Genomic DNA, 72089 nt, shown 5'->3' with positions numbered 1-72089 from the left:
AGAAAGATAGCTAACAACATTCATGAATAGTACTGGTTATACTAGTTATCTTTGTATTTTGGTTCTATTTGCTTACTGGTTATACTTGTATACTAGAGCTATTCAGCATTTAGAATGTTCAGATGGATACAGCTTTGTATTTTGGATGCTTACTGGTTATATTGGTTTATCAATGTTATTCTTAAATAATCAATACTACAAAATAAAATGCCCTGGTTAATTTAGTCAGAGAAGAATTACTACTGTTAGTCATCCTATAAGCTGTTAAAATGAGCAAATAAAATGAGCTAGCCATTTGGATACTGTTGGTTTAGTGTCACTCCTATCTAGTTCTTGAAGCAAGCAGGCAGTAGTGGCAGTAGTGGCATGCGTAGCGTGCAGTAGCGCAAGTGGCAGTAGCTAGCTTGTTTTATTTTTGTTTGAGTGTTAATTAGTGAATAGGCACTGCATCATAAAAAATGATAACAGCTGCTAGCAGTAATATTCTCTGGTTAATACTCTGGCAATGTTTGAATCTCCTATATAAGCAATTAGTGATACCCTGGTTGATGTAATCTCTTGGTGTGCTACAGTATTTTGATATGCTACAGTACACTAAAATGGATATGCTACAGTTACTAACCAGAGAAGTAGGTTATCTAATATGCTACAGTTACTAACCAGAGAAGTGCCTTTGCTTATTTTATGAATGGTTTTTTCTCATACTTGGTTTTTTCTCAATGAGTAACAAGCAAGCAAGCAATGAGTAAATCAAGCAAGCAATGGTTTTTTCTCAAACTTGGTTTTTTCTCAATTACTAACCAGTATCTAAGCAAGCAAGCAAGCAATGAGTAAATCAATGGTTTTTTCTCATACTTGGCTGAAAACAGGTTCAAAATGTGTCAAAAGCAAGTACACACACTAACCAGAGATTTAAAAATAATCAGAGAAGTGTGCTGAGATGACATTTAAAAATAACCAGAGATGTGTATAATTGTATAATTGTTTACCTAACAGGGAGATTCACAAAAATAAAATAACTAAAGAGAATTGATCCAGGGGAGTAGTGGCAGTAGTTCTTGAAGCAAGAAGGCAGTAATTTGGTACAATTGTTTACCTAATTTGCTCTTTGTTTCTTCTTATTAAAATTAGAACTGAATCTATAGTGCATTGGTGTTGACAAACCATGCATTTTACAGTGAACTATAACCAGGACTGCAGCTGTTGCTTGGCTGTTGCAAACTGAATTATAAAATGAGCAAATAATATGAGCAAACAAAATTTCTAGCCATTTTCTGATAGGCTACAGTATTTCTGATATGCTACAGTACACACATTCTTTTTTTGGGTGCATTATAAAGTTGAGAATCAAGCATTGTATATTTTATTTTCATACTGTTGGAGGCAATGAGCATTCTAGAAAAGCTAGCATAGTTACTGGCTATATAAAGTTACTGGATATTCTAGAAACTAGATGAACAGAAAAGCTAGCATAGTTACTGGCTATATATGTTACTGGCTATATATGCTTAATTGAGTAGGATGCATAGTTTTTTCTCATTGCTACATTGTAATGGATGCATAGTTACTGGCTATATATGTTGGATACCAGAGAACCATTGCTACCAGAGAATTATTGCTTAATTGTTCCTTAATTGTAATGGCTACCAGAGTTACTGGCTATTGTTGCTGTCAAATGAATTAATGCATACTGTTGGTGCTCTATATATGTGGTGGTGTTGTATGCTGTTGGTAAGTACTTCTGTTGCTTGCTGGTATGTGGTGCTGCTGATGATATGGACTTGCAGGTGGTATGCATGGTGGTATCCATGCTGTGTTGCTGGCTATTTTTATATCTATTGTATCCAGGGGAGTAGGAGGCTGTGTATATGCATGGTAATAAAAATATTGTGTTGTGTACTGCTGATGGACCTGATGGGTACTGTGATGTGTATATGTTGTGGGTACTGTGCTGTGTATTTGTGTTGTCTATATGTTGCAGGGACTTCAAATGAGCTGCCCATTTCTCCCGAAACGTTGATTCACTTCCGTTTCGGTTGAGAAATGGGGCTCCTATGTCCAAAAATTAGCAAAGGTCATGCCGAATTTTCCGGCCGACAATTGTACTAATAGATTTCATCCTCTTCTTTATAGAAATTGCAAATATGTCGGCCGACGACAACGTGGCCGGCACTTCTAAGGCCGCCATGACCCTCGAAGAGGAAGCCAGAGCGGCGAACGTCGAGTTCTGGGAATTCGGCCCCTCCCAGCGACAAGAGGAGGAGGAGGTGGACTTGGCGGCGGAGGAAGTCGGAGCTGACCGTCAGATGACTGAAGCTGGGGAGGAGGAGGAGTATGAACCCACCACCGACGGCGGCGACCACACGGGGGGTGACGGCGTCGGGGAGGCTGACGGCAGCGGCAACCCGGCTGCTAAGAAGAAGAAGAAGCCGCGGAAGGATCGGAAGCCGACGGTGCTCGCCAACACCACCAGCGAGATCACATTGGTCTCCGAAAGTGGGCAACCACAGGAGCCGGAGGCTGTTGCCGCTGGGTACGGCATGCAACTCGGGTGCATTGTCCGGGAAAGCATGTCGATCAACACGGTGAAAATCCGAGGTGAAGGCAATGAGCATTTGGTCGAGCTCTGCCTTCAGAAGCTTCACCGACGGTACAAGTTCCCGGCGCCATACAATAACTTGGAAAGATCCAACCCGGTGAATAAATTGGCCATCACGAAGATGAGCAACGCCCTGAGCAGGTGGAAAAGCCGGGTGAAGGCCAAGATCGACAAAGGTGAAAGCTTTGAGAGTATTAAGAAGGGTGAGCCGATGCTCGATGAAGCAGAGTTCCAGATATTCAAGGAGCGGCTGGATAGCGACGATGCGAAAGCATGGACGGAGTGGGGTAGACAAATGCATGAGCTCAACTTAGGAGCACATCACCTTGGAAGCGGCGGTTATAGAGGAAAGATTCCCATTTGGGAAAAGGAGGACGAAGAACTTGCACGTGCTGGGAAACCGAACCCATGGTTGAAAATTACGGACCTGCAGGTGAGGTACTTTGTCCGGGCCCGCTACACTCTGGACAGGAATACAATGGAATTCGTTACCGAGCATAAGGACGTGAGGAAGTTCGAGGAAAAGCTGGTAAGGGAATTTACTCGCGCGGTCCATTGCTGCACATATTACATATATGACGTGAATGCAATGCCCTAAATGTGTTCACCCTATCCTTGTCTGCAGAACGAGCAGTTGGCGAAGGCCGATCTCCCCGAGGCCGAATCGTCGTCCCAGGGCTCGACGGAGCCGTGGGACACGCCTTTCAACAGGGCGTTGAATATCCTCAAGGAGAGGCCAGTATCCAAGCCGCCGACGTCGGCTGGACGTGTCTGCGGCTTTGGTACAAGCATGAAGTTTCGCGAGTACTACAAAGAGGAAAACAGCAAGAAGAGAAGGAGGAGCGCGATGTCAGAAGAGGATAAAGCCGAGGTGGAAGAGCTGAGGAAGAAGGTCTCCATGCTCGAGGAAAAACAGGCAAACTCGATGGACAAAGATGAGGTGGACAAGCTTTTCGAGAAGAAGCTCCGCGATTTCCTGCCCCCTCAGGTCATCGAGGGGATAGCTGCGTGGAATGCGGCCGGTCAGGTGGGGTCGATAAAAGTGCCTAGCGCCGGGGCCAGCAACTCGATCTTCAACGCGTCGCCATCTCCGGATCTGGTTACCCCGCCGCCCACCATCGCCGCGGGGCAGCCGATGGAGTTGGATGAACCGGTGCCCCCCGCTGATCCTGCCGAGGCTACCAAGGCGCAGCCGGCGGCGGCGGTGCTTCATAATGCACCCGAGCCCCCGAAGATTGATAGGCCGGCCGCCACTGTCTCCACATTAGCACAGCTCAACGCCATCACCAAGGTACTTAACTAATTAGTTATTCCATGCCATCTCCTTCATGCGTTTTGATACCCGGCTATCTAATTAATGATGCCCAACATTACTCAGGACACTCCTTGCGTGCTCCTTCACTGCGCGCCCGGCGGCGAGTTGAAGGATGTTGCCACGGGAATGATCATACAACCGAAGAGCACCACGTTGCACACCGTGGCTATGGACGCCAACGTCCTGAAGGTCACTTTGGGTCGGGTGTTGCCGGGGTGCGAAGACATGGACCCCCCAATACAGCCCGAGGGAGCCGACGAGCACCTGACGCTTGAGAACTGCCATGGCTATACCATGGTATGGCCAAAGACCCAGATCCGTCTTGGGGGTCGCTCCACCGGCGCCTCCTCGATCATCCGGCAGCCGATCGTCCGGCCGCCTGCTCGGAGGGCAGCTCCTCCCGTCGTCACCGCCACAACAAGCCGCCACAAGAAACTGCTGGGAGAGTCTCTGCCTCAACCGCCACCGGCGGAGCCTAAAGGCAAGGCCGCTGCACCGCTATCGCCCATCCCATCACCCAATGAAGATGACATCGATGATGATGGGCCGGTAGACGTCGATGCCTACCTCAACACCGGCGCCGACATAGATGATTTGTACATGGCGGGCGCGGATGAAGAAGCATACCGCGTTCGCGACGAACCAGCTGGCCCACCCAAGGCAACCAAACAGCGCCTGGTGTTCCGCGGCTTCTCTCAAGAGACGCCTCCGGCAGCCGATACACAAGAGCCAACCGCCGCAAACATCTTCAGCCCCAATACGCTGATCAACAAGGTCAACGAGCAGTTTGAAGCGTCGGGGCCCGTTGCTCCGAAGAAGCCCCGTAAAAGACCTAGTAAGAACAAGGAGAAGTCTGCGAGCCAGCCACCTCCGACGATCCGTCATCGGGACTCCATGGTACCTCCCAGCAAGGATGGCTTGACCAGAATGCATGAAGCTGGCAAACCAATACTGGGTCCGGAGCTGCTACACCTTGCTTCCGGAGCTATGCTGCCTCTGCAGGACAGTATCCTGGTCCTAGAGAGTATCCTTCTTAAGGACAAAGATCCAAATTACCCGGTCTTCACGGTCAGGGTGCCAAGAGATGTGGGCTTCGTCACTGATGTCCCCGCGGATATATTCTTTATAGCGTACGAGGACATCTTCAAGCTATTCCACGCGAGAAGGCTGGACTATAACTTGGTCCGCCTATTCGCGCTCAATCTGGCGATGAAGATCAAGAGAGAGAGTATCCCGGACGTCGCGATAGCGGATCCTTACTACATGCGTGAAAGCCAGTTGAACTTATCAGCGGTGCGGGTACGGGCTTCGTTGTACCTACAGAAGTGCTTCTTGGACAACAAGAGGAAGGACAACATCCTCTTGGCTTACTTTCCCGAGTAAGTACACATCCGCTAGCCCTGTAATAAATTTCTTTTCCATTGCTCATTTCCAACCTCGATCCAAATTTGTGTTGCGCAGAGACACGCACTGCGTACTCATCTCCATTGCCCCGAAGTTTTCTCTTGCCACCTATTTCGACTCGGGGAGTGCGAAAAAGAAGAACTACGCCAGAATAAGGGGTGTGCTAGATGATGCTCTCGAGGGCTACTTCAAAAAGGGAGGCGCCTTCAAAGAAAAGGCGGAATGTTTCAGGGATGATGGTAAACACAAGTTCAAGCACGTGTTCGAGTTCCCCTGTGTCAAGCAGCCGGAAAACAGCACTCTGGACGCCTTCTATGTCATGCATCACCTAAAAGGGTTTGTCCGGGATAGCCAGAACTTGCGTTTACCATCTGCTCTCCGAGGATGGGCCAAAAAGTTGGCGCGGATCAACGATGATGACCTCAGAGAAGACCTCCAGGATACCAGGGTCAAGTTATCACATATCATCACTCAAGACGTCACCACAGGGGGAGGGCCCTTGCACCAGGGTAGAGCGTTATGCAAGAGGGACATCGAGCAACGCCTCAAAGCGCAGGGTGACACGAGGACGTGGATTACAAAAGATCTGTACAAGCCGTTCCCGGAGCCCTGCGAGCCTTGACTTAGTGTGTGATAAACTAGCTATCTTCATCGGTTAGTTTGTATATATATCGATGGACGTGGTCTTTTGTGTGGGTCGTAATTAAACTCTAAGTACTATGTTCATCGGTTTATGTGTATCGGTGGACGTCGTCTTGTGTGTGCGTGTCGCAAACTTATTGTTGCCATGCTCAACTTTACTATATACTTTGGTCTAATATTTATCAACATATATATATATGCATGATGTACTAATATGATATACTAATATGCCCTTGTCAATAGAGATGCCGACGTACGTTGTGTACAAGGGTCGGGTTCCAGGTGTCTACGAGGAGTGGCAGGACTGTCTCGAACAGGTGCACAAGTTCAGCGGGAACAGCTACAAGGGATACGCGACTAGAGAGGAGGCGGTAGCACAGTGGAGGGCACACGTGGGCAAGAAGAAGAACCGGCTGAAGTTCTTGGTCCCCCTCTTACTCACCGCCACCGCGGTTGTACTCTACTTTACTTTAGTCTAGGTGGCCGGTGACGATGCATATGCATATGAGACGAGATGAACACACATGTATGTGTATGCGACGATCAAACACATTTCTACTTGTGTAATTTGGATCTAAATGATGTAATGATGAAGACTTGTGTGTATCATGTCATTTGTGTGTCATTTGTGAGTAATTCTGTTATTTCTGGAATGTGCTATGTATTTCTTGTATATATCTGTATATTTCCTGTGCAATACCACTATATACTGCAGAAATGGAAAAAATTCGAAAATCCAAAAATTAACATTCTGTGGCGCATGAACTGGCAGTGCGCCACAAAAACTTATAAATATTCTGTGGCGCATGGAGAGGTAGTGCGCCACAAAATCTGGCGCCAAATTCTGTGGCGCACTATCAATGGTGCGCCACAGAAGTCTAAGATTCTGTGGCGCACTGAACAGCGTGCGCCACAGAATTCCAAACTTCTGTGGCGCACCCGCTGCTGCGCCACAGAATTCTAATACTAGTCGCGTGGCAACTGTGGCGACGGCCATATGCGCCACAGAATCAAGATTCGGTGCGCCACAGTTAGCCCTTTTTCCACTAGTGACTTTTGGGCCGCTTCAAAATACCAATACTATAACCCAAACTATATACCCTAAAAAAAAGGACAGGTAAAGATAGTTGACAACTGTTAGAGGGGTGACAAATAACGCATTCACCGAAATCCGCAAATATGTATGCCTCATGTTTATACCAAAATTATACCACTTTTGGGCCATTTCAAAATATCAATATTATATCCCAAACTATATTAAGTGGCAAACTCGTTATTGCACATAAATAGAGGGGTGTGCACTCTTCACCGACAGAGAGAGAGAGAGGGGTGGCCACGAAGAGAGAGAGAGAGAGAGGTTGCCACGAAGAGACAGAGAAGGGTATACAGACCGTTAGATCAGTGGATCAACGGTTCGTGGAGTCGATCTGTGTGACAACGGCTCAACCAATCAGGATAAGTTTGGGCTTCTGAGAGCATTTGTGACAGTACTTGAGGGAAAAACTGAGTAGTACTAAGAATCCAAGGGCACATAAATAGTAAGTAGACTAAGGGATTCAAACAAAAGAATTAAAAAATGAAAAATGCGTGTTTTGTACAATATAATTCATGTTGGGCTACATCAAATTATTTACAATTCAAATATACATGAGTGTGACAATTATGGCATCATTTAGACAAACTATGTTTTTGGGAAAGATGTTTTGCAAAGGGGTTTGAGTGGAAAACCATGCATCTTCATAGCTACACTAGTGATTCTGAGAAGTGGCAATTTGTGGTAAAACTTAATTTATATATGTTTGTTAAGGTTTTCTAGGTGGCAGATTGCGTAGGGGTTTGAGTGGAAAACCATGCATCTTCAAAGCTACACTAGTGATTCTGAGAAGTGGCAATTTGTGGTAAAACTTGATTTATATATGTTTGTTAAGGTTTTCTAGGTGGCAGGTTGCGTAGGAAGACTCCATGAGTAGGTGCCACTATGTTTTTATTTTTTAGGATTTTTTTGCGCATGAAATGACTCAATTAGCTATGTTAATCTCATTTGTTGACTCTCTGTTGACCAGCTACTTGAGGCTAAAACTGAGTATATTGTACTTGCCGGTCTAAGTCCTCGAGGGAAAAACTGAGTACAGATAAAATTTCTGTATAAGGCCTGAGGTTATAACTGAGTACACCAAACGTCCCAGGGTTAGACTCGTGTCGCGGTGCACGCTGCAGCCGTGCATAGTGGATGCGTGTTGCGGTACACGCCACCTTCGTCTTTATAGAGCCCCTCTTTCTCTTCCTCGATGCACGTTCTCACTGCAACCGCCTCTCCTGTCCCAACATCTTCTCCACAACCGAAGAAAAAACCCCGAAGAAAACCGCCAGCGATGGAGAAGAATGAGATGCCCATTGTCGGCGCATCAGCCGTCGGCGAATCGGCCGCCGCCCCCGTCCAGGCCCCTGTCGCTGCTTCCAACGTAGAAGCCGACGCATCAGCCGCCGGCGCATCGGCCGCCGCCACCGTCCAGGCCCTCGTCGCTTGGGACCCGTACGAACCAGTGACGTACGACGCGCCGGAGAACCCCTACGACACCAGCATCGTCGACGACGAGCCGGAGGTAACCCTTTGTTCCCTTGTTCTTATCTCATTTCAATCCTTTTGTGTTAGCTTGATACGTCTCCAACGTATCTATAATTTCTTATGTTCCATGCTAGTTTTATGACAATACCTACATGTTTTGTTCACACTTTATGATGTTTTGATGCATTTTCCGGCACTAACCTATTAACAAGATGCCGAAGCGCTAGTTCCTGTTTTCTGCTGTTTTTTATTTCAGAAATCCTACACAAGAAATATTCTCGGAATTGGACGAAACAAAATCCCACGGTCTTATTTTTCCACGGAGCTTCCAGAATACCGAAGAGGAGACGGAGAGGGGCCACGAGGCGCCTTAACCATAGGGCGGCGCGGCCAAGGAGGGGCCCGCGCCACCCTATGGGGTGGGCCCGTCGAGCCTCCTCCGACTCTGCCCTTCCGCCTACTTAAACTCTCCATGGCAAAAACCCTATTACCGAGAGCCACGATACGGAAAAAGTTCCGGAGACGCCGCCACCGCCAATCCCATCTCGGGGGATTCTGGAGATCGCCTCCGGCACCCTGCCAGAGAGGGGAATCATCACCGAAGGGCTCTACATCACCATGCCCGCCTCCGGACTGATGCGTGAGTAGTTCATCCTTGGACTATGGGTCCATAGCAATAGCTAGATGGTTGTCTTCTCCTCTTGTGCTATCATGTTTAGATCTTGTGAGCTGCCTAACATGATCAAGATCATCTATTTGTAATGCTACATGTTGTGTTTGGTGGGATCCGATGAATATGGAATACTATGTCAAGTTGATTATTGATCTATCATATATGTGTTGTTTATGTTCTTGCATGCTCTCCGTTGCTAGTAGAGGCTCTGGCCAAGTTGATACTTGTAACTCCAAGAGGGAGTATTTATGCTCGATAGTGGGTTCATGCCTCCATTGAATCTGGGATAGTGACAGAAAGTTCTAAGGTTGTGGATGTGCTGTTACCACTAGGGATAAAACATCAATGCTTTGTCTAAGGATATTTGTGTTGATTACATTACACACCATACTTAATGCAATTGTCTATTGTTTGCAACTTAATACTGGAAGGGGTGCGGATGCTAACCCGAAGGTGGACTTTTTAGGCATAGATGCATGCTGGATGGCGGTCTATGTTCTTTGTCGTAATGCCCTGATTAAATCTCATAGTGATCATCATGATATGTATATGAATCTTTATTTGTCAATTTCCCACCTGTAATTTGTTCACCCAGCATGCTATTTATCTTATTGGAGAGACACCACTAGTGAACTGTGGACCCCGGTCCATTCTTTTACATCTGAAATACAATCTACTGCAATCTCTGTTCTCTGTTGTTCTTTGCAAGCAAACATCATTCTCCACACCATACGTTTAATCCTCTGTTTTCAGCAAGCCGGTGAGATTGACAACCTCACTGTTACGTTGGGGCAAAGTATTTTGATTGTGTTGTGCAGGTTCCACGTTGGCGCCAGAATCCCTGGTATTGCGCCGCACTACACTTCTTCACCAACAACCTTCACGTGGCCTTCATCTCCTACTAGTTCCATAAACCTTGGTTTCATACTGAGGGAAACTTGCTGCTATACGCATCACACCTTCCACTTGGGGTTCCCAACGGACGTGTGCTTCACGCGTTATCATAGATCTAGCGTTATTAGGGTTCGTCTGTTTCTAGTTCAATCCATTTGTGTTAGATCTAGCGTTATTAGGGTTTGTCTGTTCCTAGTTCAATCCTTTTGTGTTAGATCTTGCGTTATTAGTGTTTGTGATTTGCTTTTGTTTAAGATTTGTGCCGATGATGATGAATATTTGGGCATAAATTGATTCAGGGTTTGGTCAGTAAATAATTGGCGTGTACAAATTTGTTGTGCATGATCTTTGGTTTACTTACTCAAATCCTGGATATAAGTGTGTCCAATGTAACTGAGGCTACCTCTTTTTTCCGAGCCCATATTATCATGCATGATTTTTTGTTCACTCTCTGTTCCATCATCGTTGCAATTGACTCCGTGTTTTTTGCACGATCTTTGGTGCTACGTGACAGGTGAAGAGCAGCGACGTCGACAGCGACGACGAGTCCTTCCACACCAAGACTCGTCACGTCCTCAGGAGGCTGCAGTCCGGCCATTACGATGGCCCCTTTGCTCGAGGCATTTACAAGTGCCCCTTCTGCAACAGGAAGCTCCACGCCACCGACTTCAACTCCCTGGTGAACCATGCTGAATCCATTGGCAGATGTGGCGCTAGAGTTGGAACGACCGTGAACGTGCATGCATTCATGGCCAAACACAAAGCACTTGGGATTCACCTGCGCAACCTCCAAGCGAGTCACAGGCGCTACCTGGAAGCGTTGAACGTGCCTACTGCACTCTCTGTATGTGACTGCTCTATCTGTAGAGCAGCTTAAATTCATGTAAAATGTAGCTTATGTTGTATCTATCGGTACTACTTTTGGATCTGTCATGAATATATCTATACTATGTTGGTTGCTGTATGCAACTTATCCTATATTTTCTCTCTGGATTTGTGCCCTAGATTTCCTACCTGATTGGGTAAAAACGAAGGCATAAAGAAATGAATGGCGTTAAAAAAACAGAAGGAGAAGCTGCTCTAGATTTGCTACCAATTTGGGCTATCAAGTATGAATGAGATCGAGCGAGAGAGGGGAAAAGGTACATTGAAAACTGCTAATCTGGGTGAAAGAGATAGAAACCACTCGTGCCCCCCTCCCGGACCCACATGACTCCACACGCTACGGCCCCACACGCTACGGTCACACAAACACGGTCTCGTCCTGTCCCACGCGGTCCCTTCCTACCAGCCCCACACGACGCGGTCCCACACAACGCGACCCCACAAACGACACGACCCCACTCGCAGCACGGAACGGTCAACTTAACGGGTTCCTTCCGTCCGAGCTCCTTCTGCGGGTTTCAGACAAGTGCTTGGGGAAACTGAGGAAAAACTAAGGAGCTGGGGAAAACTGACTACAACTAAGGACCTGAGGGCACGAAAATAGAAATCCCTATAAGATATTCCTCCACTAGAGGTTTATTCATTAGGAAATAGAGATTTATTTGTGGCGTTTGTTCAATTCATGATTGGAAGGGAAGTCACATAAATCTAGACGGATCCCTAGCACTGGTGCAAAAATGGCGACTAGTGGCGTGTAAAAATTGTGTTAGTGATGTGTACGTGGCACACCATTGATATGTCGCCAGGTAAATGTTACTCCACTAGTAGCAGATATCCACGACAGAGGAAGCGGCGCGTAACAAAAATATTTGTGGCGAGCCGCTGACACTCCACTAGTAGCAGATATCCATGTGGCGTGACATGTACTTTCCATGCGACTAGTACACATTTCACAACCATTTTTTTGTCGGATCTCAACCAAAAATCATTATGAACAACGTCAAGAAACATGCATAAATGATAACGACTATACATCAGTATATGCTAAATTTTCATCATCAACAAACAACTGTAAATTTGGTTGCACATAGCTCGAAACTAGCTAATTTGGTTCCACATAGATCACCACAAATTCATTGATGATGTCGATGATGAACATCATCTGCAGATTCCTCTGCGTGGTGGTCATGAATTTCTAAACCGTGTATCTTCGCTATGGATGAAGTTCTTCCACCCCTCATTGTTGAAGGAGAGGTGGTCACCCGTCTCCATCTTATATACTATGGCGCTGACCTCTCGCTACCTCCTCCAACATGTACCACAACAAAGCCATCATCAGAGATGTCAAGGCATGAAGACACCTTCACGTGTAATTTGTGGGATGCAGAAAGGAAGAAAGAAAAAATATTGGTAACTTGATGTCATATGGTTTTCCTACAAGTTATGGACACAAAAAGTAAAGAAGACAGGCAACCTAAAAGTTCAAGCGGGTCACAAATTGCACCGGACAAAGGTATTAGTGGGAGGTATAATTTCTAAAAGGTGTTCTTCCTCACCCTCAATAAACTTGGTAAGCTTGCATTCCCTAACAATGTTACTAACATTATTTTGCAACAATGTTATTGCATGCTATTTTTTGGCTCTACTGAGACATCAGCCTCTAGGATAATACTTTCTACATAGTTTAGTTCGCATATTATAAGAACTAGTGTACATGTAACACTAGACTACTTGTTTTATTTTATTTTGCCGATATGTATATTCCATCAAGTGCTCCTCTTAAGTAAAAGCATAACATTTATCCATGACACTGCCCCTCTTAAGTAAAAGCATAACATCTTTTTTCCTCCAATGAGACGGTTCTATATAGTGAATTGGTTCCACCCTTCGCCTCCCAAGATAATCTTTGCTCACTGATTACACGAGGTGGATGAACGATTTGACGGAGGAGACGACTTCTGAAGGGAGGAGATGAGGTGCTCTGAGGCTTGGCTGGTATGGATGAGTGCTCCTCTTTCACCATAGGATGACTTGGTGATGCCCCCGATACCTAGCTGGTGGGGTGTTGTTTGTATTTTTAGGGCATAAGGCCTTGATGGCATTTTATTTTCCCATATTCACGTTTGTAGGTGTTATGAGGTGGCTTTGGGTTGTCTGATGTATGCTCTTACCAGCTCTCAATTGAAAAAGATGAAATAAAGATCGATGCATCTCTTTGAAGCAGAGGCTGGGGGCCTTAACCTCCTTTTTGAAAGAAGTTAGTCTTTGCTCAAATTTTATGCACTCCAATGTTTTATATCTACCCAAGCACCCAAAATTGTGATAGATAAACAACGATCTGTCGGACTCTGATGCAACAAAGCTAGGATGTATTAACTGAGAGATTAAGCGATCAAACCATGCACGAGGTGTTTGCTTTAGTCCATATAATGCCTTGTCATGTTTGCAAACATAATTTGGTATTCTCTTATCTGCAAAACGCGGTGGGTTTTCAAGTAGACCACTTCTTCCAGAACACCATGTAGTAACACATTATTTACATGTAAATGTCGCAAATTGCATCCCTAGATAGAACAATTGCTAGGACAAGACGAATTGTGGCAATTATAACAATGGGACTAAAAGTATCCTCATAGTATATTCCGAACCTGTGCTTGAAACCTTCTGAAAGGATCATATGCCGCACCTAGAGGGGGGGGGGGGTGAATAGGTGCTAACCAATTTTTAGTTATTTTTCAATTTAGGTTTGACACAAAGGTAAATTCTCTAGATATGCAACTAAGTGAATTTACCTATATGACAAGGTTATCAACTAAGCAAGATATAGCTACGCAATATATACGAGATAGAGTGGGATAGAGGTAACCGAGAGTGGAGCACGCGATGACACGGAGATGATTCCCGTAGTTCCCTTCCTTTGCAAGAAGGTACGTCTACGTTTGGAGGAGTGTGGTTGCTACGCAAGCCAAACCAACAGCCACGAAGGCTTCACTCAGATCTCCTGTGAGCAACGCCACGAAGGCCTAGCCCACTTCCACTAAGGGATTTCCTCGAGGCGGAAACCGGGCCTTTACAAGGTTCTTGGGGCACACATCCACAACTGAATTGGAGGCTCCCAAATCTGTAACAATACAACAATCAACAACAACACATCAACACAAATCAACTAGGGAACCAAATAGGAACACTAGCATGAGATCCCTCAAACAAATGAGGGGGAAATGAAAAACGCTTCGGTGAGTATGTAGATCGGTGGCTTCTCCTTCGAATCTCCAAAGATCAAGAGCTTTGGTTGGGGGAGGAAGGAGATCTTGCAAATCTTGTGTTTCTTGAGGTGGCTCTAATGGTGGTGAAGCTTGGCAGATTTCTTGTGCAATGATTGAGCAAAGGGGAAAGGAAGAAGAAGAGGGGTATAAATACCCCTCCCCAAAATCCAGCCGTTGAGCCTTCCGGGGGGCCGGATAATCTGGCCTAAGTTAGGGCCGGATAATCCGCCCCCCCGGATAATCCGGCCTCCTGGTACAAAACCAGGACAATGTCCGGGCAATTGTCCGGCCCCTATACATAGCTGTTTTCCCTCAAGTCCTTAGCCGTTTTCGAGGGGGCCGGATATTCTCGAAATGTCCGGCCCGGATAATCCGGCCCTGGGACAAAACCAGGACAATATCTGGGCAAATGTCCGGCCCCTATACTGAGCTGCAATTCCTCAGGTCCTTAGCCAAAAAACTGGGGCCAGATATTTTGGAAATATCCGGCCCGGATTATCCGGCCTGAAGAACTTTTTGCTGATCTTTTTGACAGTACATATCACATCCAACACACATACAAATGTATCTATATAATCCCTGTACCACTTAACCAAACATTAGTATATCACGTATATTGACATCAAACACTCAAAACATAATATGAGAAATGTTCTTTCAATCTCCCCCTTTTTGGTGGTTGATGACAATATATGGATTTGCAAGAGAATCACTATAGAAACAAGCATGATGGCAAAACATAGAGGCACTCCCCCTACATGTGTGCATATAAGTAATTTGCATTTGAATACAAATACACAACACATAGGAGCGAGGTGCCTCAACACAAGAGGTATCCATCATGAGTTCTAACAAGAGACATATACAAATATGAAGTTGAGATAGGATGCTAGAAATCATACCCATGTGTAGATATATGATACGGAGATATAGCATCACACATAATATAATAGTCTTGATCTCAACATATAGGAATCCGAAAACCATAACAATGTCTCACACCACATAGCACATAGTTTTAAATGGAACACAACCAACCAAAGCAAATAGTTCAAATAAAATGGAACACAAGCAATAAAGAATGGTAAACGCATATGCTTGTGCCCAAACCATGCAAATCCCCGAGAGAGTTCCTAATGGAACACTTCTCCCCCTTTGGCATCGAAACGCCAAAAAGGGAACAAGCGCGATGCTACTCTCCCCATGGGGATCACTCGGAGGCATCTTCATCATCGGACTCGTATGGCGCTTCTTCTTCTTCCTCTTCTTCATCAGTGTCAGGGGCATCCGGAGAAAGACGAGTGAGGCTGGACCTTTGAAGGCAACTATCAAGATCACTCCACGGAACCTGAGCAGAGTGCCACCCACTGTAACCTGGGTGAACTGGAGGCCGAGGCGGGGGTCCTTGCTCACCACTGAGCTTGTGCAGAATAACCGCCTGAGTATGCTTAATCTCAGAACGCTCTCGGCTGGCAGCATAGTTCTCCTTATGGATCTCAATGTTCATGCAAAGGATGTGACGCTGAAACCAACTAAGCCTTTTCACTTGTTTCTTCATAGCTGGGAGATCAGGACGGCGAGCAGGAGCAAAACCACTAGAACGAGCATCGCCCATGAAGGAGTCAGGTGCAGGAGCAGCAGAAGATACTGGCTTGAGATTGTAAGCCTTCTTGACGGAATGCTTCACCAATGCGTACCCGCTCAAGTCTTCATCCATGGCCACAGAGTTGTTGATGAGGAGCTGAATATATGGAGCATAAGGTATGGTGTTCCGGGATACCATGGCATCATGAATCTCATTGAAGATGTAGTCCATGACATCAATAGTGTAGTCAACATCCTCATTAGTATCACGGGCACACCTAAAGCTGAGGTGCATAAGACTCACAAGCGCTCCCCGGAGAGCATCATTGTTACCACCACTTGGAGAGATGGTGGCCCGAAAGAACCTGAGTAACTGACTATAGATGGGAAGCAGCCCCTTAGTAGAACCAACTTTTCCAACTGAGGTATAGAGATCAAATAGCACATCCTTATCTGGCTTTTGTGGTCCATGAAGACGACGACCTTCTTCTGCAGGAACTCCAAGAATACCAGCAAATCGGCGCAAGTTTGCGCTACAGTGAGTGGAACCAGTCATCCATTCCATAGTGCGGTCCTCATCTGTCTTGAAGGCCAAAGTGGCAAATAATTGCTTCACCAACTCTGGACTATAGTCACACTTAATCTTCATCACATCCTGCAAGCCCATCCTACCAGTTACCCAGATGGCATCCGCAAAATGATCATCTGCAGAAAGGTCTTCCACATTGATTGCTTGCATGGGTCGCACTTTCGGCATGGGCTCAAAGATGTCCTTGTAGATGTATTCCTGCTCCATGCACCAGAATTTCCTGCCCTCTGTCTCTTCATCCCTTGGGAGGTCTTCATACCAGTTCTTCATGCGGATAGCGGAATAAGAGATAAGGTCCATGGTCTTGTAGTTTACCCTTGGGTCCTTGTTCTTCTGCCTTGATGCTGACGACTTGCGAGGAGCGTTGGATGTGAACTCATCACTAGAACGATCACCCCTTGGGCGTCTCCGAGCACCCGTAGCAACACGACCTGTGAATAGCAAAGGCGGATAGCACAGAGAAGATAATGCTCATAAGTCATGTAAGATACAGCAATGTACTCTAGAAACATACTATAAGTTGGTACAAGTCTAGACAAGACAGATTGAATCAAAACTGTAGAGGCGATGAAGCTCCAGGCCGGATAATCCGGTGCCCCAAGGGGGCGGATAATCCGGCCTGACCGGATAATCCGGTCCTCGCGGGGGCCGGATAATCCGGCCCTGCGAATCTAGCAGATTTTGCAATCAACAACTTGTCTATGAACAGATCGGCCTTATAGCATGCAAAAGGAGTACACTACAAATGATTTGGAACAACTAGACACCAAATCCACCAAGAAAATAGCACATACAAATCACAACACCTAGGGTTAGGGATTGTGAGTCATACCCGCTTCCATTGCGAAAGCCGCTTGGAGGAGAAGGTAGCTAGCAGGGAGGAGCACCCGATCCACCCAAAAACTCCGGGAGGGAGTGGACGGGGCGGCTCTGGCGAGGAGGAGAAGCTTCGGCGACCTTGAGAGGAGAAAGAGGAGAGAGAGGCGCGTGGCGGGGTGGTATGAACCGTTTGCCCCCCGCGGCCTCGTCCTCAGCCCTTTCAAGATCTGCCCAGGCCGGATAATCCGGCCCTAGTTTAGGGCGGATAATCCGGCCGGGCCGGATTTTCCGGGTGGCCAGGGGGCCGGATTATCCGGTATTCTGGAAATTCCAGAATGCCGGAAATCCTGCCTATCTTTAGTTGGTTATTTGCATAAACTTATATGTGATGCAATAACGTATCACGTCACATATAGGAAGCATATTTACCAATAAGATGGGGCAACCTAGATCATCCGACCGAAAAACCTCAAACTCCAAGTTTTTACCAAAACACGACATATGAGCAAGATGGAAATGGCTTATAGATGAGTGTAGGCTTAGGTTTAGAAGACTCAAACTGTTAATGGTACATGATCACTCAAGTTTGCAAGATATGAGCAAATAAGGCCAAACTAGAGTGATTTCCCATAAGAACATGGAGTTGTCAAATAAAAGGCGATAAGATACAAATAACTCCAACTCTTCTCAAAGAAGAGTGTGGTGGCCTAGGCCACCATATAAGAGTGTTATGGCATGGCACCGCGAAGATATATCTTGGGCCCAAAACCACTACTCATCATTGAAGCTCACATATCATTATATGATATAAAGAGAATGATTTTCTTTAATGTTGGCATTATGGGGGGAGGGATAGCTCAATAGTTTTAAACCGCACTCCCCCTATCTCCATGCCCACATCTAAACCAAATAAAGTTTTGAGACAAAGGTGTGTTTGCAAGATGGTCAAGCTATACTCCTTGAATCAATGATATTTAGCTCATTCCTCAAATAAGATAACCTTGCTTCATCAAGAGGCTTCGTGAATATATCGGCAAGTTGATCTTTGGTAGGAACATAGATAAGCTCAATATCACCACGGGCAACATGATCCCTAATGAAATGATTCCGGATCTCAATATGCTTTGTTCTTGAATGTTGCACCGGATTATAGGCAATCTTAGCACTTTCATTGTCACATAATAGAGGCACTTTGTCACAAATGACACCGTATTCCTTTAAAGTTTGCCTCATCCATAACAATTGAGTGCATCCACTTGCGGCGGCAACATATTCGGCTTCGGCGGTGGAGAGAGATATACAATTTTGCTTCTTAGAAGACCAACACACCAAGGACCTACCAAGAAATTGGCAAGCCCCGGAAGTTGATTTCCTATCATCCTTGTCCCCCGCCCAATCCGCATCGGTGTATCCATTGAGAATAAAACTTGAGCCTTTGGGGTACCAAATACCATATCTTGGGGTATCAACCAAATATCGAAAGATTCTTTTGAGAGCCATCATGTGACTCTCTTTAGGAGAAGCTTGATACCTTGCACACACACCAACACTCAACACTATGTCCGGTCTAGATGCACAAAGGTAAAGCAAGGATCCAATCATGGAGCGATATACCTTTTGATCCACCTCTTTACCATTGGGATCTAGTGCAAGATGACATTTGGTAACCATAGGAGTGGCTACACCCTTCAACTCGGTCATCTTGAACCTCTTGAGCATGTCTTGGAGATATTTTGCTTGATTGATGAAGGTTCCTTCTCTCAATTGCTTGATCTCAAACCCAAGGAAGAACTTCATCTCTCCCATCATAGACATCTCAAACCTATCGGTCATAAGCTTTGAAAATTCATCATTGAAAGCTTGGTTAGTAGAGCCAAAGATAATATCATCAACATATAATTGGCAAACGAAAAGCTCCCCATTAACCCTCTTAGTAAAAAGAGTGGGGTCGATTAGCCCAACATCACACCTACGGTCTACCAACAATTCTTTAAGGTGCTCGTACCAAGCTCTAGGAGCTTGTTTGAGACCATAAAGTGCTTTATCAAGCTTGTAGACATGGTTAGAAAAGTTGAGATCCTCAAACCCCGGGGGTTGCTTAACATAAACCTCTTCATGCAAAGGACCATTAAGAAATGCACTTTTAACATCCATTTGTTGTAACTTAAAGTTATGATGCGATGCATAAGCAAGAAGGATACGGATGGACTCAAGACGAGCCACGGGAGCATAGGTCTCTCCAAAGTCAATTCCTTCAACTTGAGAGAAACCTTGAGCCACCAATCTTGCCTTGTTCCTCACAATATTTCCAAACTCATCTTGCTTGTTCTTGAATATCCATTTAGTGCCTATAACATTGCGGCACTCCATTGGCTTGTCTACTAAGGTCCACACTTTGTTGCGCTTGAAGTTGTTGAGTTCCTCGTGCATGGCTTCCACCCAATCCGAATCTTCAAGGGCTTCAAATACTTTCTTGGGTTCCACTACGGAGATATAAGCATGATGATTTCTAAAGTTAGCCAATTGCCTTGTTGTGGAGACCTTAGCTCGAACATCACCAAGGACCTTGTCATGAGTGTGTCCACGAATTTCAAGGGTCCTATCTCTTCTTGCTAGACGACGGGCCTCGATCTCCTCCTTGGTTCTTTTAGGCCTTGGAGGTGTCACTTGATCAACTTGATCATTTGGGTCCCCCTCTTGACCTTCAATTTGAGATTCCTCAATTTCTTGAGAATGCTCATCCTCATGTGCTTGATCTTGGACAATATTTGGTGAAGCTAAAATATCGAATGGTTGATCTTGAATTCTTGGTTGATCTTGTCCTTGATCTTGTTCATGAGAGGGAGGGTTTTCTTCTTGTTCTTGGGTTGGTGCATCATTAGCTTCAAGAGATGGGGTTTGTTGATGTTGAGAGGATGAGGGCTCCACCGTGGTAGAGCATAGTTCTTCCCGAGACGCCACACCGTGTCCCTCAATGGGGCGGAAAAATCCCACACCCATTCTTACTATGGCATCTTGAGGTATTTCATCACCTGCACATACATCAACTTGCCCCACTTGGGAGCCATCATTTTCTTCGAACCTCACACTACAAGATTCGATGATAATCCCGGAGGCTATATCAAAGACTCTATAAGTGTGAGATTCGGCACCGTAACCAACAAATATACCCTCCAAAGCTTTAGGAGCGAATTTAGACAAAAGAACTCCTTTGATTTTGTAGAAACACTTACAACCGAACACCTTGAAGTATGAGATATTAGGCTTGTTGCCGGTGAGTATTTCATATGGAGTCTTGTTCAATCCCTTGCGGAGATAGAGCCGGTTAGAAGAGTGGCAAGCGGTGGAGATGGCTTCGGCCCAAAAGTTATAGAGGGATTTATACTCCGCCATCATAGATCTTGCCATATCCATAAGAGTCCGGTTCTTCCTCTCCGCAACACCATTTTGTTGAGGGGTGTAAGAAGCGGAATATTGATGACGAATCCCCTCATCACTAAGAAAAGCATTGAGTGTGTAGTTCTTGAACTCGGAGCCGTTGTCACTTCTTATTGCCATAATGAGGAGGTTGTGTTGGCGTTGCACCTCGGTAGCAAAGTCAATGAATATTTGTTGAGTCTCATCTTTCGTATTGAGAAAGTAGACCCAAGTGTATCTTGAGTAATCATCAACAATCACCAAGCAATGTTTCTTCGCACCAAGACTTGCATGAGTAACAGGACCAAAGAGATCCACATGAAGGAGCTCCAAGATCCTCTTGGAAGAGATGATAGTCTTGCTTGGATGTGGAGAGTCATGCATTTTGCCTTCAACACAAGCCCTACAAACACGATCTTTGGCAAAAGAAACATTTTCCATTAGTCCCACAATATGGTTCCCCTTGTGAAGACTTTGCAAAGTTCTCATGTTGACATGGGCTAGGCGGCGATGCCACAACCAACCCACATCCGCCTTTCCGAATAGGCACATCGCACTTGAAGTGGTGGTCCCCGAAAAGTCCACCACATACAAGTTATGTTCGCGATACCCAACGAAAGCGACTTTTAGAGTCTTGCTCCACAAGAGGACCACAATATCATTATCAATAAAGACGGCGAAACCCATCTTGCCAAGGGCGGAAACGGAAAGCTAATTGTAACCAAGGGTTTTGACAAGCATGACATCCACAAGTGTTATGTTGTGTGCAACCACAACCTTGCCAAAACCCAATACCTCGGATGTAGAATTATCGCCAAAGGAGACGGTGATATTGACATAGGCACCCCAAATGGGCCTGCCATAGATGGTACCCGGGATTTACTGAAGGCCTACTATCCGAAGAATAAGAAGATTCGGGAGCCCAAGATGTATTAAGGAAAGCTAGAGTTGTAATAGGAAGTATTATTTGTAATTTGGCGGGACGAGTTAGAAACCGTCCCGGACTCTGTAACTTGTACAATACGAAACCCTCGGCTCCACCTCCTATATAAGGGGGAGTCGAGGGACAAAGAAAGGATCGAATCTACTGTCAACATAACCCTAGTTTTCATAATCGCCGAGTACTTTTCGCCTAAACCTTCGAGATCTACTTGCCCTCTACTTCTAGCAAAACCCTAGTCTACAATCTGTAGGCATTGACAAGTTAATCCTTTGTCAATTGGCGCCGTCTGTGGGGATTAGAGGCTGCAAGGATCTGATCTCGATGGCACGTTCAAGATCTTCGACATCATCAACAGCAAGCAACGCGATGGATCGAGGTAACACGGGAAAAACTGATCTATTCAATTTTATTCCTCACCCGCCCTCCCGTATGGATGCATGTGCCTATCTGGAGGAGCCCATCGTCATGACGTTCGGAGAATTCCGATTTAGCGTCAACAAGGAAGGATCCTACCGTCTCGAAGTTCCGATCTCGTCGGAATTTTCAGCGGTCGACTCCAACTTTTCGTCGACTGACGAGGAGTTTTCGTCGACATACTTCGTCGACAACAAGGCAAGCGGAAAGCTCGCCAAGATCTTCAGCAACACATCTTTCGAGTCATCTGCGGACTCCTTTATAAGCAGCGACTCCGACAGCGTCGACAGCTTCAACTTCATCGACAAATCTGCTGCCATCGGAAAGGTCTTCACCACTCTATATGATGGTGTCACCAGTCCCGACAAAAATCAATACACAAAATATCATCAGATCTATGTGGTAGAAGGGGCAGGCACATCAGACCCGCCAACATCAGAGGCTTTCGACGAATTGGGAAATCCATACGTCGATCCCGCTGATCTCAGACATGGTCTAGGCACCAAATATCCTGGATCCACAACTCGCGCAAGAGTACAGCTCCCGCAAAGCGCGTGGGATAGGGCCGCGAAAGCCATGGATGGTTCAGAACCTATGACCACCACTGCTACTGCACAAGAACTTCAAGCATATCAATATAGACTTGCTCGAGTAAGCAGAGAGTTGGAAAAACAGACAGCATCCCTGAATAGGAGAAAAGAAGCAGCTTCTGCATCAAGCAGACGCCGAGCAGATTTAAGTCGACAATCTAGAACTTCGGGAGATAGTCACAGAGAAGCTCGGAGGAGAGCAATGTCTCGGCTACAAAACATACCCGAGGCAGAGAGAGGAAACATAATCCAAAATCTCGACATGTCCTTTATGTCGATCGATGAAAGAGGAAATATCATCCCAAAAACGCCAGAGGCAGGTTACATGGCAACACAAGCTTACATCTTGGCATCCAGACCACCTGCTGGAGACCCGAGAGAACCATTGTTCAATATGGCGATGGCCGGAGTAGGAGTTATGGGAACAGCGTTTGCAACAACGCCTCCCGAAGAAAATCCTAGGCAAAATAGTCCACGACCCGCTGCAGCAGTTCAAGACCCACCAAGAGCAAGTGGAGCAAGAGACACAGCAGTCCAAGTAAGGGTGGACAGAGCGCGACAAGAAAGGAGGGACCGTCAGTACTCGCCAGAGCTTGCCGACGAAGATATGTGTGGGCTCCCGTGCTTTACGAGAAGAGTGCGAAAAACTCGAGTCCCAAAAGGGTTCAAGTTACCCGAGAATTTCAAGAAGTTCGACGGCCTGCAAGATCCCGAGGATTGGCTCGTGGATTATCTCGGTTTCACCAGAGCAACAGCTATGCAAAGTATCCAAGTTCACCTGAGTGGTGCCGCAAGATCTTGGATAAAGAAACTCCCCTTGAACTCCATCGACAGCTGGGAAACCTTTGAGGACATCTTCGTGAAGAACTTCCGATCCACCTGCAAAAAACCCGCGTCGTTGGAAGAATTACGAGCGTGTCGACAAAAACATGACGAGTCGATGAGAAAATATATACAGCGGTGGAACATTATCAAAAACTCGGCAGAAGACATATCTGACGAGAGGGCAATAGATGCGTTCGTGGCAGGAATCCGACGAGCAGACTTCATCGAGGACTTGGGGAGAACTAATCCCAAGACAATCTCAGCGTTGATGGAAATCGCTAATAAGTGGGCAGATGGAGAAGACGCAATATACAACAAGCGACACAGGTCGCCAGAGGAAGATCGTGGTCGAAATTATCAAAATAGAAGGCGATTTTCTCGCCAGTTCAACAACAACGATGCTCCCGGCCATATATCAGCTGGTTTTCGGGGAAACCCTGGAGGAAATAGTCGAGATGATTATCAAAGGAGCAACGAGCAACAAGGCGACAATAGAGGTGATTTTCGCGGCAACAGACAAAATAGTGGACAAAGGATTCAAAGACCTTACGTGTCTCCCGAGGAGATGATGAACGGTCCGTGTCAAATGCACTTTTACCTCGACAACAATGGAAAGAGGCAGTCAGGACATCTACAGAAAGATTGCCGCAATTTTCAAGCAATGCTGCGAGCCGCAGGAATCGCAAACGCTCAAGCAAGTAACAGAAATCCTCGGGAGCCAAGGAGCGAGATCCACCTCCCACCTCCTCCCGCAATTACCGAGGAAAATCGACATCAGCTCAGAATAGCGGCAGCACCACAACCACCCCCATATGTCGATCCCAATTCCAATGGCGCAGTTTTGATGATTCAGAAAGCTAGGCCGTCCAACAGGGCGCAGAAGGTCATATCTCGACAAGTGTTTATGGCAGAGAAGATGCCTCCACCAACAGTCGAGTATCTAAATTGGTCAGGGCAAGACATAGGCTTCACAATCGCGGATCACCCGCAGCAAGTTCCTCGACCAGGACAATCAGCACTTATTCTACCAGCAGTAATTGCTGGGTTCGACGTGTCGCGAGTTTTCATAGATGGCGGCAGCAGTCTAAACCTCATGTATGCAGACACATTGAGGAAGATGAACATATCCCTGGCAAACTTGAAACCAACTGACACACGCTTTCACGGGATCACACCAGAGAAGCCAAGTTACCCATTGGGCAAGATCAACCTCGACGTTCAGTTTGGAACCCGAGAAAACTACAGAATAGAGAATCTGGAGTTCGAAGTTGTGGATTTCCCGTCGCAGTATCATGCTTTATTGGGACGACCAGCGTACGCTAGGTTCATGGCAGTGCCGCATTATACATATCTGTTGTGGAGGTTGCCTGGGCCCAAGGGACCTATCACAATCAAAGGAAGTTTCGCGTTATCTGATAAATGCGACAAGGACTTTCATCGACTGTCAGAAACTTTCGGGATGCAAGCAGAATATGCGGCGCCACGGTTCACTGATTATGACGTGTTACCAGAGGTAGGAAGATCCAAGGAGCCAACTTTCAATATAACTAAGGATTCAAAAGAAGTACAGATCCACCCGACAGATCCAAAGAAAACAACGTCCATTGCCGCAAACATGGATGTCGCATAGGAAAGCGCGCTCGTCGAGTTCCTCCGTGAGCACTGGAGAATCTTCGCATGGTGTCCAGCTGACATGCCAGGAGTACCCAGGGAACTTGCCGAGCACCACCTCAATTTGGATCCTCTCGCAAGACCAGTAAAGCAACCTTTGCGGCGTTTCTCGGAGCCTAGCCGCAAAGCCATGTTATCTGAAATAGATCGACTCAAAGATGCTGGATTTATCAGAGAAATATCTACCGAAGCCACTTGGGTAGCCAACCCAGTGATGGTGCCGAAAAAACACACAATAGTCCTTCGCATGTGCGTCGACTTTACGTGTCTCAATAAACATTGTCCCAAGGATCACTTTCCCCTCCCAAGGATCGATCAAATCATCGACTCCACGGCAGGATGCGAACGTCTTTCCTTCCTGGACGCATATTCTGGTTATAACCAGATAAGATTAAAAGAAGAAGATGAAGCTAAGACAGCGTTCATCACACCTTATGGCGTGTTTTGCTACAAAACAATGCCTTTTGGTCTGAAAAACGCGGGAGCAACATATCAGCGGATGATGCAGAAGTGCCTAGCAACACAGATTGGAAAAAACGTACAAGTCTACATTGACGATGTCGTGATAACATCAAAGAAAGGGTCGACTCTGATCGAAGACCTGAAGGAAACCTTCGACAACCTCGACAAGTTCTGCCTCAAGCTGAACCCGACAAAGTGCTCTTTTGGAGTACCCGCAGGAGAACTTCTCGGGTTCTTAGTATCAGCAAGGGGGATTGAAGCTAATCCCGAAAAAATACAGGCCATCGTCACTATGAGAAATCCAACAAAGTTGAAGGAAATACAACAGCTAACGGGGCGAGTCGCAGCTTTAAGCAGATTCGTCGCCAGACTAGGAGAAAAGGCGCTGCCGTTCTATGCATTGATCAAGCAAGGAGAAAAATTTCAATGGAACGAAGAAGCAGATAGAGCCTTCGAGAACCTCAAGAGAGCAATTTCGACACCACCAATATTGGTGGCGCCTAAAGATAAAGAACCTCTCCTCTTATACATTGCAGCTACACCGCAGGTGGTCAGCACAGTTCTAGTAGTCGAGAGAGAAGAAGAAGGCAAGCTTCATGGAGTTCAAAGGCCAGTATATTTCATCAGCGAAGTACTGTCGCCGTCAAAACAGCGGTACCCGCAATATCAAAAGCTAGCATATGGAGTATTCACGACAGCAAGAAAATTGCGACACTACTTTTCGGCGCACCCGATAATAGTGGTCAATGAGGCTCCCTTATCAAATATACTGAACAACCCAGAAGCCACGGGTCGTGTCTCCCTTTGGGGAATAGAACTTTCCCCTCGGGACATCACGTATGAAAAAAGAAAAGCAATAAAGTCACAGGTCTTACCAGATTTCATTGCAGAGTGGATGGAGCTACAAAACACAGGACCCCCAGATTTATCGAGGACTTGGACCATGAACTTCGACGGGTCCAAGAGATTGGAAGGTGCCGGAGCAGGCGTGATATTAGTTTCACCTGAAGGCGACAAGTTGAAGTATGTTCTGCGGATGACGTTCCCAAACGCATCTAACAATGAAGCAGAATATGAAGCTCTCATACACGGGATGAAGATGGCGAAAGCTTGCGGTGCAACCCGATTGAAAATTTTCGGCGACTCACAGTTGGTAGCACAGCAAGTAATGAACCAATGCGACGCAGTCAACGAAAGTATGATAGCATACAAGGAGGTGTACAATGAGCTGGAGAAGCTATTCGATGGTTGTGAAGTAAACCACATCAGCAGGATGAGCAACGATGAAGCCGACGTTCTCGCAAACATCGGGTCACAATGCCTCGCAATCCCTCCAGGTGTGTTCTGGGAAGAGATTAGCGAGAGATCAACAAAACCAGCAAAAATAAAGGAGAAAAAAGAGAAACCTTCGAGTATCACCAAAAACATAGCAGAAGAAGAAGAAGAAGAGCAAGAGCTAGTCATGATGGTGCAAGTCCCTTGGATGCAGGCTTACATATCCTATATCCTAAGGAAAACGTTACCCGATGATCCAGTTGAAGCAAGGCGAATAATTAGGCGATCAAAAGCTTTCACTGTGGTAAAAGGGGAGCTGTACAAACGCAGTATCTCGGGTGTGCTACAACGGTGTGTTACACCCGAAGAAGGAAGGATCATCCTAAAGGACGTGCATGAAGGAATATGTGGGCACCACGCGAGTAGCAGAGCTATCGCGGCTAAGGTTTTCAGAGCAGGATTTTATTGGCTAACAGCAATCGAGGATGCGAAGGAAATAGTGCGAACTTGCGATGCGTGCCAAAGATTTGCGGCAAGACCTCACTCACCAGCAGCGGAACTTATGCCAATCCCATTGTCTTGGCCTTTTGCTCAATGGGGTCTCGACATGGTGGGAAAACTACACAAAGCTTCGCCAGGAGGTTATGAGTATATGCTTGTTGCTGTCGACAAGTTTACAAAATGGATCGAAGCAAAGCCGATAAATTCACCGGACGGCGCGTCAGCGATTAAGTTCGTGAAAAGCATCGTCTTCAGATTTGGAGTTCCTCACAGTATTGTGACAGACAACGGCAGCAATTTCACGTCCAAGGAGTTCAAAGCATACTGCGCAGAAGTGGGCATTAAATTGAGTTTTGCGTCTGTTGCGCATCCTCAGACCAATGGACAAGTCGAGAAGGCCAATGGCATCATCTGCAATGGCATCAAGAAACGTCTGCTAGGACCATTGGAAAAAGCCCGGCATACTTGGCCGGAGGAGTTACAAAGTGTGTTGTGGAGTATCCGAACAACACCAAATACGGCGACACAGGAAACACCGTTCTTTCTGGTTCATGGCGCCGAAGCAGTCCTGCCAATAGAAATAGAGCACGATTCTCCAAGAGTCACAGAATATGACGAAGAAACATCGAGAAAAGCTTTGGAGGATGATGTCGATGCACTCGATGAAGCTCGAGACGAAGTCCTGTCAAGAGTCGCCAAATATCAGCAGGACCTGAAAAACTATCACAGTCGACGATTGCGGCCAAGGTCTTTTCAAGTTGGTGACTTAGTTCTGCGGCTCAACCAAAAAAGTCACGAAAAACTCGAATCACCATGGCTTGGACCCTACATCGTCACAGAAGTAATCGAAGGAGGAGCATACAGAATCAAAGACAAGAAGACAGGGATTGACGAGCCAAATCCCTGGAATGTGGCACAGCTCAGGCGTTTCTACGCCTAGGTGTCGAAAATATAGTCCTTTGTAAAGCTTCAATGTACTGAAACGCCCACGAGTTTTCAGACGCACTCTTTTCCTTTTTCGGGGCACCGAGTGGGGCCGGGAAAGGTTTTTAATGAGGCGGGCTCGTGGTGCTGCAATATAATAAAGATAGTGGAATTATATATCTTCTTCTCGACAAGATCAGGGGTTTCTCCCCTACATGATACAATATATATATAAACACAGTATCGACAAAAGAAGCACCTTGCCTTGGTAAAAAAATACCTCGCAAAAATAAAAAGAGATATCGACAAAATAGTGATCAACAAAAAAGCTCGGGGGCTTACACCCACAAAAATAGTACAGTGTATATTATCTTGCCTTGGTTAAAAAACCTCGCACTATACAAATACAGCGGCTAGCCACCGAAAATACTCGGGGGCTAGACAAATATAGAAATATACTGTTTGCTTTACAATAGAATCACAACCATGATTCACAAAAAGAAAATTATCTACCAAAGGAAAACTAGCCTTGATTCAATATATCGTCAAGAGTAACTTTGTTTTCCTCAGGAGCAGCACCAAGAAAATCAGCATAATGACCGTCTGCAAAAAAATCGGCATCCATCCGAAGGAGGTCTTCAATCATTTCTTCGGCTATGGGTGAAACCTTCGTGTTAATGCGATCAATACCAACTCTTCGGCGCCGAACCTTCTCGTGAACCTTCTCAACAACTTGGGTCAGATCAAGTTTTGAATGGCAGATCTGAAGCATTATGAGGGCAAATCTGGCGCCAGCTACCAGTTGAGCTCTGACAAAGTGATGGATCCTATGAGCATCCTTAAACTTCTCCATTAACTCGGGAAGAGTTTTTGGTTGAACGTTCCGAGGAAACATAGAGTTATACACCATAGAGAGGGTCTTGGTACAGAAGTCAAGGTACCCGCGAACCTGAAGCGCGCGATCCTGAAATCTCACGATTTGGCGAGTCCGTTCAGGCGTGCCCCAAAAAGTCGACCCATGATCACGCGCAAGCCGAAGAAGAACATTGGAACGAGCCTCGACACGTTCATCTTCAGCAGCAGTATCCAAAAAAGCACCTATTGTTTCTCGCAATGTGTCAGTAGACAATGAGGCAAGCAGCAAAGAAAAATGAAGCGCGACAAAAGATAATCAAACATACCCGCCATATCCAAGCTAGCATCTACTAACAGCTGGAGCATGGAATTTTCTCGAGACGTAGCTGCAGTGGTTTCAGCAACAGCCGAGTCCTTTTCAGCAATAGCAGTTTGTGCTTGTTGGAGTGCAATTTCCTCGGCTTCAGATGACTTACGAGCCTTGTCCATCAGCACAAGTGATTGCTTCTTCACGAACTGAAGTTGGTGTCGAAGTTCGTCTAATTCTTGCGGCAAGGAATACTCGGAAGTCGAAGCATCAGCAGGAGTTCTCCTGGGGGGAGAAGGCAAAATATTGGAAGAACCAGGAGCTGGCGTATAATTGTCAAAAATTAACTGGAAAAAGAAATATTTCGACATCAATCACTGAGCAAAGATAGATTTCCATTCATCTCCATAATATATACATGTCTATTACAAAAGAAGGACCTTCTAGAGGGGTACTGAAGCACTTCTCGCCAATAACACTACGGCGACAAGGCCAAAAGAAAGAGGTATGCTAAAAAGAAAAAGCAAAGAGGCATTTAACTAGACCTCCGGCTTTGATGAGCTAGGAGTCGAAGATGGCCTGATCCCGATATAAGCCAGGATTTTCCTCGTGTTGGGCTTAGCTGCCTTGATCAAAGACCTCCACCTTGACTGTTCTATCTGATCAGTGTCGCCAACTTTCGACCAATCGATAGACTGCTGGCTGTGAGCAACCAAGGCGACAGTATTCTCCACGGCAACCTTCATATTTTCATGACGCACCCTTAGCCCAAGATCTTCTGATGGATTGAAGCACTTGGCGAGGTCAAGGAAAGTTGCGGGTTCCTCTTTCTTGGGGAAGAAATAAGGGAAAAGCCGCGACAACCCCGCTTTAGCCTGATCAATGCCTTCGCGTGCCTCTGATCCATGAACTTCAAGGAGTGAAAGGGCGTCAAGAAGAGAATCATTGGCGGGTTCATCAAGTTGAAATTCTTGAGCTGTTCTAGCTGTCAAGAAAGAAAAATTGAGCAACAAACGAGTGCAGAGAAGAAAATACAAAAGAATAATGAGTGGTACTTACCTACGAAGCGGCGACTCTGCGTCGTTAAACGCTTACGGATCGCCTCCTCGCGAGCAGACTGGGCGGCTATGTGATCGCTCAGGGAAGTTTCAGCGGTGTGAAGCCTCTTTCTGAGATCTTCGACACCAGCAGCGTCAGCCTTGGCTTTATCAGCCTCTGCTCGTGCATCAATAGCATCTGACTCAGCCTTTTTGCGAGCCTTTTCACTTTGCTCTAATTGCTGAGCAAGTGTATTGGCACGATCATTGGCTTCCGCCAGTTTTTCTACAATGGAAAATAAATATAGTTACAAATCTCGACAACAAAGAAGGAACAAAAGAACAGAGGCAAAAAGAAGGAGCAGAGCATTACCTTCAGTTTTATTTGCATATTCACGGTACCCAACAAATTGGGCACCGATGCGAAGAAGATACTTGATCACAGGCTATAAAAGCAAGAGGACAAAGAGAGAATGGGGGTATGAGAAAAATATAGTGATACGCAGAAGCAAACAAAGAAAACATAAACACTGACAAAAAAAGTAAAGAACTTACATCTTCCATGAGAAGGTTCGAAGAGCTACTCAATTGGAGAGTAGGCTCCGAGACAATTTCCGTCCTTGCCCTTTTCGGTGAAGGGGCTCGGGGGCTCGAAGGAGGAGTAGAAGCGCCGATGTTTTGTTGAGGAGGCGAGGATTCCTCTCCTTCAACTCGTGGCTCTAAAATGACTAGGGTATGTGACATACTCGTTCGAGCAGCCACATCCAAAGCTGGCGTTTCCTCGTCGTCATCACTATTGCAAAAGGGTGGCAGTATAAAAAGCAAGGCAAGCAAAAATTCTTCGAATAGGAAAATAAAAGAGGGAACTTACGAACTGATGATACTCGCAAGATATGGGTCATAAGCTGCCTTTTGCGGTAAAGAAGCAGCTTCTTCGGGTTTAGAAGTCCCGGAATCTTCGACATCACCCCTCTTCCTTTTGTTCTTTGGAGAATCAGCAGGAGGAGGAGATTGGGCCGATGTAGTGTCTTCAGAAGCAGCATCTTTTTCAGCAGATCCCGCAGATTTTCGAGAATCTGCGGGTTCATTCACAAAAGAGGAGGCCTCTTGGTTATCATTAGAGATAACGGTCCTTTCTTCGACTTCCCCACCTTCAGGAAGAGGAGGAAGTGAAACAAGATTTGGATGATTCTGTCCAAAAAGAGGGAAGGATATCAGAACGAAGCAAACAATGCAAAAAAGCAAGGCAGTAAAAATTGCGCGACAATGTTTACCTTAGGAAGTGCATGGGTGGCGCTGTATGGTTTTATGCGACAAGAAGAAGGGATGGAATCTTTTTTGCTGAGGGAGGTGATTTTTCGGACAAGCCTCTCCAGGTCCTTGACTTCCAAATCCACCGACAGCCGATCCACGTCTTCGTTGCCAGTATATTTCCAGAGAGGAAATTTGCGAGCTTGAAGAGGCTGAACTCTACTCTTAAGGAAATACACTATAATCTGGATACCTGACAATTCTTTGCCGCGAGTATTTTGCAACTCATGGATGCGAGTCATCAGGGCTTCAGTCGAAGTTCTTTCTTCCTCGGTAGCCTCTGCATCCCAGGAACGGCGACGAAGAATTTTTTCGGCACCGTCAAAAGGAGGAATATTATCCTCGAGGCAGCCATCGTTTTCTTCCCGAATGTATAGCCACCTCTTGCGCCAACCTTGAACGGAGTCAGGGAGCTTGACGTCGAAGTAATCAGCAGTGGAACGAATAGAAATAACAACGCCGCCTATATTATAGGCGACATTGGGAGAGCCATTGCGGCGACACAAGAAAATGCGCTTCCAAAGCGCCCAATTGGGTGAGACGCCAAGGAAGGCTTCACAAAGCGTGATGAAAATAGAAATATGGAGGATTGAGTTTGGCGTGAGGTGGTGAAGCTGGAGACCGTAGACATAGAGTAATCCACGGAGGAAAGGATGGATGGGGGTAGATAAACCACGGATGAGATGGTCGACAAAACTTACCCGGTACCCCATTGGAGGGGCTGGGTAGCTTTCTTCGCTGGGGAAGCAAACCGCTTTGGGTTTCGTGGTGATTCCCAGTTTCTTCAGGAGGTTCAGGTCTTGGTTTGTGATCTTGGACCTCTCCCACTCCGCAGTTCCTAGATCCGCGGCGGCCATCGAGGAGTCAGGTGTGCTGTGCCTGGTTAGACGACGCGGTGGCATCAACAATGGCAATGGCGAGTAGCTGCGAAGAGAAGAGCTTTGGCAGCACTGGAGCGCAAGGGGAGATTTTGCAGAGGAGAGCAGAGAACGGCGCGAGCGGAAGTGCTCGAGGAAGAAGAAGGAGATCTTATATAGAGGTGCGGTGAACCGACGGAACCATTGGATGAAGAAAGAATGCAGGAGATGATTACCACGTGGCAACAAGGGCAAATTAGTATTTCAACATTGACGAGGTTACAGAACGTGCGCCAGGAAAAGCGGAGGACGTGTGTCCCCCACTTGCACGACGTGTCAACGTGGTGTGAACAATGGACCCACAAGGCAGAAAAAAATCCCGATTATTGACAGAGATGAAGAGAATTTGACAAGGGAAAATATGTCGACAAGAAAAATAAAAAGAGAATGGCGACAGGGTTAAATATTCGAATACTCTTGGAGCCTTTGATCAAATACAAGTTTTTGCCCAAATGCTCGGGGGCTACTTTGAAAAAATAGAAAATTTCGAGTATGACAATATAGCAATGGCGAGAGCCTATGACCAAATTCAAGAATTTGTTCATAGCCTCGGGGGCTACTCCCATCGGGAGCGCTGGTCGCGCACCCGATAAATATAAAAATATCGAGAAGGATCATAAATATAGCGGCAAAGGATGCTAATCTGTGGAGCCTACACCCAAGCACAAGTTCTTGGCTGTAGCCTCGGGGGCTACTCCCATCGGGAACGCTGTTCGCGTGCCCGATGAATTTGATCAGAAATAAAGAAAAAAAGAAAAAGAAAGTGAGTATATTTCGAGTTATACAAATAACTCTACATATACTCCCATCGGGAAGACAAAATAAAGTCATAAATATGACTCAATAAAATGTGCTATTCCAAAGGCGAAAAGCACTCGACAATATATTCTCAGAACGCCAAAGTTGCGATCAATTTCTGAATGCCGCAAATTTGCGAAGGTAAGACCCCAGATCCGTTCTGCTGGGCGTGGCATCGCCAAAGACTGCGCTCTGCTACTTTTATCCGTATCAACAGATACGAAGAAAAATCCTAACGGACGCGTTAGGTACCCGATAAATTTGACTGGGACTCGACAGAATGGTAAGACCTTAAGCGGCACCTGTCGAAGTTTACACCAGTATTCCGAGATCATGTCCGGGGACGTGATCTTGAAGTAGGTTTTTGCGGATTGCCACTAGAGCAGTTAACTAGTACCTGATCCGTCAGATGAACTAGCCCCAATTACCATTATCCCTGTACAATATAGAATTTTATGTAGAGTGTGAATAAAAGCTCTCGAACAAAAATAAACGGGAGAGATTTTCCCTGACTCTGCGATTCAAGCAAAATCTCGGGGGCTACTGACATAGGCACCCCAAATGGGCCTGCCATAGATGGTACCCGGGATTTACTGAAGGCCTACTATCCGAAGAATAAGAAGATTCGGGAGCCCAAGATGTATTAAGGAAAGCTAGAGTTGTAATAGGAAGTATTATTTGTAATTTGGCGGGACGAGTTAGAAACCGTCCCGGACTCTGTAACTTGTACAATACGAAACCCTCGGCTCCACCTCCTATATAAGGGGGAGTCGAGGGACAAAGAAAGGATCGAATCTACTGTCAACATAACCCTAGTTTTCATAATCGCCGAGTACTTTTCGCCTAAACCTTCGAGATCTACTTGCCCTCTACTTCTAGCAAAACCCTAGTCTACAATCTGTAGGCATTGACAAGTTAATCCTTTGTCAGATATTGTTTATGTTGGCCCTCAACTCCTTGACGAGGTTCTTGCCGCCGGTCATATGACTTGTACATCCACTATCAAGTACCCATTTTGAACCTCTGGCGGCATAGTCCTATGATACGTCTCCAACGTATCTATAATTTCTTATGTTCCATGCTACTTTATTGATGATATCTACATGTTTTATACACATTATATGTCATTATTATGCGTTTTCCGGAACTAACCTATTGACGAGATGCCGAAGTGCCAGTTCCTGTTTTCTGCTGTTTTTGGTTTCAGAAATCCTAGTAACGAAATATTCTCGGAATTGGACGAAATCAATGCCCAGGTTCCTATTTTGCCCGGAAGCATCCAGAACACCCGAGAGCCGCCACAGGGGGCCCACACATGGTGGTGGTGCGGCCAGGGCTGGGCCCGCGCCCCCCTAGTGTGTCGCCGCCCCGTCAGCCCTCCGACTCCGCCTCTTCGCCTATTTAAGGGTCCCTGACCTAAAACACGATACGAATAAGCCACGGTACGCGAAACCTTCCAGAGCCGCCGCCATCGCGAAGCCAAGATCTGGGGGACAGGAGTCTCTATTCCGGCACGCCGCCGGGACGGGGAAGTGCCCCTGGAAGGCTTCTCCATCGACACCGCTGCCATCTCCACCGCCATCTTCATCACCGCTGCTGCTCCCATGAGGAGGGAGTAGTTCTCCATCGAGGCTCGGGGCTGTACCGGTAGCTATGTGGTTCATCTCTCTCCTATGTACTTCAATACAATAATCTCATGAGCTGCCTTACATGATTGAGATTCATATGATGATGCTTGTAATCTAGATGTCATTATGCTAGTCAAGTGGGTTTTACTTATGTGATCTCCGGAGACTCCTTGTCCCACGTGTGTAAAGGTGACAGTGTGTGCACCGTGTGGGTCTCTTAGGCTATATTTCACAGAATACTTATTCACTGTTATGAATGGCGTAGTGAAGTGCTTATTCATATCTCTTTATGATTGCAATGTGTTTTGTATCACAATTTATCTATGTGCTACTCTAGTGATGTTATTAAAGTAGTTTATTCCTCCTGCACGGTGTAATGGTGACAGTGTGTGCATCCGTGTTAGTACTTGGCGTAGGCTATGATTATGATCTCTTGTAGATTATGAAGTTAACTATTGCTATGATGGTATTGATGTGATCTATTCCTCCTACATGGTGTGAAGGTGACAGTGTGCATGCTATGTTAGTACTTGGTTTAGTCGTGTTGATCTTTCATGCACTCTAAGGTTATTTAAATATGAACATTTAATTGTGGAGCTTGTTAACTCCGGCATTGAGGGTTCGTGTAATCCTACGCAATGTGTTCATCATCCAACAAGAGAGTGTAGAGTATGCATTTATCTATTCTGTTATGTGATCAAAGTTGAGAGTGTCCACTAGTGAAAGTCTAATCCCTAGATCTTGTTCCTAAATACTGCTATCGCTGCTTGTTTACTGTTTTACTACGTTACTACTGCTGCATTACTACTGCTTGTTTCCTTCCTGCAATATTACTACCATCAACTACACGCCAGCGAGCTATTTTCTGGCGCCGTACTACTGCACATATTCATTCATACCACTTGTATTTCACTATCTCTTCGCCGAATTAGTGCACCTATTAGGTGTGTTGGGGACACAAGAGACTTCTTGCTTTGTGGTTGCAGGGTTGCATGAGAGGGATATCTTTGACCTCTTCCTCCCTGAGTTCGATAAACCTTGGGTGATCCACTTAAGGGAAAACTTGCTGCTGTTCTACAAACCTCTGCCCTTGGAGGCCCAACACTGTCTACAGGAAAAGAAGCGTGAGTAGACATCAAGCTATTTTCTAGCGCCGTTGCCGGGGAGGAAAGGTAAAAGGTACTCACACTCCGGATCTCGGCTACTAAGCTATTTTTCGGCGCCGTTGTAAGTACTCGAAGCTATTTCCTTTAGACTCTGCAATTGCGACATTTGGTTTCTTGTTTACACTAGTTAGGCATAATGGACAACAATGACCTTCTTATTCTATTTCCTGATTTAAGACATGGATGGTTTGATGCGAAAATTAAAAAACCCATGGAACATATTAATATGAATGCTTTGAACACTATTGTTGCTAATGCTATGGAAAATTCTAAGCTTGGGGAAGCTGGCTTTGATGAGCATGATATTTTTAGTCCCGCAAGCATGGAGGAGAAAATTTACTTTAATGATACTTTACCTCCTATATATGATGCTTGCAATGATGAATATGATATTTTCAGTCCACCTACTATTGAGGAGAAAATTAATTATGATTACAATATGCCTCCTATGTATGATGATTATGGTGATGAGAATAATAATGATAGCTATTTTATTGAATTTGCTCCCACTACAACTAATAAAATTGATTATGCTTATGTGGAGAGTAATAATTTTATGCATGAGACTCATGATAAGAATGATTTTTGTGATAGTTATATTGTTGAGTTTGCTCATGATGCTACTGAAAGTTATTATGAGAGAGGAAAATATGGTTGTAAAAATTTTCATGTTACTAAAACACCTCTCTATGTGCTGAAATTTTTGAAGCTACACTTGTTTTGTCTTCCTATGCTTGCCATTATACTCTTCATGAACTTGTTTATTTACAAGATTCCTATGCATAGGAAGCATGTTAGACTTAAATGTGTTTTGAATTTGCCTCTTGATGCTCTCTTTTGCTTCAAATACTATTTCTTGCGAGTGCATCATTAAAACTGCTGAGCCCATCTTAATGGCTATAAAGAAAGAACTTCTTGGGAGATAACCCATGTGTTTATTTTACTACAGCAATTTTTGTTTTGTTGAGTCTTGGAAGTTGTTTACTACTGTAGCAACCTCTCCTTATCATGTTTTTGTGCCAAGTAAAGTTTCTATGTTAAAGTTGATGTTATATTTGGGATCGCTGCGCAGAAACAGCATTGCTGTCTGTCACGAATTCTGGCATAAGTCTCTGTAAAAAAAATCGAAAAAATCTGCAAAATTACGAGCGTGATCCTCAGATATGTACGCAACTTTCATTAGTTTTGTGTTTTCCATTTGAGCAAGTTAAGTGCCCCTTTCGGATTCATCTTTACGGACTGTTCTGTTTTCGACAGATTCTGCCTTTTATTTCGCATTGCCGCTTTTGCTTTGTTGAATGGGTTTCTTTGTTCCATTAACTTTCAGAAGTTTTGTGCAATGACCAGAAGTGTAAAGAATGATTGTGTCACCTCTGAACATGTGAATTTTGATTATGCACTAACCCTCTCATGAGTTTGCTTGAAGTTTGTGTGAAGGAAGTTTTCAAGGGTCAATAGAAGAGGGTGATATACTATGATCAAGAAGAGTGAAAGGTGTAAGCTTGGGGATGCCCCCGTGGTTCACCCCTGCATATTTCAAGAAGACTCAAGCATCTAAGCTTAGGGATGCCCAAGGCACCCCCTTCTTCATCGACAAAGTATCAGGTTCCTTCTCTTGAAACTATATTTTTATTCGGTCACATCTTATGTACTTTACTTGGAGCGTCTGTATGTTTTTGTTTTTGTTTTTGTTTGAATAAATGCTTGTGTGGGAGAGAGACACGCTCCGCTGGTTCATATGAACACATGTGTTCTTAGCTTTTAATGTTCAAGGGCGAAAGTTGATCGCTTCAATTGTTGTTATATGGTTGGAAACAGAAAATGCTACATGTAGTAATTGGTAAAATTTCTTGGATAATGTGATACTTGGCAATTGTTGTGCTCATGTTTAAGCTCTTGCATCATATACTTTGCACCCATTAATGAAGAAATACATAGAGCTTGCTAAAATCTGGTTTGCATATTTGGTCTCTCTAAGGTCTAGATAATTTCTAGTATTGAGTTTTGAACAACAAGGAAGACGGTGTAGAGTCCTATAATGTTTACAATATGTTTATATGTGAGTCTTGCTGCAACATTTCATACTTGAGTTTACTTCAAATAACCTTGCTAGCCTAAACCTTGTATCGAGAGGGAATACTTCTCATGCATCCAAATACTTGAGCCAATATTCATGCCATTTGTGTCCACCATACCTACCTACTACATGGTATTTCTCCGCCATTCCAAAGTAAATTGCTTGAGTGCTACCTTTAAACCATTCAAAATTTATCACCTCTGATTCGTGTCAATGTTTTATAGCTCATGAGGAAGTATGTGGTGTTTATCTTTCAATCTTGTTGGGCAACTTTCACCAATGGACTAGTGGCTTCATCCGCTTATCCAATAATTTTGCAAAAAGAGCTGGCAATGGGATTCCCAGTCCCAAATTAATTAACAAAAATAGACACTCCTCCATGGTATGTGATTGTTGGACGGCACCCGAAGGATTCGGTTAGCCATGGCTTGAGAAAGCAAAGGTGGGGAGGAGTGTCATCATAATAAAACTAAAATAAAAAGGCACTCCTTCATGGTATGAGATTGTTGGCAGGCACCCGAGGATTCGGTTAGCCATGGTTTGTGAAAGAAAGGTTGGAAGGAGTGCCACCCAAAAATAAAATAAAATGGGAGCCGCTCTTTGAAGGTTTGTCTGGCAAGGGGGTTAGAGTACCCGCTACCATTCGTTGACAACAACAAACACCTCTCAAAACTTTATTTTTATGCTCTCTTTATGTTTTCAAAATAAAAGCTCTAGCACAAATATAGCAATCGATGCTTTCCTCTTTGAAGGATCTTTCTTTTAATTTTATTGTTGAGTCAGTTTACCTATCTCTCTCCACCTCAAGAAGCAAACACTTGTGTGAACTGTGCATTGATTCTTACATATTTGCATATTGCACTTGTTATATTACTCTATGTTGACACTATCCATGAGATATACATGTTATAAGTTGAAAGCAACCGCTGAAACTTAATCTTCCTTTGTGTTGCTTCAATACCTTTACTTTGATTTATTGCTTTATGAGGTAACTCTTATGCAAGACTTATTGATGCTTGTCTTGAAAGTGCTATTCATGAAAAGTCATTGCTTTATGATTCAGTTGTTTACTCATGTCATTACCATTGTTTTGATCGCTGCATTCATTACATATGTTTACAAATAGTATGATCAAGGTTATGATGGCATGTCACTTCAGAAATTATCTTTGTTATCGTTTTACCTACTCGGGACGAGCAGAACTAAGCTTGGGGATGCTGATACGTCTCCAACGTATCTATAATTTCTTATGTTCCATGCTACTTTATTGATGATATCTACATGTTTTATACACATTATATGTCATTATTGTGCGTTTTCCGGAACTAACCTATTGACGAGATGCCGAAGTGCCAGTTCCTGTTTTCTGCTGTTTTTGGTTTCAGAAATCCTAGTAACGAAATATTCTCGGAATTGGACGAAATCAACGCCCAGGTTCCTATTTTGCCCGGAAGCATCCAGAACACCCGAGAGCCGCCACAGGGGGCCCACACATGGTGGTGGTGCGGCCAGGGCTGGGCCCACGCCCCCCTAGTGTGTCGCCGCCCCGTCAGCCCTCCGACTCCGCCTCTTCGCCTATTTAAGGGTCCCTGACCTAAAACACGATACGAATAAGCCACGGTACGCGAAACCTTCCAGAGCCGCCGCCATCGCGAAGCCAAGATCTGGGGGACAGGAGTCTCTGTTCCGGCACGCCGCCGGGACGGGGAAGTGCCCCCGGAAGGCTTCTCCATCGACACCGCTGCCATCTCCACCGCCATCTTCATCACCGCTGCTGCTCCCATGAGGAGGGAGTAGTTCTCCATCGAGGCTCGGGGCTGTACCGGTAGCTATGTGGTTCATCTCTCTCCTATGTACTTCAATACAATAATCTCATGAGCTGCCTTACATGATTGAGATTCATATGATGATGCTTGTAATCTAGATGTCATTATGCTAGTCAAATGGGTTTTACTTATGTGATCTCCGGAGACTCCTTGTCCCACGTGTAAAGGTGACAGTGTGTGCACCGTGTGGGTCTCTTAGGCTATATTTCACAGAATACTTATTCACTGTTATGAATGGCGTAGTGAAGTGCTTATTCATATCTCTTTATGATTGCAATGTGTTTTGTATCACAATTTATCTATGTGCTACTCTAGTGATGTTATTAAAGTAGTTTATTCCTCCTGCACGGTGTAATGGTGACAGTGTGTGCATCCGTGTTAGTACTTGGCGTAGGCTATGATTATGATCTGTTGTAGATTATGAAGTTAACTATTGCTATGATGGTATTGATGTGATCTATTCCTCCTACATGGTGTGAAGGTGACAGTGTGCATGCTATGTTAGTACTTGGTTTAGTCGTGTCGATCTTTCATGCACTCTAAGGTTATTTAAATATGAACATTTAATTGTGGAGCTTGTTAACTCCGGCATTGAGGGTTCGTGTAATCCTACGCAATGTGTTCATCATCCAACAAGAGAGTGTAGAGTATGCATTTATCTATTCTGTTATGTGATCAAAGTTGAGAGTGTCCACTAGTGAAAGTCTAATCCCTAGGTCTTGTTCCTAAATACTGCTATCGTTGCTTGTTTACTGTTTTACTACGTTACTACTGCTGCGTTACTACTGCTTGTTTACTTCCTGCAATATTACTACCATCAACTGCACGCCAGCGAGCTATTTTCTGGCGCCGTACTACTGCACATATTCATTCATACCACTTGTATTTCACTATCTCTTCGCCGAATTAGTGCACCTATTAGGTGTGTTGTGGACACAAGAGACTTCTTGCTTTGTTGTTGCAGGGTTGCATGAGAGGGATATCTTTGACCTCTTCCTCCCTGAGTTCGATAAACCTTGGGTGATCCACTTAAGGGAAAACTTGCTGCTGTTCTACAAACCTCTGCTCTTGGAGGCCCAACACTGTCTACAGGAAAAGAAGCGTGAGTAGACATCATCCTACATGAGATCAATGCTTGGATTTAGGTACCCATTTCTCAATGGGTCCTCTTTTGTTAGCAACAAGGGTCTTTGGGACCCAAATAGACCAAGCAACATAACCATCATATGGGCCAACATATTTAGCATAAACATCACCATAATAATCTTTGAATAAAACATAGTGAGGGTTAGCATTTCCCGCATCATCATCATTAATGGTTTTTCCCTTAGGGGCTTCACCATTAGTGATATCTTTCTTCTTCTCTTGTGCGGGCTTGGCCTTTTGCTTGTTTGCCTTTTTTGCCTTGGCTCCATAACCAAGGCCCTCCTTCCCATTGTTTGATCTTTGCTTACTCAAGAGATCATCCAAAGAAAGTTTACTTTGGGGAGAGGAGGCCTTAGCAAGTTCATCCTTCAACCTAGCATTTTCCTCAATAATATTTGCATGATCACATGAAGGGGTAGAGGAACTAGGCACATCATATGAAGCAAGCCTAATTTGAAGTTGCTCATTTGACTTGGATAGGAGAGCGTATTCACTCTTCAAAGCTTTGTGAGCTTTGTCTAGTTCATCTAGATCCTTCACAAGTTTCTCATGATCAACACCAAATTGGGCCATTTCCTTTTTAAGCAATTTAGTCTTAGCCCTAGCATGATCTCTAGCTTTAGTGAGCTTGTTAATTTCATCTTGAGGCTCTTCAAGATTTTCTAGCCTCTCCTCAAGAGAAGTTATAGTTTCTTGACTTTCCTCAAGAGCATTTTTAAGAGCATGGATTTCAAGAGAGTCTTCTCTCTCTATTTGACCCTTTTTCTCAAGAGTAGCATTTTGTTGAGCTAAACGAGCCATGAGGTTTGAAACATGCTTTTTGTTGTTACCTTGTAGGTTAAAAATGAATTCATCAAACTCTAGCATTTCTTGTTTCACTTTTAGACTAGCATCATCAACCCCTAGATCACTTGATATGTTAGGCATAGAGGGGCTAGGAGATGATACCTCGGAGGATTTGGCCATGAGACAACTTTCTTCCTCCACATGAATGATCTCATTGGGGGATTCACTTGGTGATGAAGAGTTAGTGGAGAGGGAGGCAAGAGCGACCAATCCATTAGAGGTTGCATCTTCTTCATCATCAACATCATCATCTCCGGAGGTATATTCTTCTTGAGTTGATAGCACAATAGATGTGTCCAAGGAGGATTTTGCCATGAAGCAATGTGCATTCTTGATACGACGATTCTCATTGGGGGATTCAAAGAGAGATGAAGAGGGAATGTTGGTAGTGACAATGGCGGCCACTTCCTTTGAGCTTTCTCCTTCATCATCACTAGAGCTTTCAACTTCATCGGTAGAATACTCTTCCCTAGTCACTAGCACAACTCTTGGAGGCCTCTTGCCCTTCTTGGTCTTGTTGTTGTAGAATTTCTTGTTGGGGGATTTTGAATATTTGCCCTTTGTGTCTTTGCTCTTGTCCTTGGGAATGAGCCTTCCATTATGAAGCTCTCTATTCTCATAGGGGAATTCGGCAATGAAGTGGCGCTTGTCATCACAATTGTAGCATGACCTTGTCTTTGGACCAAAGCTAGTGAACCCACTTTTGTGGTTTCTCTTGATGTTGTCTTCCTTGGCCTTGGAGGGATCAACCCAAAATGACTTTGCATGGAAGGCCATGTGATCATGATAGTGGCATTCCAAATCTTCCGGATAGGACATACTCCAAGATGCCCTATATTGTTCTTGAGGGTACACTTCTTCAACGGGGTTGACCACCAAGGCAAGATTGTTCCCTTTTGCCATACCAATGGCACGATTGCGAGAATCATGAGAGTTTTGCTCGAGCACCTTGAGGGCTTGCATCTCGTGCACGGCATCTTGAGATGAGAGAGAGGAATAGCATTCTCTCCCAACAAGGGTCTTGACATCAATGGGTACAAACGGCATCATGCATTCAATGTACTTCTCCTTGATCCAAGAGTCATTGATGTGGGTGGCACCACTAAGCCGGAAGGCATCGGCAACGATGAGGAGTCTTCCATACATGACTTGATGATCTTCATCCGGTAGCCTCATCAATCCTTCGGCTTGATTCCGAAGAGCATTATACTTGTTCCTTCTCGTGCTCTCACTTCCAATGCAACTAGCGGCCAAACCATCCCAAGCTTCCTTGGCGGTGGTGTAGTTCCGAACACGAGGCAGCTCTTGTGTCCCCACACTAGTTTGAATCATGTGCAAGGCGGTGTTGTTGAGTTGACTATCAACCGCTTCTCTTCTAGTCAACTTGTCGGGGTTGTAGGGCTTGAAGCCTTCCAAGATGATTCTCCAAAGTTCATTGGAGGCACTGCAAACATGAGAGCGAAACTCAAATTGCCAAGTATCGAAATTATCAACGGAAAACTTAGGTGGGTCTCCTCGGATGTTCAAATGGGGATGGGGAACCGGTATATCGGGAGATAGAAAAGGTGGAGCTACTCGATTGTAGCTCTCACCTCCACTAGTTCCACTAGGAGATGCAATGGGAGATTTGATAGTGTTTAAGTTATCACCTTCCACGGGTTTGGTAGAGGAGGGTAATGCCGAAGCACCTCCCTCTTCTAACACACCCGTGTCCTTTACCTCTATGACGGGATCCCTAGGAAGGACCGGAGTCATAAGCTCGGAAATCAGTTTTCTCATGCTTTCCATTTGAGCGTCCATGGAGGATCTCAACGAATTGATGTCCTCCATGGTGACCAACTTTCCGGCCTCTTCCGGAAGCCCATCGTCCGGCATACTCTTAGGCGGTTAAGCCCGAAATAAGAGCCGAGGCTCTGATACCAATTGAAAGGATCGTATGCCGCACCTAGATGGGGGGGGGGGGTGAATAGGTGCTAACCAATTTTTAGTTCTTTTTCAATTTAGGTTTGACACAAAGGTAAATTCTCTAGATATGCAACTAAGTGAATTTACCTATATGACAAGGTTATCAACTAAGCAAGATATAGCTACGCAATATATACGAGATAGAGTGGGATAGAGGTAACCGAGAGTGGAGCACGCGATGCCACGGAGATGATTCCCGTAGTTCCCTTCCTTTGCAAGAAGGTACGTCTACGTTTGGAGGAGTGTGGTTGCTACGCAAGCCAAACCAACAGCCACGAAGGCTTCACTCAGATCTCCTGTGAGCAACGCCACGAAGGCCTAGCCCACTTCCACTAAGGGATTTCCTCGAGGCGGAAACCGGGCCTTTACAAGGTTCTTGGGGCACACATCCACAACTGAATTGGAGGCTCCCAAATCTGTAACAATACAACAATCAACAACAACACATCAACACAAATCAACTAGGGAACCAAATAGGAACACTAGCATGAGATCCCTCAAACAAATGAGGGGGAAATAAAAAACGCTTCGGTGAGGATGTAGATCGGTGGCTTCTCCTTCGAATCTCCAAATATCAAGAGCTTTGGTTGGGGGAGGAAGGAGATCTTGCAAATCTTGTGTTTCTTGAGGTGGCTCTAATGGTGGTGAAGCTTGGCAGATTTCTTGTGCAATGATTGAGCAAAGGGGAAAGGAAGAAGAAGAGGGGTATAAATACCCCTCCCCAAAATCCAGCCGTTGAGCCTTCCGGGGGGCCGGATAATCCGGCCTAAGTTAGGGCCGGATAATCCCCCCCCCCCCCCGGATAATCCGGCCTCCTGGTACAAAACCAGGACAATGTCCGGGCAATTGTCCGGCCCCTATACAGAGCTGTTTTCCCTCAAGTCCTTAGCCGTTTTCGAGGGGGCCGGATATTCTCGAAATGTCCGGCCCGGATAATTCGGCCCTGGGACAAAACCAGGACAATATCCGGGCAAATGTCCGGCCCCTATACTGAGCTGCAATTCCTCAGGTACTTAGCCAAAAAACTGGGGCCGGATATTTTGGAAATATCCGGCCCGGATTATCCGGCCTGAAGAACTTTTTGCTGATCTTTTTGCCAGTACAGATCACATCCAACACACATACAAATGTATCTATATAATCCCTGTACCACTTAACCAAACATTAGTATATCACGTATATTGACATCAAACACTCAAAACATAATATGAGAGATGTTCTTTCTCCTTCGGCTACTAATCTATCCTAGTATTTGTCAACAGACCCATCAACCTTCCGCTTGATTTTATAGATCCATCGGTAGTCAATGAAATTTGTACCATTCTTGTGTGGCACCAATTTCCAGGTTTATTTTTCATGATAGCTTCATACTCTTCACTAATAGCTCCTTTCCATCTTGTATTTGCTAGGGTTGTTTGAAGATGGATAGGTCATCTTGTGAGGAGGAGAGGCACCGTCGCACAGAGCCAACAGTAAAATCTTTGGGTTTCTTGATTCCTTTGGATGCTCTTGTGGTAGGACGTGTCAGAGGATTGATTGCACGACGCACGTTGACTAGAAACAAAAGATCCTTGACCCTGCAGCTCACAGCTTTGGCGGGTGCACTGTCTGGGGAGGCAACATGGGATGGTTGAAAGAACATTTCATGATCTCTAATGTTTTGTGTGTTTGTTAACAACACCGGTGAAAATTTAACTGTGTGCTAAGTGGATTACAGATATAGAAAAGATACTACGGGTAAATCTCAACCCACTCAAAAAGGAAGACGAGAAGAAGAAGAAAATGCTGAATCCTGTCCTTGGCCTGCACTGCCGGTGATACAGGGCCGACACTGCCGGTGGTTCCAGGCCGGCACTGCCGGTGAGTGAACCCCGGCACTGCCGGCGATTCTGGCCCGGCACTGCCGGCCTGCCTGTCGACCTGCTGATTCAGAAATTGGCCGGCACTGCCGGCGACTCAAGGCCGGCACTGCCGGCGATTCTCCTCCAACGGGCAGAAAAGTTGGTGGGGTATAAATACCCTCCTTCACCTACCTTGGAAGGGTGCTCAAACCCTAAGATCTTCATCCACCATTTCTGAGCCACCAAGAACACCAAAATAGCCGGATCTCCTCACTCAACCACCCAAATCCCTTGTGCTTTGGAGAATCGAAGGAGAAGACCCCGATCTACATCCTCACCGAAGCGTTTTTCATTTCGCCCTCATATGCTCGAGGGCCCCCTTGCTAGTATTCCTCTTTGGATCCCTAGTTGTTGTTGTTGATGTATTCTTGTTGATTTGTTGTGTTGTTACAGATTTGGGAGCCTCCAATTTGGTTGTGGATGTGTGCCCCAAGAACTTTGTAAAGGCCCGGTTTCCGCCTCGAGGAAATCCCTTAGTGGAAGTGGGCTAGGCCTTCGTGGCGTTGCTCACAGGAGACCTGAGTGAAGTCTTCGTGACTGTTGGTCTGCCTTTCGTAGCGACCACACTCCTCCGAACATAGACATACCTTTTTGCAAAGGAAGGGAACTACGGGAATCAACTTCGTGTCTCCGTGTGCTCCACTCTCGGTTACCTCTATCCTTTATCTCCTCTATATATTGCGTAGCCATATCTTGTTTAGTTGTTGACATTGTCATATAGGTAAATTCACATAGTTGCATATCTAGAGAATTTACCTTTGTGTCAAGCCTAAATTGAAAAGGAACTAAAAATTGGTTAGCACCTATTCACCCCCCTCTAGGTGCGGCATACGATCCTTTCAATTGGTATCAGAGCCTCGGCTCTTATTTCGGGTTTAACCGCCTAAGAGTATGCCGGATGACGAACACGCGGAGGGGGCCGGAAAGACGGTTTCCATGGATGATCTCAAGTCGGTGGAAACATCCTTGAGATCCGCCATCAAACCCAAATGGAAAGCTTGATGAAAATGTTTAACGACCGCTTTCCCCCCCGGCTCCCCCATCGTTCCCGTCATAGAGGAAAGGGACAAGGGTGCGTTAGGAGAGGAAGATACTTCGACATCACCCCTCTCTACCAATCCCTCGAATGGTGATAACTTAAACACCATTAAACCCCCTAGTGGAGGTGTTAGCTACAATCAAGTGGCTCCGCCTTTCCTATCTCCCGATATCCCGGTTCCCCATCCTCATATAAACATTAGGGGCGATCCACCTAAGTTTAATGTTAAAGATTTCGATACATGGAAATTTGAGTTTCGTTCTCATGTTCGCAGTGCCTCCAATGAACTTTGGAGAATCATCGTGGAAGGCTTCAAGCCCTACAACCCCGACAAGTTGACTAGAAGAGAAGCGGTTGATAGTCAACTCAATGACACTGCCTTGCACATGATTCAAACTAGTGTGGGGACAAAGGAATTGTCCCGTGTTCAGAATTTCACCACCGCCAAGGAAGCTTGGGATGGTTTGGCCGCTAGTTGCATTGGAAGTGATAGCATGAGAAGGAACAAGTACAATTCTCTTCGGAATCAAGCCGAAGGATTCATGAGGCTACCGGATGAAGATCATGAAGATATGTATGGAAGACTCATCACCGTTGCCGATGCTTTTCGGAATGTGGGTGCCACCCACATCAATGACTCTTGGACCAAGGATAAGTACATCGATTGCATGATGCCGTTTGAACCCATTGATGTCAAGACTCTTGTTGGGAGAGAATGCTACTCCTCTCTCACTTCTCAACAAGCCGTGCACGAGATGCAAGCCCTCAAGGTGCTCGAGCAAAACTCCCATGATTCTCGCAATCGTGCCATTGGTATGTCAAAAGGGAACAATCTTGCCTTGACGGTCAATTCCGTAGAAGAAGTGAACCCTCAAGAACAATATAGGGCATCTTGGAGTATGTCCTATCCGGAAGACTTGGAACTCCACTACAATGATCACATGGCCTTCCATGCAAAATCTTTTTGGGTTGATCCTTCCAAGGCCAAGGAAGACAACATGAAGAGAAACAACAAAAGTGGGTTCACTAGCATGGGTCCAAGAACAAGATCATGCTACAATTGTGATGACAAGCGCCATTTCATCGCCGAATGCCCCTATGAGCATAGGGAGACTCATGGTGGAAGGCTCATTCCTAAGGACAAGAGCAAAGACTCAAAGGGCAAATATTCAAGCCCCCAACAAGAAATTCTACAACAAGAGCAAGAAGGGCAAGAGGCCTCCAAGGATTTTGCTAGTGACTAGGGAAGAATATTCTTCCGATGAAGTTAAAAGTTCTAGTGATGAAGAAGAAGAAGAAAGCTCAAAGGAAGTGGCCGCCATTGTCACTACCAACATTCCCTCTTCATCTCTCTTTGAATCCCCCAATGAGAATCCGCATATCAAGAATGCACATTGCTTCATGGCAAGGTCCACCTTGGACACATCTATTGTGCTATCAACTCAAGAAGAATATTCCTCCGGAGATGATGTTGATGATGAACAAGATGATGCCTCAAACGGATTGGTTGCTCTTGCCACCCTCTCCACCAACTCTTCATCACCAAGTGAATCCCCCAATGAAGTCATTCATGTGGAGGAAGAAAGTTGCCTCATGGCTAAATCCTCCGAGGTATCATCTCCTAACCCCCCTATGCCCAACATATCAAATGATCTAGGGGTTAATCATGCTAGTTTAAAAGTGAAACAAGAAATGCTTGATTTTGATGATTTCATTCTTAATTTACAAGGTGACACTAAAAAGCTGTTTCAAGTCTCATGGTTCGTATAGCTCAACTAACTGATACTCTTGAGAAAAAATGTCAAATAGAGAGAGAAGACTCTCTTGAAATTCATGCTATTAAAAATGCTCTTGAGGAAAGTCAAGAAACTATAGCTTCTCTTGAAGAGAGGCTAGAAACTCTTGAAGGGCCTCAAGATAAAATTAACAAACTCATTAAAGCTAGAGATCTTGCTAGGTTTAAGACTAAAGTGCTTAAAAAGGAAAAGGCCCAATTTGGTGTTGATCATGAGAAACTTGTAAAGGATCTAGATGAACTAGACAAAGCTCACAAAGCTTTGAAGAGTGAATACACTCTCCTATCCAAGTCTAATGAGAAACTTCAAATTAGGCTTGCTTCATATGATGTGCCTAGTTCCTCTACCTCGTCTTGTGATCATGCAATGTCATTGAGGAAAATGCTAGGTTAAAGGATGAACTTGCTAAGGCCTCCTCTCCCCAAAGTAAACTCGATCTCTTTGGATGATCTTTTGAGTAAGCAAAGGTCAAACAATGGGAAGGAGGGTCTTGGTTATAATACCAAGGCTAAAAATGCTAACAAGAAAAATGCCAAGCCCGCACAAGGAAAGAAAATAGTTATCAATAATGGTGAAGCCCCTAAGGGCAAAACTATTAATGATGATGGTGCGGGATTTGCTAACCCTCACTATGTTCTATTTAAAGATTATTATGGTGATGTCAATGCAAAATATGTTGGCCCATATGATGGTTATGTTGCTTGGTCTATTTGGGTCCCAAAGACCCTTGTTGCTAACAAAAGAGGACCCATTGAAAAAGGGTACCTAAATCCAAGAATTGATCTCATGTAGGACTATGCCGCCGAAGGTTCAAAATGGGTACTTGATAGTGGATGTACAAGTCATATGACCGGCGGCAAGAACCTCGTCAAGGAGTTGAGGCCCAACATAAATAATATCACCGTCTCCTTTGGCGATAATTCTACATCCGAGGTATTGGGTTTTGGCAAGGTTGTGGTTGCACACAACATTACACTTGTGGATGTCATGCTTGTCAAAACCCTTGGTTACAATTTACTTTCCGTTTCCGCCCTTGGCAAGATGGGTTTCGCCGTCTTTATTGATAATGATATTGTGGTACTCTTGTGGAGCAAGACTCTATAAGTCGCTTTCGTTGGGTATCGCGAACATAACTTGTATGTGGTGGACTTTTCGGGGACAACCACCTCAAGTGCGATGTGCCTATTCGGAAAGGCGGATGTGGGTTGGTTGTGGCATCGCTGCTTGGCCCATGTCAACATGAGAACTTTGCAAAGTCTCCACAAGGGGAACCATATTGTGGGACTAATGGAAAATGTTTCTTTTGCCAAAGATCGTGTTTGTAGGGCTTGTGTTGAAGGCAAAATGCATGACTCTCCGCACCCAAGCAAGACTATCATCTCTTCCAAGAGGATCTTGGAGCTTCTTCATGTGGATCTCTTTGGTCCTACCACTCATGCAAGCTTTGGTGGGGAGAAATATTGCTTGGTAATTTTTGATGACTTTTCAAGATACACTTGGGTCTACTTCCTCAAAACGAAAGATGAGACTCAACAAATCTTCATTGACTTTGCCACCGAGGTGCAACACCAACACAACCTCCTTATTATGGCAATAAGAAGTGACAACGGCTCCGAGTTCAAGAACTACACACTCAATGCTTTTCTTAGTGATGAGGGGATAAGACATCAATATTCCGTTGCATACACCCCTCAACAAAATGGTGTTGCGGAGAGGAAGAACCGGACTCTTATGGATATGGCAAGGTCTATGATGGCGGAATACAAATCCCGCTATAATTTTTGGGCCGAAGCCATCTCCACCGCTTGCCATTCATCTAACCGGCTCTATCTCCGTAAGGGCTTGAACAAGACTCCATATGAAAGACTCACCGGCAACAAGCCTAATATCTCATACTTCAAGGTGTTCGGGTGTAAGTGTTTCTATAAAATCAAAGGAGTTCGTTTGTCTAAATTTTCTCCTAAAGCTTTGGAGGGTATATTTGTTGGTTACGGTGCCGAATCTCACACTTATAGAGTCTTTGATATATCTTCCAAGATTATCATCGAATCTTCTAGTGTGAAGTTCGAAGAAAATGATGGCTCCCAAGTGGGGCAAGTTGATGTATGTGCAGGTGATGAAATACCTCAAGATGCCATAGTAAGAATGGGTGTGGGATTTTTCCGCCCCATTGAGGGACACGGTGTGGCGTCTCGGGAAGGACTATGCTCTACCACGGTGGAGCCCTCATCTTCTCAACATCAACAAACTCCATCTCTTGAAGCTAATGATGCACCAACCCAAGAACAAGAAGAAAACCCTCCCTCTCATGTACAAGACCAAGGACAAGATCAATCAAGAATTCATGATGACTCTGATGAGTATCCATTCGATGTTTGCACTTCACCAAATGTTGTCCAAGATCAAGAACATGAGGTTGAGCACTCTCAAGAAATTGAGGAAGCTCAAATTGAAGGTCAAGACGGGGACCCAAATGATCAAGTTGATCAAGTGGTACCTCCAAGGCCAAGAAGAACCAAGGAGGAGATCGAGGCCCGTCGTCTAGCAAGAAGAGAAAGGAACCTTGAAATTCGTGAACACACACATGACAAGGTCCTTGGTGATATTCGAGCAAAGGTTTCCACAAGAAGGCAATTGGCTAATTTTAGCAATCACCATGCTTATATCTCTTTAGTGGAACCCAAGAAAGTGTTTGAAGCCCTTGAAGATTCGGATTGGTTGGAAGCTATGCACGAATAACTCAACAACTTCAAGCGCAACAAAGTGTGGACTTTAGTAGAGAAGCCAAAGGAGTGCCGCAATGTTATAGGCACTAAATGGATATTCAAGAACAAGCAAGATGAGTTTGGAAATGTTGTGAGGAACAAGGAAAGATTGGTGGCTCAAGGTTTCTCTCAAGTTGAAGGAATTGACTTTGGAGAAACTTATGCTCCCGTGGCTCGCCTTGAGTCCATCTGTATCCTTCTTGCTTATGCATCGCATCATAACTTTAAGTTACAACAAATGGATGTGAAAAGTGCATTTCTTAATGGTCCTTTGCATGAAGAGGTTTATGTTAAGCAACCCCCGGGGTTTGAGGATCTCAACGTTCCTAACCATGTCTATAAGCTTTATAAAGCACTTTATGGTCTCAAACAAGCTCCAAGAGCTTGGTATGAGCACCTTAAAGAATTGTTGATAGACCGTGGGTTTGATGTTAGGCTATCGATCCCACTCTTTTTACTAAGAGGGTTAATGAGGAGATTTTCGTTTGCCAATTATATGTTGATGATATTATCTTTGGCTCTACTAACAAAGCTTTCAATGATGAATTTTCAAAGCTTATGACCGATAGGTTTGAGATGTCTATGATGGGAGAGATGAAGTTCTTTCTTGGTTTTGAGATCAAGCAAACAAGTGAAGGGACTTTCATCAATCAAGCAAAATATCTCCAAGACATGCTCAAAAGGTTCAAGATGACTGAGATGAAGGGTGTAGCCACTCCTATGGTTACTAAATGTCATCTTGCACTAGATCCGAATGGTAAAGAGGTGGATCAAAAGGTATATCGCTCCATGATTGGATCCTTGCTTTACCTTTGTGCATCTAGACCGGACATAGTGTTGAGTGTTGGTGTGTGTGCAAGGTATCAAGCTTCTCCTAAGGAGAGTCACATGATGGCTCTCAAAAGAATCTTTCGATATTTAGTTGATACCCCAAGATATGGTATTTGGTATCCTAAAGGCTCAAGCTTTATTCTCAATGGATACACCGATGCAGATTGGGCGGGAGACAAGGATGATAGGAAATCAACCTCCGGGGCTTGCCAATTCCTTGGTAGGTCATTGGTGTGTTGGTCTTCTAAGAAGCAAAATTGTATATCTCTCTCCACCGCCGAAGCCGAATATGTTGCCGCCGCAAGTGGATGCACTCAATTGTTATGGATGAGGCAAACTTTAAAGGAATACGGTGTCATTTGTGACAAAGTGCCTCTATTATGTGACAATGAAAGTGCTATCAAGATTGCCTATAATCCGGTGCAACATTCAAGAACGAAGCATATTGAGATCCGGAATCATTTTATTAGGGATCATGTTGCCCGTGGTGATATTGAGCTTATCTATGTTCCTACCAAAGACCAACTTGCCGATATATTCACGAAGCCTCTTGATGAAGCAAAGGTTTTGTTATTTGAGGAATGAGCTAAATATCATTGATTCAAGGAGTATAGCTTGACCATCTTGCAAACACACCTTTGTCTCAAAACTTTATTTGGTTTAGATGTGGGCATGGAGATAGGGGGAGTGCGGTTTAAACTATTGAGCTATCCCTCCCCCCATAATGCCAACATTAAAGAAATCATTCTCTTTATATCTTATGATGATATGTGAGCTTCAATGATGAGTAGTGGTTTTGGGCCCAAGATATATCTTCGCGGTGCCATGCCATAACACTCATATATGGTGGCCTAGGCCACCACACTCTTCGTTGTGAAGAGTTGGAGTTATTTGGATCTTCCATGGATTTTATTTGACTATCTTTTGTTCTTATGGGAAATCACTCATGTTTGGTCTTTATTTGCAATATTTTGCAAATATGGGTGACATCGTACCATCAAAAGTGTGATCTTTCTATCCTAAGCCCCACCTTTCCTAAAGAAACCATTCTTATCTTTTTACACTAAAACTCTAAAAATTTGTCGAGGGTTTTTGGGTTTTGGGATGGTTTGGCGGCACTGCCGGCGCCTTCAGCAAGGCACTGCCGGTGGTGACACCCCGGCACTGCCGGTGGCATCGGCACTGCCGGCCTCGGCTGAGCGGCACTGCCGTTGGTGGCATGGGGTCAAGTGATGGGCCTGGTGGGGGAGTTAGGGCAACCGCCCCATTTCCCCCCCGCGTCCCTCTCCTCCCACACATCGCCCCAGCCGACGCCGCCGCCGTCCCTGCCCTCTGCCGACCGTCCCATGACCTTCCTCGTCCCTTGGACGGCTGGAATCGGGCAGGCCCCTCCCTCCTCCATGGCTTCCTCCTCCGGTTAGCTTCCTCTCCTCTCTCTCCCTCTCTAGAATGGGTAGACCTCTCTAGAAGAAAAAAGGGTGGATGAATCTCTCCGTAATTTTTGCCATGGAGGTGGATGATCTTGTGCATTGTGATGTGAAAATTTGAGGAACAATGGTTGAGTCTAGAGCAGATCTGGTCGATCTTCAGTTGGGCCGGCACTGCCGCCAATACCTCCCCGGCACTACCGGTTGGGCCGGCACTACCGCCCATACCACCCCGGCACTGCCGGTATAGCTGTTGCCAGATCAACTTGAGCCTCCTCTTTTGTATCTTGAACATTTCATTCACCATGCTATGATTATCATGTTTTCTATGTTTTAGTGTACCTTATCATATGCTCTTTCTACCCATTGCTTTCACAGGTGCAGGTGGTCGTCATCGCTCTAGCTCGGGCAAACGGGCGGTACCTAATGACTTTGAAGCTGAAATCCTACCAGTCAAGAAATCATCTCGTCGGGAGAAGGGCATGGCTGCTGCTGAACCTCGAGCTAACTTCATCCGAAGGCTGCGTGGCATGCCTGTTGGGAAATGGCCGGATCATGAGTACGCTCGGCTGCGTCAGACCAACATCTACACCACTCCCAAGGCCGACAATTGCTCTACGCTGTTCTGGACCAAGTATCAAGAGAAGATTTTTGATGATCTCTATGCTAATGCCACCTATAAAGTTGCTCCTATGCATCATATCAACTTTGCTCACATGGATAAAAACGCCCAATACTTTGCAGAAGCTCGAGAGATTTGTGATCAGTTTGGTATTCTTCCGCTGATGGGGTTTCATCATCCTTATTGTGTTGATGTGATTGGGCAATTCTTTGCCACAGTCTATGTTGATAATGATGATGCCAAGACTATGACTTGGTTGACAGAGGGTCGCATGTTACATGGCACTTGGGACCAATTTGCAGCATGTCTTGGTTATCCAGTGCTCCCTGCCAATGAAGACGGATATTTCAGAGCTCACAACACTCCCAAGCCCATTGAGAAGACTCTCCTTGCCGATCTTTATCTTGAAGGAGAAGTGGTGTATGGATCGCAGAAATTTCTTCGCCCGGTGTATGACATCCTTCTCCGCATTTATCGAGAGGTGCTAAATCCCAAGGTTGGCTACGTTGATCAGATCTATGGGTACCTTGGAAATTTGTTGTATCTCTCTCATCTGCACCGTGACTCTCACCTTCGACTTGATGTGATGGACTTTCTGTGGAATGAGTTTTGGGCATGCATCATATCTCGCAAGGCTCCAGTGTTTGCTCCCTACTTCATGTTCTTCATTTGCTCTCGTTGGGACAGTGCTGGGTATGGCAGACTCACTGATGATGTTATTCTTGTACCTCACAAGCCCAAAGATCTCAGGGTCAAGCCTCATCCCAATCCTCCTCGTCTTCCCCGTGATGAGGACTCCGCTGAAGAAGACTCTGATATGGAGTATGTTCCCCCTACTGACAGTGGTTGGGTTGCTCGCATAGAGGCCAAGTTGGCCAAGATGTTCTGTCTTAAGTCTGACATCAACAAGCGTCAGTATCAAGCTCATAGGGAAAGGAAAATGGAGAGGAGGAACACAAAGCTCATTATGCGCAAGTTGGATATTCCTGTTGAGAGTGGATCTGAGGAGATTATTAGTCCTGAAGAAGAATGGCTCTCTGGGCATGGCAATGTGACTGAGTTTGAACAGCTTGGGCTTCCCGGTCCTTCTCGCCGTCGGTGCCCCACTAGTGATGATGTTGAGCCCGCCGAGTCTGAAGATGAAGAAGAGACGGAGGAATCCTCCGAGGAAGAGTGAGCTTCCATGGGACGATGTAGCATCGCTTATTTTCTCCTTTTTGGTGTCTTGATGCCAAAGGGGGAGAAGAAGGTCTAGTAGGACTTGCACGGGATTTGCTAGGGTTGAGGGCACAAGCATTTGCTTTTTATCATTCCGTTAAAGCTTGTGTCCTCCGTTTATCATCTATGCTTATGTTGAACCTTATCTTGTGTTTTATGTTGTTTAAAACTCTGTTCTATGTGTGGTGGGCAATACCATTTAGTGAGTAACTTAGTGCGATGGTTTTCGGTATTCTATATGGTTGAGAGTATTGTCATGAAATGCTATGATCATCTTATATACCTCAATTTGTCTATGGATTTATCTCAAATTGATACTTGATATGATTATGGGACTCTTATTCATGATATTGAGATTATTGTCATGAAATGTTGAGGATGTCATTATGAAAGGGTATGATCTTCTCATCTCAACTTTTATCATCTTCCATCCATTATCTGTCTTACTTGTCTTATAAGCATTGTGTTCTCCACCTTGAAAGTTCCAGTTGCTCTATACCTAATGTGTGCATCTATATTCATGCACAAATTTCTTGTATGCACACATCTAAGGGGAGTTTCTCTCTTATGTCAAACACAATGCTATTCTTTCTTTATAGTTTGCAAAATCCCGGTATTGTCATGAAACACCAAAAGGGGGAGATTGAAAGAACATTTCATGATCTCTGATGTTTTGTGTGTTTGTTAACAACACCGGTGACAATTAAACTGTGTGCTAAGTGGATTACAGATATAGAAAAGATACTATGGGTAAATCTTGACCCACTCAAAAAGGAAGAAGAGAAGAAGAAGAAAATGCTGAATCCTGTCCTTGGCCGGCACTGCCGGTGATACAGGGCCGGCACTGCCGGTGCGTGCACTCCGGCACTGCCGGTGGTTCCAGGCCAGCACTGCCGGTGAGTGCACCCCGACACTGCCGGCGATTCTGGCCCGGCACTGCCGGCCTGCCTGTCGACCTGCTGATTCAGAAATTGGCCGGCACTGCCGGCGATTCTCCTCCAACGGGCAGAAAAGTTGGTGGGGTATAAATACCCCCCTTCACCTACCTTGGAAGGGTGCTCAAACCCTAAGATCTTCATCCACCATTGTTGAGCCACCAAGAACACCAAAATAGCCGGATCTCCTCACTCAATCACCCAAATCTCTTGTGCTTTGGAGAATCGAAGGAGAAGACCCTGATCTACATCCTCACCGAAGCGTTTTTCATTTCCCCCTCATATGCTCGAGGGCCCCCTTGCTAGTGTTCCTCTTTAGATCCCTAGTTGTTGTTGTTGATGTATTCTTATTGATTTGTTGTGTTGTTACAGATTATGGAGCCTCCAATTTGGTTGTGGATGTGTGCCCCAAGAACTTTGTAAAGGCCCGGTTTCCGCCTCGAGGAAATCCCTTAGTGGAAGTGGGCTAGGCCTTCGTGGCGTTGCTCACAGGAGACCTGAGTGAAGTCTTCGTGACTGTTGGTCTGGCTTTCATAGCGACCACACTCCTCCGAACGTAGACGTACCTTCTTGCAAAGGAAGGGAACTACAGGAATCAACTCCGTGTCTCCGTGTGCTCCACTCTCGGTTACCTCTATCCTTTATGTCCTCTATATATTGCGTAGCCATATCTTGTTTAGTTGTTGACCTTGTCATATAGGTAAAGTCACATAGTTGCATATCTAGAGAATTTACCTTTGTGTCAAGCCTAAATTGAAAAAGAACTAAAAATTGGTTAGCACCTATTCACCCCACACTCTAGGTGCGGCATACGATCCTTTCAATGGTGCAACAGATCCTGAGGTCGTCGGGGTGGCTGATTCTGCAGCCGAGTAAGTGCCACCATAACAAACGGATGCAGACGATTCTGGAGTGGAGTGTGGGAACTGCGTGGATGGTGAGGGAGCGCCGCACAAGGATGCGTTGGCTTCAGGATTTGGACCCCAGTGCCCTATCTCAACAGGGCCGGAAGATGAGTGGCCCGAGGCGGATCAGGTGACTAATCCTAGTGTAGATTGTGTTGGAGCTTTCGTGCTTCGAGCTTTTGTCATTTTATTTTGGTATTTTGTGTGCATGGTTTTAGCTATTTTCAGCACCATTTGGTCTCAAATTCTCTCCTATGCACCCTGGGAAATGTACTGGTCCGTGCAAGACATGAGAAGCAGGTATGGGAGTAGAGTCAGAAGCATGAGTATTAGCCATGTTAGAATCATTAATAAGTTCATTGTCATGTTCAAAATTCTAAAGAGAGGGATCTAGCAAGAGAATTTCTTGTGAAGCAAGGCACAAGCGTTGGGACGCACATGTTGGAAAGGAAACATGGCCTCATCAAAAACAACATCATGAGAAATGTAGACTCGACCGGTAGAGACTTCAAGACACTTGATACCCTTATGATGAGGGTTGTACCCTAAAACGATGCATTGCTTGGAGCGAAAAGCGAGTTTGCGTTTGTTATAATGGCGAAGGCTGGGCCAACACGTGCAACCAAAAATAAGAGAGGTGTAATTAGGTCAAGTGCCTAGTAGGCGATGTACATGTGTTATGGTTGATGAGTTTGATAGGGATCAAGTTGATGAGGTAAGTGGTCGTGACGAAAGCCTCATCCCAAAATTTGAGAGGCATGTGAGCATGCGCTAGAAAAGCGAGTCCTACTTCAACAATGTGGCAATGTTTTCGTTCAGCCGAATCATTTTGTTGGTGTGCATGATGACAGGAGACATGGTGGGAAATACATTGTGTTTGGAATAAAGAGTTCAATTTCACATACTCTCCTCCCCAATCCGATTGAATGTTCAGGATTTGTCTATCAAGCTTACGTTTCACAAGTTTCTGGAAATTAACAAAGGCCAAGAAAATATCATGTTTCTTCTTAAGAAAATATATCCAAGTGAACTTGTTATAATCATCGACAAAGATTATATAGTATTCATGACGACCAACAGAGGCAGAAGCAGATCCACATACGTCACAAAATGCTAATTATAGCGGAGATGTGGAAACACTAGTGGATGTAGAGTATGGAAACTGATTACTTTTAGCCTGTTGACATGAATAACACCATGACTCTATGCTCATATCTCTATATAGGGAAGTTTATTTTTGCTAATTAATTATTTGACTAACAATCATAGTTGTCAGTATCATTATTCTACCATGCGATTCTACGACTTAACGATCCAAATTGAGTTGAACGATTGCACGATTCTACTAGGTAGAATCTAAGATTTTACGATCCAGAAAGTTAAGTTCTTATGGTTTTTGATCCTACCATAGTGGTTCTGATCTGATTCATAATCACAATTTTTACAACTTTGCTAACAATGACTAAAGAAGGATTACCAAGACGACTGTGCCACTTTGCTTGTAAGGGCTTGGCAGTGAGAACAACATGCTTCGGCTGGTGAGTGGATCTCATTGATACGTCTCCAACGTATCTATAATTTCTTATGTTCCATGCTACTTTATTGATGATATCTACATGTTTTATACACATTATATGTCATTATTATGCGTTTTCCGGAACTAACCTATTGACGAGATGCCGAAGGGCCAGTTCCTGTTTTCTGCTGTTTTTGGTTTCAGAAATCCTAGTAAGGAAATATTCTCGGAATTGGACGAAATCAACGCCCAGCATCCTATTTTCCCACGAAGCTTCCAGAACACCCGAGAGCCGCCAGAGGAGGGCCCTGTGGGCCCCAGATGACAGGGTGGCGCGGCCAGGGCTGGGCCCGCGCCCCCCTAGTGTGTCGTCGCCTCGTCAGCCCTCCGACTCCGCCTCTTCGCCTATATAAAGGTCCCTGACCTAAAACCCCGATAAAAAGAAGCCACGGTACGAGAAAAGTTCCAGAGCCACCGCCATCGCGAAGCCAAGATCTGGGGGACAGGAGTCTCTGTTCCGGCACGCCGCCGGGACGGGGAAGTGCCCCCGGAAGGCTTCTCCATCGACACCGCAGCCATCTCCACCGCCATCTTCATCACCGCTGCTGCTCCCATGAGGAGGGAGTAGTTCTCCATCGAGGCTCGGGGCTGTACCGGTAGCTATGTGGTTCATCTCTCTCCTATGTACTTCAATACAATAATCTCATGAGCTGCCTTACATGATTGAGATTCATATGATGATGCTTGTAATCTAGATGTCATTATGCTAGTCAAGTGGGTTTTACTTATGTGATCTCCGGAGACTCCTTGTCCCACGTGTGTAAAGGTGACAGTGTGTGCACCGTGTGGGTCTCTTAGGCTATATTTCAAAGAATACTTATTCACTGTTATGAATGGCATAGTGAAGTGCTTATTTATATCCCTTTATGATTGCAATGTGTTTTGTATCACTATTTATCTATGTGATACTCATGTGATGTTATTAAAGTAGTCTATTCCTCCTGCATGGTGTAATGGTGACAGTGTGTGCATCGTGTAGTTCTTGTCGTAGATTATGATCATAATCTCTTGTAGATTGTGGAGTTAATTGTCATTATGATAGTATTGATGTGATCTATGCCTCCTTCGTAGTGTGATGGTGACAGTGTGCATGCTATGTTAGTACTTGGTTTATTTTGCAAAGATCTATTATACTCTAAGGTTACTTAAACATGAATATCGAATGTTGTGGCGCTTGTTAACTCCGGCATTGAGGGTTCGTGTAATCCTACACAATTAGTGGTGTTCATCATCTAACAAGAGTATATGTAGCACAAAGGAAAGAGAACTTATTTATTATGTGATCAATGTTGAGAGTGTCCACTAGTGAAAGTATGATCCCTAGGCCTTGTTTCCACCAAAAAGAATTGCTTCCTACGCCAACAAGCTATTTTCTGGCGCCGCTTGTTTACAGTTTTACTGCATCTTTACTTTCTGCAATATTACCACCATCTATACCACCTGTGTTTTACTATCTCTTCGCCGAACTAGTGCACCTATACATCTGACAAGTGTATTTGGTGTGTTGGGGACACAAGAGACTTCTTGCTTTGTGGCTGCAGGGTTGCTTGAGAGGGATATCTTTGACCTCTTCCTCCCTGAGTTCGATAAACCTTGGGTGATCCACTTAAGGGAAAACTTGCTGCTGTTCTACAAACCTCTGCTCTTGGAGGCCCAACACTGTCTACAAGAATAGAAGCACCCGTAGACATCAAGCTATTTTCTGGCGCCGTTGCCGGGGAGGAAAGGTAAAAGGTACTCACACTCCGGATCTCGGCTACTAAGCTATTTTCCGGCGCCGTTGTAAGTACTCGAAGCTATTTCCTTTAGATCCTGCAATTGCATCTTTTTGTTTCTTGTTTACACTAGTTAGGCATAATGGACAACAATGAGCTTCTTATTTTATTTCCTGAGTTAAGACATGGATTGTTTGCTGCGAAAATTAAAAAACCTATGGAATCTTATTTGCATGCTGGTAGCAATGATATTAGTATGAACGCTTTGAACACCATTGTTGTTAATGATATGGAAAATTCTAAGCTTGGGGAAGCTGGTTTTGATGAGCATGATATTTTTAGTCCCCCAAGCATTGAGGAGAAAATTTTCTTTGATGATACTTTGCCTCCTATTTATGATGATTATAATGATAGTGGTCTTTTGGTGCCGCCTACTATGGAGAGTAAATTTTATTGTGATTATACTATGCCTCCTACACTTGATGAGAATAATAATGATAGTTACTTTGTTGAATTTGCTCCCACTACAACTAATAAAATTGATTATGCTTATGTGGAGAGTAATAATTTTATGCATATGGCTCATGACAAGAATGTTTCATGTGATATTTATATTGTTGAATTTGTTCATGATGCTACTGAAAGTTATTATGAGAGAGGGAAACATGGTTATATGCATCTTAATAATATTAAGTTTCCCCTCTTTATGTTGAGAATCTTGAAATTGCGCCTGTGTTGCTTTTCTATGCTTACCACTTTGTTCTTCATGAATTTATTTGTGTACAAGATTCCTTTGCATAGGAAGCATGTTAGACTTAAATGTGTTATGAATTTGCCTCTTGATGCTCTCTTTTGCTTCAAATACTATTTCTTGCGAGTGCATCATTAAAATTGCTGAGCCCATCTTAATGGCTATAAAGAAAGAACTTCTTGGGAAATAACCCATGTGTTTATTTTACTACAGCAATTTTTATTTTGTTGAGTCTTGGAAGTTGTTTACTACTGTAGAAACCTGTCCTTATCATGTTTTTGTGCCAAGTAAAGTTTCTATGTTAAAGTTGATGTTATATTTGGGATCGCTGCGCAGAAACAGCATTGCTGTATGTCACGAATTCTGGCATAAGTCTCTGTAAAAAGTTCGAAAAAATCTGCAAAATTATGAGCGTGATCCTCAGATATATACGCAACTTTCATTAGTTTTGAGTTTTTCCATTTGAGCAAGTTAAGTGCCCAGTCCAGAAGCATCTTTACGGACTGTTCTGTTTTTGACAGATTCTGTCTTTTATTTCGCATTGCCGCTTTTGCTATGTTGAATGAGTTTCTTTGTTCCATTAACTTTCAGAAGCTTTGTGCAATGTCCAGAAGTGTTAAGAATGATTGTGTCACCTCTGAATATGTGAATTTGTGGTTAAGCACTAACCCTCTCATGAGTTTGCTTGAAGTTTGTGTGAAGGAAGTTTTCAAGGGTCAAGAGAAGAGGATGATATACTATGATCAAGAAGAGTGAAAGGTCTAAGCTTGGGGATGCCCCGGTGGTTCATCCCTGCATATTTTAAGAAGACTCAAGCATCTAAGCTTGGGGATGCCCAAGGCATCCCCTTCTTCATCGACAACTTATCAGGTTTCTTCTAGTGAAACTATATTTTTATTCCATCACATTCTTATGTACTTTACTTGGAGCGTCTGTTTGTTTTTATTTTTGTTTTGTTTGAATAAGTTCATCCTTGTGTGGGAGAGAGACACGCTCCGCTGGTTCATATGAACACATGTGTTCTTAGCTTTTAATGTTCATGGCGAAGGTTGAAACTGCTTCGTTAATTGTTATATGGTTGGAAACAGAAAATGCTACATGTAGTAATTGGTAAAATGTCTTGGATAATGTGATACTTGGCAATTGTTGTGCTCATGTTTAAGCTCTTGCATCATATACTTTGCACTCATTAATGAAGAAATACATAGAGCTTGCTAAAATTTGGTTTGCATAATTGGTCTCTCTAAAGTCTAGATAATTTCTAGTATTGAATTTTGAACAACAAGGAAGACGGTGTAAAGTCTTATAATGTTTACAATATGTCTTTTATGTGAGTTTTGCTGCACCGGTTCATCCTTGTGTTTGTTTCAAATAACCTTGCTAGCCTAAACCTTGTATCGAGAGGGAATACTTCTCATGCATCCAAAATCCTTGAGCCAACCACTATGCCATTTGTGTCCATCATACCTACCTACTACATGGTATTTCTCCGCCATTCCAAAGTAAATTGCTTGAGTGCTACCTTTAAATTTCCATCATTCGCCTTTGCAATATATAGCTCATGGGACAAAATAGCCTGAAAAACTATTGTGGTATTGAATATGTACTTATGCACTTTATCTCTTATTAAGTTGCTTGTTGTGCGATAACCATGCTTCTGGGGACGCCATCAACTCTTTGTTGAATATCATGTGAGTTGCTATGCATTTCCGTCTTGTCTGAAGTAAGAGAGATCTACCACCTTAATGGTTAGAGCATGCATATTGTTAGAGAAGAACATTGGGCAGCTAACTAAAGCCATGAATCATGGTGGAAGTTTCAGTCTTGGACATATATCCTCAATCTCATATGAGAACACTAATTGTTGCCACATGCTTATGCATTAAATAGGAGTCCATTATCTGTTGTCCATGTTGTCCCGGTATGGATGTCTAAGTTGAGAATAATCAAAAGCGAGAAATCCAAAATGCGAGCTTTCTCCTTAGACCTTTGTACAGGCAGCATGGAGGTACCCCTTTGTGACACTTGGTTAAAACATGTGTATTGCGATGATCCGGTAGTCCAAGCTAATTAGGACAAGGTGCGGGCACTATTAGTATACTATGCATGAGGCTTGCAACTTGTAAGATATAATTTACATAATACATATGCTTTATTACTACCGTTGACAAAATTGTTTCATGTTTTCAAAATAAAAGCTCTAGCACAAATATAGCAATCGATGCTTTCCTCTTTGAAGGACCTTTCTTTTACTTTTATGTTGAGTCAGTTCACCTATCTCTCTCCACCTCAAGAAGCAAACACTTGTGTGAACTGTGCATTGATTCCTACATACTTGCATATTGCACTTATTATATTACTTTGCATTGACAACTATCCATGAGATATACATGTTACAAGTTGAAAGCAACCGCTGAAACTTAATCTTCCATTGTGTTGCTTCAATGCCTTTACTTTGAATTTATTGGTTTATGAGCTAACTCTTATGCAAGGCTTATTGATGCTCGTCTTGAAGTACTATTCATGAAAAGTCTTTGCTTTATGATTCATTTGTTTACTCATGTCATTACCATTGTTTGGATCGCTGCATTCATCTCATATGCTTACAATAGTATGATCAAGGTTATGATGGCATGTCACTTAAGAAATTATCATTGTTATCGTTTACCTACTCGAGGACGAGTAGGAACTAAGCTTGGGGATGCTGATACGTCTCCAACGTATCTATAATTTCTTATGTTCCATGCTACTTTATTGATGATATCTACATGTTTTATACACATTATATGTCATTATTATGCGTTTTCCGGAACTAACCTATTGACGAGATGCCAAAGGGCCAGTTCCTGTTTTCTGCTGTTTTTGGTTTCAGAAATCCTAGTAAGGAAATATTCTCGGAATTGGACGAAATCAACGCCCAGCATCCTATTTTCCCACGAAGCTTCCAGAACACCCGAGAGCCGCCAAAGGAGGGCCCTATGGGCCCCGGATGACAGGGTGGCGCGGCCAGGGCTGGGCCCGCGCCCCCCTAGTGTGTCGTCGCCTCGTCAGCCCTCCGACTCCGCCTCTTCGCCTATATAAAGGTCCCTGACCTAAAACCCCGATAAAAAGAAGCCACGGTACGAGAAAAGTTCCAGAGCCGCTGCCATCGCGAAGCCAAGATCTGGGGGACAGGAGTCTCTGTTCCGGCACGCCGCCGGGACGGGGAAGTGCCCCCGGAAGGCTTCTCCATGGACACCGCTGCCATCTCCACCGCCATCTTCATCACCGCTGGTGCTCCCATGAGGAGGGAGTAGTTCTCCATCGAGGCTCGGGGCTGTACCGGTAGCTATGTGGTTCATCTCTCTCCTATGTACTTCAATACAATAATCTCATGAGCTGCCTTACATGATTGAGATTCATATGATGATGCTTGTAATCTAGATGTCATTATGCTAGTCAAGTGGGTTTTACTTATGTGATCTCTGGAGACTCCTTGTCCCACGTGTGTAAAGGTGACAGTGTGTGCACCGTGTGGGTCTCTCAGGCTATATTTCACAGAATACTTATTCACTGTTATGAATGGCATAGTGAAGTGCTTATTTATATCCCTTTATGATTGCAATGTGTTTTGTATCACTATTTATCTATGTGCTACTCATGTGATGTTATTAAAGTAGTCTATTCCTCCTGCATGGTGTAATGGTGTGATACGTCTCCAACGTATCGATAATTTCTTATGTTCCATGCTACTTTATTGATGATACCTACATGTTTTATGCACATTATATGTCATATTTACGCATTTTCTGGAACTAACCTATTAACGAGATGCCGAAGAGCCAGTTGCTGTTTTCTGCTGTTTTTGGTTTAAGAAATCCTAGTAAGGAAATATTCTCGGAATTGGACGAAATCAACGCCCAGGGTCCTATTTTTGCACGGAGCTTCCAGAAGACCGAAGAGGGAAGGAAGTGGGGCCACGAGGCGCCGTCACCATAGGGCGGCGCGGCCCAGGCCCTGGCCGCGCCGACCTATGGTGTGGGGCCCTCGTGTGGCCCCCCACGTTGCCCTTTCGCCTACTTAAAGCCTCCGTCGCGAAAACCCTAGTACCGAGAGCCACGATACGGAAAACCTTCCAGAGACGCCGCCGCCGCGAATCCCATCTCGGGGGATTCAGGAGATCGCCTCCGGCACCCTGCCGGAGAGGGGATTCATCTCCCGGAGGACTCTTCACCGCCATGGTCGCCTCCGGAGTGATGAGTGAGTAGTTCACCCCTGGACCATGGGTCCATAGCAGTAGCTAGATGGTCGTCTTCTCCTTGTTGTGCTTCATTGTTGGATCTTGTGAGCTGCCTAACATGATCAAGATCATCTATCTGTAATACTATATGTTGTGTTTGTCGGGATCCGATGGATTGAGAATACTATGTTATGGTGATTATCAATCTATCGTTTATGTGTTGTTTATGATCTTGCATGCTCTCCGTTATTAGTAGAGGCTCTGGCCAAGTTTGTACTTTTAACTCCAAGAGGGAGTATTTATGCTCGATAGTGGGTTCATGCCTTCATTGACACAGGGACGGTGACGAGAAAGTTCTAAGGTTGTGATGTGCTGTTGCCACTAGGGATAAAACATTGATTCTATGTCTAAGGATGTAGTTGTCGATTACATTACGCACCATACTTAATGCAATTGTCTGTTGCTTAGCAACTTAATACTGAATGGGGTTCGGATGATAACCTGAAGGTGGACTTTTTAGGCATAGATGCAGTTGGATGGCGGTCTATGTACTTTGTCGTAATGCCCGGATTAAATCTCACTATATTTATCATATCATGTATATGCATTGTTATGCCCTTCTCTATTTGTCAATTGCCCGACTGTAATTTGTTCACCCAACATGCTTTTATCTTATGGGAGAGACACCTCTAGTGAACTGTGGACCCCGGTCCTATTCTTTACATAGCATACAATCTACTGCAATTGTGTTTTACTATTTTCTTGCAAACAATCATCTTCCACTCGATACGCTTAATCCTTTGTTACAGCAAGCCGGTGAGATTGACAACCTCACTGTTTCGTTGGGGCAAAGTACTTTGATTTTGTTGTGCAGATTCCACGTTGGCGCCGGAATCCCTGTTGTTGCGCCGCATCATATTTCGCCACCATCAACCTTCAACGTGCTTCTTGGCTCCTCCTGGTTCGATTAAACCTTGGTTTCTTTCTGAGGGAAAACTTGCTACTGTGCGCATCATACCTTCCTCTTGGGGTTCCCAACGAACGTGTGAGTTACACGCCATCAAGCTCTTTTTCTGGCGCCGTTGCCGGGGAGATCAAGACACGCTGCAAGGGGAGTCTCCACTTCTCAATCTCTTTACTTTGTTTTTGTCTTGCTTTATTTTATTTACTACTTTGTTTGCTGCACCTAAACAAAACACAAAAAAATTAGTTGCTAGTTTTACTTTATTTATTGTCTTGCTCTCTATATCGAAAACACAAAAAAAATTTAGTTACTTGCATTTACTTTATCTAGTTTGTTTTATTTACCGTTGCTAAAATGAATACTCCTGAAAATACTAAGTTGTGTGACTTCACAAATGCAAATAATAATGATTTCCTATGCTCACCTATTGCTCCACCTGCTACTACATCAGAATTCTTTGAAATTAAATCTGCTTTACTGAACTTGGTTATGAGAGATCAATTTTCTGGTGTTAGTTCTGATGATGCTGCTGCCCATCTCAATAATTTTGTTGAACTTTGTGAAATGCAAAAGTATAAGGATGTAGATGGTGATATTATTAAATTGAAAGTGTTTCCTTTCTCATTAAGAGGAAGAGCTAAAGATTGGTTGCTATCTTTGCCTAAGAATAGTATTGATTCATGGACTAAATGTAAGGATGCTTTTATTAGTAGATATTATCCTCCCAATAAAATTATATCTTTGAGAAGTAGCATAATGAATTTTAAGAAATTAGATACTGAACATGTTGCTCAAGCATGGGAGAGAATGAAAACTTTGGTAAAGAATTGCCCAACCCATGGACTGACTACTTGGATGATCATCCAAACCTTCTATGCAGGACTAAATTTTTCTTCGCGGAATTTATTGGATTCAGCTGCTGGAGGTACCTTTATGTCCATCACATTGGGGGCGGCTACAAAACTTCTTGATGATATGATGATAAATTACTCTGAATGGCACACAGAAAGAGCTCCACAAGGTAAGAAGGTAAATTCTGGTGAAGAAACCTCTTCCTTGAGTGATAAGATTGATGTGATTATGTCTATGCTTGTGAATGGTAGATCTAATGTAGATCCAAATAATGTTCCTTTAGCTTCATTGGTTGCTCAAGAAGAAAATGTTGATGTGAATTTCATTAAAAGCAATAATTTCAACAACAATGCTTATAGGAACAACTCTGGTAATAACTATAGGCCATATCCTTCTGCTAATGGTAATGGTTATGGTAATTCTTATGGGAATTCTTACAACAATAATAGGAGTGTACCCTCTGGTCTTGAAGCTATGCTTAAAGAATTTATTAGTACACAAACTGCTTTTAACAAATCTGTTGAGGAAAAGCTTGATAAAATTGATACTATTGCTTCTAGAGTTGATAGACTTGCCTCTGATGTTAATCTTTTAAAATTGAAAGTTATGCCTAATAATGATATTGATAATAAGATTACTACTACAGCAAATGCCATCCAAGTTAGAATTAATGAGAATATAAGATTAATGGCTTAACTGCGTGCTAGGTGGGATAGAGAAGAAAATGAAAAACTAGCTAAAGAGAATAATGTAGCTAAAGTTTGGAATATTACCACTACTAGTAATGCTAATTCTTCACATGTTGCTGCATGATACGTCTCCAACGTATCGATAATTTCTTATGTTCCATGCTACTTTATTGATGATACCTACATGTTTTATGCACATTATATGTCATATTTATGCATTTTCTGGAACTAACCTATTAACAAGATGCCGAAGAGCCAGTTGCTGTTTTCTGCTGTTTTTGGTTTCAGAAATCCTAGTAAAGAAATATTCTCGGAATTGGACGAAACTTTCGCCCAGGGTCCTATTTTTGCACGAAGCTTCCAGAAGACCGAAGACCTAACGAAGTGGGGCCACGAGGCAGCCAGGGGGGTGGCCGGCGCGGCCTAGGGCTTGGCCGCGCGGCCCTGCCCCCTGGGCCCCTCGTGTGGCCCCTCGCGTTGACCTTCCGCCTACTTAAAGCCTCCGTCGCGAAACCCCCAGTACCGAGAGCCACGATACGGAAAACCTTACAGAGACGCCGCCGCCGCGAATCCCATCTCGGGGGATTCTGGAGATCGCCTCCGGCACCCTGCCGGAGAGGGGATTCATCTCCCGGAGGACTCTTCATCGCCATGATCGCCTCCGGAGTGATGAGTGAGTAGTTCACCCCTGGACCATGGGTCCATAGCAGTAGCTAGATGGTCGTCTTCTCCTTGTTGTGCTTCATTGTTAGATCTTGTGAGCTGCCTAACATGATCAAGATCATCTATATGTAATTCTATATGTTGTGTTTGTCGGGATCCGATGGATAGAGAGTACTATGATTATGGTGATTATCAATCTATTGTTCATGTGTTGTTTATGATCTTGCATGCTCTCCGTTATTAGTAGAGGCTCTGGCCAAGTTTTTACTCTTAACTCCAAGAGGGAGTAATTATGCTCGATAGTGGGTTCATGCCTTCATTGATACCTGGGACAGTGACAGAAAGTTCTAAGGTTGTGATGTGCTGTTGCCACTAGGGATAAAACATTGATGCTATGTCTAAGGATGTAGTTATTGATTACATTACGCACAATACTTAATGCAATTGTCTGTTGCTTTGCAACTTAATACTTTGGAGGGGTTCGGACGATAACTTTGAAGGTGGACTTTTTAGGCATAGATGCAGTTGGATGGCGGTCTATGTTCTTTGTCGTAATGCCCGGATTAAATCTCACTATATTTACCATGTCATGTATATGCATTATTATGCCTTTCTCTATTTGTCAATTGCCCGACTGTAATTTGTTCACCCAACATGCTTTTATCTTATGGGAGAGACACCTCTAGTGAACTGTGGACCCCGGTCCTATTCTTTCCATAGCATACAATCTACTTGTTTTACTGTTTTCTTTGCAAACATCTTCCACTCGATACGTTTAATCCTTTGTTACAGCAAGCCGGTGAGATTGACAACCTCACTGTTTCGTTGGGGCAAAGTACTTTGGTTGTGTTGTGCAGGTTCCTAGTTGGCGCCGGAATCCCTGGTGTTGCGCCGCATCACATTTCGCGACCATCAACCTTCAACGTGCTTCTTGGCTCCTACTGGTTCGATTAAACCTTGGTTTCATACTAAGGGAAAACTTGCCACTGTGCGCATCATACCTTCCTCTTGGGGTTCCCAACGGACGTGTACATCTACGCGCATCAAGCACTTTTTCTGGCGCCGTTGCCGGGGAGATCAAGACACGCTGCAAGGGGAGTCTCCACTTCTCAATCTCTTTACTTTGTTTTTGTCTTGCTTTATTTTATTTACTACTTTGTTTGCTGCACTAAATCAAAACACAAAAAAATTAGTTGCTAGTTTTACTTTATTTACTGTCTTGCTCTCTATATCGAAAACACAAAAAAATTAGTTACTCGTCTTTACCTTATTTGCCTAGTTTACTTTTTGCTTATTGCATCATGTTTCCTTTTAATTTCACCACAAAGGACATACCGGTAGGACGTGGGTCCATAGTTGGGAGAAATAATATAGAAGAATTTTTCAATCATGTTAGTATTACTGAAGATTTTGAAGATAGACACTTGGTAGAACTTGCACCTACCTATGAAATTGCTGCTGCTGCTTTAGTTCGCTTGTTGGAAACTAAATTTGTTAATCTCAATCCTATAATCCAACACATGTTTCTTACACTTGGTGATATGGAAGAAGGGGAAAAGAAAGATTTTGTTTTAGAAACCCTTCTTAGAGAATTTGGTGGTCTAGCAAGAGAGGCTAGAAAGGTTTTTGCTAAATTTAATATGCTAGGTTCTCATACCAATTTTATTGGTCTCCTTGAAAAAATGGACATGGATAGAATAATGTACACTAATAACATTAATGATGGAGGGGAAATCAAAGCACCAATACCATGTAAACTTCTAGCTATGAATGACGCACTAGAAAATAACTATGCTTGGCTTGTTCCGGAAAATTTGTTCGATGAGAGTAGCAAGCCTAAGACTAATGAAAAGGGAGACGCTAAAACTTATATATCAAATATACTATGCTTGGTTGAGAAAACTCCCAACACCCCTGGTAATGATGTTGATGCTTCTACTCTCGATGTTACTTGATTTGCACTTTCTGCGCCTAGCTGAAAGGCGTTAAAGAAAAGCGCTTATGGGAGACAACCCATGTTTTTACCTACAGCAATTTTTTGTTTTATTGAGTCTTGGAAGTTGTTTACTACTGTAGCAACCTCTCCTTATCAAGTTTTTGTGCCAAGTAAAGTTTCTATGTCAAAGTTGATGTTATATTTGGGATTGCTGCGCAGAAACAGCATTGCTGTCTGTCACGAATCTGGGCATAATTCTCTGTAGAAAATTCGACAAAATCTGCCAATTTACGAGCGTGATCCTCAGATATGTACGCAACTTTCATTAGTTTTGAGTTTTTCCATTTGAGCAAGTCTGGTGCCATTTATAAATTCGTCTTTACGGACTGTTCTGTTTTTGACAGATTCTGCCTTTTATTTCGCATTGCCTCTTTTGCTATGTTGGATTTATTTCCTTGATCCATTAATGTCCAGTAGCATTATGCAATGTCCAGAAGTGAAAAGAATGATTGTGTCACCTCTGAATGTGTGAATTATTAATGATGCACTAACCCTCTAATGAGTTTGCTTGAAGTTTGGTGTGAAGGAAGTTTTCAAGGGTCAAGAGAGGAGAATGATATACTAAGATCAAGAGGAGTGAAAGCTCTAAGCTTGGGGATGCCCCTGTGGTTCATCCCTGCATATTTTAAGAAGACTCAAGCGTCTAAGCTTGGGGATGCCCAAGGCATCCCCTTCTTCATCGACAACATCATCAGGTTCCTCCCCTGAAACTATATTTTTATTCAGTCACATCTGGTGTTCTTTACTTGGAGCGTCGGTTTGTTTTCGTTTTTGTTTTTGTTTGAATAAGATGGATCCTAGCATTCACTTTGTGGGAGAGAGACACGCTCCGCTGTTGCATATGGACACATGTGTCCTTAGGCTTTACTCATAATGTTCAAGGCGAAGTTTCTTCTTCGTTAATTTGTTATATGGTTGGAATTGGAAAATGCTACATGTAGTAATTCTAAAAATGTCTTGGATAATGTGATACTTGGCAATTGTTGTGCTCATGTTTAAGCTCTTGCATCATATGCTTTGCACCCATTAATGAAGAAATACATAGAGCTTGCTAAAATTTGATTTGCATATTTGGTTTCTCTAAGGTC

This window comes from Lolium perenne, chromosome 5, assembly GCF_019359855.2.
Source record: "Lolium perenne isolate Kyuss_39 chromosome 5, Kyuss_2.0, whole genome shotgun sequence".
Lineage (NCBI taxonomy): Eukaryota > Viridiplantae > Streptophyta > Magnoliopsida > Poales > Poaceae > Lolium > Lolium perenne.
The sequence above is the reverse complement of the archived record's forward strand: the minus strand, read 5'-3'. Positions refer to the sequence as shown.